The 60,948-nt window shown below is 37.6% G+C and overlaps 11 protein-coding genes and 1 non-coding gene across 17 annotated transcripts; 7 read left to right on the plus strand and 5 right to left on the minus strand.

Moving 5' to 3' along the window:
* The first annotated feature begins 4,639 nt into the window (after positions 1–4,639).
* Positions 4,640–6,284, plus strand: LOC103955401 (protein RADIALIS-like 3). The gene is made up of 2 exons (XM_009367284.3): positions 4,640–5,035; positions 6,022–6,284. Exons 1-2 carry the CDS (start codon positions 4,773–4,775, stop codon positions 6,044–6,046), a joined length of 288 nt encoding a protein of 95 aa, XP_009365559.1. The 5' UTR covers positions 4,640–4,772; the 3' UTR covers positions 6,047–6,284.
* A 3,715-nt stretch (positions 6,285–9,999) lies between these two features.
* LOC103955400 (7-methyl-GTP pyrophosphatase) lies at positions 10,000–13,682 on the plus strand. Of its 4 annotated transcripts, XM_048588486.1 has the most exons (11): positions 10,142–10,160; positions 10,311–10,413; positions 10,517–10,588; positions 10,671–10,745; positions 11,398–11,481; positions 11,905–12,003; positions 12,573–12,642; positions 12,724–12,815; positions 12,945–12,986; positions 13,078–13,158; positions 13,397–13,682. In XM_048588486.1, exons 3-11 carry the CDS (start codon positions 10,565–10,567, stop codon positions 13,466–13,468), a joined length of 639 nt encoding a protein of 212 aa, XP_048444443.1. In that variant the 5' UTR covers positions 10,142–10,160; positions 10,311–10,413; positions 10,517–10,564; the 3' UTR covers positions 13,469–13,682. The 4 variants fall into 4 exon arrangements, with proteins under 4 accessions (XP_018504981.1, XP_009365555.1, XP_009365558.1 ...); XM_018649465.2 differs by lacking the exon at positions 10,311–10,413 and having other exon boundaries at positions 10,000–10,160; XM_009367280.3 differs by lacking the exon at positions 10,311–10,413 and having other exon boundaries at positions 10,000–10,160; positions 11,923–12,003.
* Positions 13,683–15,408: 1,726 nt separating this feature from the next.
* On the plus strand, positions 15,409–17,598 carry LOC103955399 (3-ketoacyl-CoA synthase 4). The gene has a single exon (XM_009367279.3). The coding sequence runs from the start codon at positions 15,683–15,685 to the stop codon at positions 17,231–17,233; it is 1,551 nt and encodes a 516-aa protein (XP_009365554.1). The 5' UTR covers positions 15,409–15,682; the 3' UTR covers positions 17,234–17,598.
* Positions 17,599–20,341: 2,743 nt separating this feature from the next.
* LOC103955398 (sugar transporter ERD6-like 6) lies at positions 20,342–24,433 on the minus strand. The gene is made up of 18 exons (XM_009367278.3): positions 24,131–24,433; positions 23,882–23,944; positions 23,707–23,796; positions 23,571–23,630; positions 23,413–23,478; positions 23,258–23,323; positions 23,084–23,159; positions 22,722–22,786; positions 22,480–22,572; positions 22,293–22,373; positions 22,100–22,184; positions 21,803–21,849; positions 21,651–21,713; positions 21,496–21,555; positions 21,343–21,408; positions 21,190–21,249; positions 20,944–21,058; positions 20,342–20,690 (listed from the first exon to the last, which is right to left on the minus strand). The coding sequence occupies exons 1-18, from the start codon at positions 24,320–24,322 to the stop codon at positions 20,578–20,580; spliced, it is 1,461 nt and encodes a 486-aa protein (XP_009365553.1). The 5' UTR covers positions 24,323–24,433; the 3' UTR covers positions 20,342–20,577.
* Positions 24,434–28,957: 4,524 nt separating this feature from the next.
* On the plus strand, positions 28,958–32,473 carry LOC103955397 (alkylbase DNA glycosidase-like protein mag2). 2 transcript variants are annotated; one of them, XM_009367276.3, is made up of 2 exons: positions 28,958–30,271; positions 32,095–32,473. In XM_009367276.3, the coding sequence occupies exons 1-2, from the start codon at positions 29,154–29,156 to the stop codon at positions 32,183–32,185; spliced, it is 1,209 nt and encodes a 402-aa protein (XP_009365551.1). In that variant the 5' UTR covers positions 28,958–29,153; the 3' UTR covers positions 32,186–32,473. The 2 variants fall into 2 exon arrangements, with proteins under 2 accessions (XP_009365551.1, XP_009365552.1); XM_009367277.3 differs by having other exon boundaries at positions 32,148–32,473.
* A 6,914-nt stretch (positions 32,474–39,387) lies between these two features.
* Positions 39,388–41,527, plus strand: LOC103955396 (zinc-finger homeodomain protein 2). The gene is made up of 2 exons (XM_009367274.3): positions 39,388–39,803; positions 40,069–41,527. Exon 2 carries the CDS (start codon positions 40,222–40,224, stop codon positions 41,260–41,262), a length of 1,041 nt encoding a protein of 346 aa, XP_009365549.2. The 5' UTR covers positions 39,388–39,803; positions 40,069–40,221; the 3' UTR covers positions 41,263–41,527.
* Positions 41,528–43,192: 1,665 nt separating this feature from the next.
* On the minus strand, positions 43,193–44,669 carry LOC103955395 (ubiquitin-conjugating enzyme E2 2). Its single transcript, XM_009367273.3, has 2 exons — positions 43,598–44,669; positions 43,193–43,505 (listed from the first exon to the last, which is right to left on the minus strand). The coding sequence occupies exons 1-2, from the start codon at positions 43,816–43,818 to the stop codon at positions 43,421–43,423; spliced, it is 306 nt and encodes a 101-aa protein (XP_009365548.2). The 5' UTR covers positions 43,819–44,669; the 3' UTR covers positions 43,193–43,420.
* Positions 44,670–44,677: 8 nt separating this feature from the next.
* Positions 44,678–44,750, plus strand: TRNAA-AGC. The gene has a single exon. It is a non-coding gene; the product is annotated as a tRNA-Ala (tRNA).
* Positions 44,751–45,246: 496 nt separating this feature from the next.
* Positions 45,247–47,841, minus strand: LOC103955394 (protein RADIALIS-like 3). Its single transcript, XM_009367272.3, has 2 exons — positions 47,373–47,841; positions 45,247–45,385 (listed from the first exon to the last, which is right to left on the minus strand). The coding sequence occupies exons 1-2, from the start codon at positions 47,651–47,653 to the stop codon at positions 45,361–45,363; spliced, it is 306 nt and encodes a 101-aa protein (XP_009365547.2). The 5' UTR covers positions 47,654–47,841; the 3' UTR covers positions 45,247–45,360.
* A 6,549-nt stretch (positions 47,842–54,390) lies between these two features.
* LOC103955391 (CBS domain-containing protein CBSX3, mitochondrial) lies at positions 54,391–55,803 on the minus strand. Of its 2 annotated transcripts, XM_048588499.1 has the most exons (6): positions 55,671–55,803; positions 55,317–55,582; positions 55,155–55,236; positions 54,993–55,066; positions 54,853–54,913; positions 54,391–54,737 (listed from the first exon to the last, which is right to left on the minus strand). In XM_048588499.1, the coding sequence occupies exons 2-6, from the start codon at positions 55,572–55,574 to the stop codon at positions 54,595–54,597; spliced, it is 618 nt and encodes a 205-aa protein (XP_048444456.1). In that variant the 5' UTR covers positions 55,575–55,582; positions 55,671–55,803; the 3' UTR covers positions 54,391–54,594. The 2 variants fall into 2 exon arrangements, with proteins under 2 accessions (XP_048444456.1, XP_048444457.1); XM_048588500.1 differs by lacking the exon at positions 55,671–55,803 and having other exon boundaries at positions 55,317–55,664.
* Positions 55,804–56,198: 395 nt separating this feature from the next.
* On the plus strand, positions 56,199–58,264 carry LOC103955390 (serine/arginine repetitive matrix protein 1). Its single transcript, XM_009367269.3, has one exon. It carries the CDS (start codon positions 56,358–56,360, stop codon positions 58,101–58,103), a length of 1,746 nt encoding a protein of 581 aa, XP_009365544.2. The 5' UTR covers positions 56,199–56,357; the 3' UTR covers positions 58,104–58,264.
* Positions 58,164–60,673, minus strand: LOC103955389 (tubby-like F-box protein 5). The gene is given in 5 exon segments (XM_048588498.1): positions 58,164–59,169; positions 59,171–59,218; positions 59,336–59,468; positions 59,597–59,684; positions 59,790–60,673. Coding segments are annotated over 5 exon segments (1,245 nt in total). The 5' UTR covers positions 60,147–60,673; the 3' UTR covers positions 58,164–58,550.
* Between the last annotated feature and the right edge of the window lie 275 nt (positions 60,674–60,948).

Below are 60,948 nucleotides of genomic sequence, written 5' to 3' on the forward strand. Positions count from 1 at the left end.
TCAGTCAAATGGAGAATATATGTCTTTCTGCTTATATGTCAAGATATGCATATCGTATCACCTGGTGCTGATGATTTCTTTATATATTCTCAATATTTCAGCAACTAGATCAACCAATTGGCTTCTCCTTTTTATCAAAAAATATACATAAGCTTTTGGTATGCAAAGCTGAAGCTGTTAAGGCCAATATCCAACTTGTGAGGAGGGACAGATGCATATGCAGAAAGAATAAATTAAAAGGGTGTTCTAATGCAAAAGCCATTGATGGACATGCAGCAGGACCATATAGAGGGCAACTTTATAGTAGAATAATGATCAGCACCATTGATAAGGATTCTAGATATAGCCATTCATCGGTCACATTTGCTATATTATGTCACCTTCTATATACCAAATAGTAGTAGTTTTTCGTCTCAACAAAGCGGGCGCTAGCTACTACGTATCGAGAAATTCTACTATACAACAATGTATGTCATACGTCAATTTTTCTAAGCCAATGACTAGGAATTTTACTATACAACAGTGTATGTCATACACCACTTTTTTTACACAAGTTTTACAAGGCCCGCTCCGTATTGTATTTCAGTGATCTGAACCGTCTATCTTTTAGAACATCATTGATAAAAGATTAGACAAATCCAAAATTATTAAGATTTGTAGTGAAGAAAATTGATGAATACGGTTCTACAAAGAAACCCTGACCCCTTAATCCAATGTCATATGGTTTCAGATTTCGGTGATTTTTGGTAGACATGAGCTTTAAGAAAAGACCTAAAAAATAGAGGATTTAGATTGCTGAAATACATTACAGAGTGAGTCCCGTAAAAACTGATTTGAAAAAAAATGATGTCACAAATCCGCCCCCAATATATACTTAAATTGTGCGCCTAATAGATGGTTTTGCTTGTTGAGAGGTCTATATCAAGGACTTTCTCTCCTCAAATAAAAATGGATGGAAGTTGGTTCTCCATTGCCCTCAGCAATGTCTAATCGAAACAACCTATATATTCGGTATCCAGTCCTTGGTCTTCGAAGAATCCATCGATCGAAACGCATCTGCCTGCGCCGGCGCATGATGACTATGGAAATGTGGAGACCAAAGGTGATGAGGCTCCAACTTGCAACTCAGGGCCACCAGAAAAAAGGAAAACTAGTACTGTCAAGTGTCTAAGCTTTTGAAATTGAAGGAAAGGCAGGCAGCAGGCATCCATGGATATAGATTAAATTCTTTCATCGATCGGACGTGGATTATGATAAGGATTCCAATCAAATATATATATATATATATAACATCAGAATTTCAAATATATATATACCTGAACAAAAAAAAGTTGAATGAGTCTTATTCAGTGCGCATATATGATATATCCAAAGCCAATGACTAGGAGCGCCTTTCAGTGTTTTTTTTCCCAAATTATAGCAGAAAGAGACAGCTGCAATTGCATCAAAAAGAAGATAAAAATACAAGTATACATTTTACATTACTTGATAAGATATTTTGGCTTATGTATGTAGTTTACAAAGGTTTTAATGTTTACTTAATTTTCCATAAAAATGAAAGATTATTGACTTCATTGAGAGTGATATAATAAGCCAAGAATCCAGGGTTTGAAACCCTCATTTAAAAAGGTGACCCCATGGCAACAAGGCTTCCCGCTTTGCGATGGTAGGAGGGAAACGTTTATCGTACGCACTCTTACCTTTACTATGCAAATAGACTGTTTTCACGACTCGAAACCCTCATTTGTAACAAAGAAAATGTATATACGCCTGTTTAGTATCCATCAGATTTGTTTTATCATGCGAGTGAGATCTCTTGAACTTAACTGATAGAAAGAAGAAATGTTTGCTTTCAAGACAGCTGCAGTACTGTAACAACTAGTTATCAGGAAATTGGATGCATAGTAATTTAGGCAACTATACTTGATCCAATTGTGCTAACTAAACTGGGAATTAGAATCATAATTCACTAACAACTATATATATATATAGGAAATTGTTATTAGCACTCCAAAAATCTCATTCTACACTTTTCACAAGTGTATTTTTCTTTGTAATTATAGAAAGTTTGAAGTGCCAAATGAGATTTTTGGAATGCTAATAACAATTCCTTATATATATATATGTGTATATATATAGATATATTCTGCACTGGACTTGTAAGTTGCAACTATTTTACCCCATGGCAGTGCTTGGCTATTTAGGTTGACACTAGCCCAGAAATATCATGATTCGGTGATTCTCAAAAATCAGCAATTGCCAACTGTCTTCGAGCTCGTTTGGATGTGCTTTTAAATTGACCGAAAACGCTTTTGGTGAAAATATTTTTGAAAACAATCCTTAGTAAAATGCTAATAAATCTTGAAAAAACATTTAAAGTGTTTTCTGGAAGAAGCACATAACCGGTGCTTTTTGTAAAAAACACTTAAAGTGTTTTTGGAACCCAAAAACATTTTATCTAAAAACACTTTCAGTCATTTTAAAAACATATCTAAACAAGCTCTTAATTACTGGTTTAGTAAGAGGAGAGTACAATGCATACAGCTATGCTTTGCTCTAAAAATAGTTGAAACGCACCAAATTCTGCAGAGTTTTCTGCATTACGGTCTCTAATTTTGTCAAAATTAAAAAGTTGACGAAGTTAAATTGTTTTTAAATTACAAGAGTTAAATCGCTAACCGAAACTATAAACGCTCAAATTACAAGGACTAATTAAAGTAGTAATCTGTGTTCTATTTATTTGGGGTGTAGAATAGTAGTACGGAATGAGAGATGTAGGAGGGTTGCTACACGAGATGAGCCAGCTAGAAATGTTTCGGAAGGTTGTTTGAAAGAGAACAACGACCAAACAACAGAGTAAATGGTGTGTTCGAGTTATTGAGGAAATCTGTCATTGGGGTTGCACTTTTTTTATTGGGTGGCAGAATGAGGCGATATCAAAACATATAAGTTTTATGGTTTTGTGATAAGTGTCTTACAAATGATACAATCAAGCATATCTTGCTCAGGTTTTTCATTTAGGGTTGAGACTTGAGATTGACCACAAAATGCATGTATAAAACGCTTGGAAAAAGATAGAGAGTGGAAAGTGATTTTTGTGTTTTACATCATAAAACTCGACATTAACACTTTTTTCGTGAATAAGATCAATTATCTGGACCTCATGTTTTCTGTTGTAGTGCACAAGTACTACTCTTGATAAATTAACTTAAGCTATAACTAAGTAATAATTACACACTTTTAGATATGGAAATTTGAAGTCACATTCTAGGTCATCTATAGATGTTGAAATTCTTTTTCTCTTGCTAGTTGCAGCAACATCTATACAGAAGTTCTAAAAATCATAAAAACTAACAAGAGATTTAGATCTATAAAAATGTTGATAATATTATATTAGCCTGTTTGAAAACTGACTTAAAAAAGGCACATCCCTAAATAACTGAAATTTTTACCCAAAAATGGGTGAGAGGAGTTTCGTCTTGCACGAAAATCATGCCAATTTGCATCCGGATTAAGTGCCCTCCAACCACAATCTATTGTCAGTTACAGTGATAGGAGAAGTTTTTGAGTGTGTCGGGTGAGAACATATGCCGATATACGAAGTGTTATAATACAACTAGTTGAAATCTTTTTTAAATTTTCAGCTAATTATTTTAATTGTTACACTTGGTGTAACAAATAGTGTTCACGACACATTGAAAAATCTCTCGATTGATAGACGTAAAAGTTTCATAACACTAATCAAACATTAAACAAGTTAGGCAATGGTTATTCATGCTTTCAATTTGTCATTGTATAATCTGAAATTAATATTTTACTATCTTAAAATAACCCTCACGGAAGAAATGCATGATAACGTACAAATTTAGAGTGTGAAGTGAATCTTGTTTTCCTAAACCCTAATTAATATCATTCACTTGAAACATTACAGCTAGGAGATCATTTGTCAGTGTATATAGAGAACACGTTCGGTACACAAATGTAATAATACAATTGATTGAAAACTTGAAGGAAAAAAAAAAAAAACAAATTTCCAACCAAATGTATTATTACACGTGTACCGAATCGTATTTTCGACACATTGAAAAAAATTTCTTACAACTAAAATGTAGAAACGGACAATGTATATACGAAGCTTACGAGAAGAAAAGTGCAAGAACACGAAGGAGAGTGGAATGAGGGCGATCATGTCACTTTTCTATTAGGTAAAACAAAGTCGGCCAGTATAATTTCTTGGGGGTTTAAACCCTAATATAGGAAAGAGTAATTATAACGAGACTAAATTTGTAGGACTAAATTTTGTAAACTAAATGATATGGAAAGTTGATGATTTGATTATTACTTAAACGTTGTAAACCGTGCTCATTTCCTTGGTGCACATCATTTAGTTTGTAAATTTAATCTCCCTAACATTACTTTGCAGAAAATATTACCTAGAAAGTTAAAATATCACGTACGTTATTACAAAGTTCAAAATCCTCCCCCATTGTTTTGCAAGTAAAGAAACAGCTGTGCAACCAAACCCAACCCGACCCGACCCCATCCCACCCCACCCACCTATCTCTTTCTCTCTCTACTCACACCTCTCTCTCTCTCTCTCTCTCTCTCTCTCTCTCTCTCTCTCTCCCTCCAGTATATAAGGAGCTAACACTGCCGGTCTCTTTGCTCATCAAACAATTATAAACCCTGCTTCCATTTGGCATTTTCAATCCTCTAGCTCCCAACAAGCATATTATCAGCTGTAGCTAGCGAAGTTCGGTTTACATCGATCAATGGCGTCGTCGGGATCGTGGACGGCGAGGCAAAACAAGTTGTTTGAGAATGCTCTGGCGGTTTACGACAAGGACACGCCGGAGAGGTGGTACAATCTCGCGAGGGCTGTGGGTGGGAAATCAGTGGAGGAAGTGAAGAGGCACTATCAGATGCTTGTAGAAGATGTGAACAAGATTGAGGCTGGTGAGGTGCCTTTGCCTAATTACAGAAAATCTGGTGGAGGAAACACTAAATCGTATTCCATGGATATTGAAGAACAGAGGTAAATTTATAATCTCTTTTAATTCCTGGAGCTGCATTCATTTATACAAAGGAAAATACTACACTTCTAAAAATTTGGTTACAGTTATTTACCCATATGTAAATATGTGGCACATATAATCTCACATCTGGGGCTTATAAATAGTTAAGCTAGTCTCTATATTGTCAATTTGTTTTATGATGGAACCTCAAATTTTAATAGTATCATAGCAGGTTGTCCTGTGTGTGCCACATGTGCTCCACGCCACCCGATTTGCATTGTCTTTATGCTAGGCTTGAAAATTCGTAACACGTGAGGGGGCGTGTTGAAAGTATAGATTTTGATATATTATCCAAATTGTTAAGTTCATCCATAAATCTTTTACATCAAAATAAATAAATAAAAAATTCGGTGGATTGGTATGAATTTATCACAGATGCAATTTTTTTCAGTTAGTATAGCTTCACAGCAAATCCCTCTAGAGCCCATACTTCCATTTCTCCTACCCGTTGTCCCCTTGCTTGGCCCTTCCTCTAAGGGGTTGTTGTGAAACAAGTGCATGATGTCCACTGCAACGTCCATGTATTTTATCGTATCAATCCCACATCGAAGAAATGATAGATCTTGCATGTGCTTATAAGTAATTGAGCTACTTTCCCATATTGTCAATTGATTTTATGGTAAAATCTCAACTTTCTTCGTAATTGAATCATACTTTAAATTTTGGTTATTTACATACCGTAGTTGTATCATGAAATTAAATAGTTTACTCATTCTTTATCTACATTCATTTTTTTTTCTTTTTCAAAGCAAATGCGTATGCATGAATCACCAACGTGGCGTAACAAATTCACATGTTATAACACATAGAATATTAACACATAAAACATGTGATATAACAATAACATGATCCCAAGCTGGAAAAAAGTTTTATATATTCAAAGAGATGAATGTTTCATGCTTTTCCCCCTATACCACAGATGATCTTAATTATGGTTTTCATGCAGGATGAAGACTTTAAGAATTCAGTGAAGGAGAGCAACCCAGATCAGTTCGTAAATGGGAATAAAGATTCTTAAGTTTCAACATAAAAGAAAATGCAGAACAGTCGAAGTAACAATATATATAGACGATAAGAGTCAAATGTGATTAGTTAATTTGTTGCGTTTTCCCCTTTAATTTTCCGAAAGTCATTATATTTTCCTTTCAGCTCCTTTAAGTGTACTAAGAAAAGGAAAAGAAACTCAGTTAATGACATGAATATAGAATATAGTTGCTTTTCATGGATCCGGATTCTTTCCTCTCTCCAGTCTCTTTCTATTTGAACCCTCATGATTAAGTCACGTTAACATTTTGTGTCTCTTTATAGAGAGAAAGACAGAGAAAAGTGAGAGATGAGGAGAGGAGAGAAGATTTGAAAGCGAAAGAATCTTACGTGAAAGAGATTCAGTCATAATCGTTGAAGGTGGGAGTATCAAATTAAACTAGTACTTTTCAAATGTTGGAAATAAGTGACACGATCATATATTCAAGTTTGAAATCTTGGTCGTCATCCCCCGCAATATAATTATATATCATATTCATGAGGGACTCCATGGCAGCTTCTTCATTTTGCTAACCAAATAATAAAACTCGCATGGAGTGACCCAACTGAAAGGCCAAATTATGATCGTGGTTTCTATTAAGAAGATTAAATTTGTAGATAAAATTTTGTAAACTAAATGATATGGAAGTTGACGATTGATTATTACTTACGCGTTGATAAACGAGTTTATTTCTTATTGACGATACATTATTTAGTTTGTAATTTGTCTATAAATTTAATCTCCCTAAAATTACTCAATTCCAGTGAAGTTCTTCTCTAATAGTCTATATAGTTTTAATTTTTGCAATTTCCTGCACGCAATTTACTAATTATTGCTAACATGTAAGTTGTTCTTCACTCGTAAAAAGTCCAACTCACTTTTATATTTGTTACTCGTCTGTTTATGCTGTTGGAAAAATAGTTGTATTATTATTACAAAGGTTAACAACGCTTTTGGTCAATGTGTTTATGATTAAAATCTATTTTGATCACTGTATTTTCAGATTAGCTAATAATTTGGGAGGTGCTAGCGACTTCCTCGTTGGCTTTTCTCCTAAATTTTCAATTTACGTGATAATTAGAAGCGTCTATTTTTTATTTGAACATCAACTATTTAAAAATTAATCAAATTAGAAAATTTTTAACTGTTCGACTAACGTTATAAAAAATATAATATTTAACTTAAAATATGATTGTATTAAAAAAAACTTAAAGCATGGTTGTATACTTTTTACTGATATGATCTTTAAAACCTAAACACAAAAAATAAACAATTTAAATTATTGTGTAATATTCGTAAACAAAATTAAAAGAAATAAAAAAAATAAAAACCAAAAAGATGAACAGGTTCAATGACTTTTCCCTAAAAGATGCATTTTCCCCTTTAATTTTCCGAAAGTCATTATATTTTCCTTTCAGCTCCTTTAAATGTACTAAGAAAAGGAAAAGAAACTCATGTTAATGACATGAACATAGAATATAGTTGCTTTTCATGGATCCGGATTCTTTCCTCTCTCTAGTCTCTTTCTATTTGAACCCTCACAATTAAGTCACGTCAACATCTTGTATCTCTTTATAGAGAGAGAAAGACATAAGAAAGTGAGAAAGGAGGAGAGGAGAGAAGATTTGAATGTGAGAAAATCTTACGTGAAGGAGATTCAGTCAGAACCGTCGAAGGTGGGAGTATCAAATTAAACCAGTACTTTTCAAATGTTGAAAGAAGTGACACGATCATATCTTCAAGTTTGAAATATTGGTCGTCATCCCCCGCAATATAATTATATATCACATTCATGAGTGACTCCATGGCAGCTTCTTCATTTTGATAACCAAATAATAAAACTCGCAAGGAGTGACCGCCCGAAGGGCCAAATTATGATCGTGGTCTCTATTAAGGAGATTAAATTTGTAGATAAAATTTTGTAAAATAAATGATGTGGAAGTTAACAATTGATTATTACTTAAATGTTGATAAACATGTTCATTTCTTATTGACGACACATTATTTAATTTGCAAATTATCTACAAACTTAATCTTCCCAGCATTACCCGATTCAAGTGAAGTTCTTCTCTAACAGTCTATATAATTTCTCTGAGATATTCTATGCTCTGACCTATAGCTTTAGTGGAGGAAAAACTTTTGCAAGTTAATAATTTGAGAGGTGCTAGCGAGTGGGGGTGGGCAAACGGGTCCTGGGCTTGCGGGTAAGGGCGGGTATTAGCTGTTCGGGGCGGCTACGAGGCGGGTCCTAATTTTAAAAAAGAGAAACGGGACGGGGTGGGGCAAGCCTTTGAAAGTTTAGGTTTAGGCCGGTTCCAAAAGTATAGAAAAACAGGTACCTAGACCGGCCCGTTTGCAAGAATACCCCCGTGTTGGGTACTTTCTCCCAAGCCCACTTCCTATTGTTCCTCCTCGCGACAGTTCTCACTCTTGAGAACTCTCCACACACACACCCTACTTCCCTATGTTTCCCCCTCATCCAATCTCTTGAACCTTCTCCTTCATTCCTTTTCTTTGTTTCTCCCCATCTCTGCAACTCTCATTCCCGGAGCACAGACACTCCCCACCCACACCCATACCCCACTAAGAAATGATATGCTGTTGCCGCCCTCCTCCCCCACCAACTCTTCTGTCTCCTCTTGCGATCTTGATACCGAGGTAACTCATTTCTTCCAATTTCGTCAATTTCTTAATTTTGATTTACAAAATTTGTGAAATTTTACATCGCAGGTTTGGTTTTTGGCACTCCTTGACTAGGATGAAGATGGTCTTGGTTGGCGGGTACTGCTTGAGTCCTTTAGCTGCAGGATCTCCACTTGGTTTGGGTATTGCTTGAGGACGCTCCAGTACATGGCGTAGATGTGCCCTGCCAGCCCCCCGCCACGTCGCTGAAGTCCTTGTACTCCGTCCACTCTCAGATTTGTTTTTGGGTTTTGCGTTCCAAGTTGAATCTAGCTCCGTTTGATCTTTAATTACAATCACATTTATATAGATATAGATATTAGATATATAGATATAGATAATGTAATTTTTTGTTGAATTGGTGTTGTGATTGATTGATTTGAAGAAAAAAAGATGAAAATTAAAAGTTCACCCTACTTCTGTCGAACTTGGTAGTTGATGGAATCGGCGAGCTCATCTTTTTGCTCTTCCTTCACAGCAGTAGCCATTGGAAGAGAACTCCGAGGAGTAAGACCCCCGCGCCATCCCAACGAGCTCATCGGGAGAGCTAAAGAAGAAGAGAACAAAACCCATGAGGGTCTTGATGTTGGAGAAGATCTGGAGGATGAGCGAAGGCGATCAAAACCAAGGAAAAAAAAAGAAAAAAGAAAAAGTAAGAGGACCCGTGGACCCGTCCCGAACCAAACGGGCCGAGTTAGGTCCGGTTCCAGTGATCAGATTTGCAATAACCGGCCCGACCCGTCCCATTTCCTTTTTAAGTAGGTCCAGTCCGGTTTCTCCAAATTTGGGTCCGGCCCAGCCCGTGCCCACCCCTACTAGCGAGTTCCTCGCTAGCTCTTCTACTAATTTTGCAATTTGTGTGATAATTAGAATTGTTTATTTTTTATTTGAACATCAACTATGCAAAAATTAATCAAATTAGAAATTTTTTAACCGTTCGATTAACGTTATAAAAAAAATATAGTATTTAACTTAAAAGATGATTGAATTAACAAAAAAACTGAAAGCATATTTGTACACTTTTTACTGAGATGATCTTTAAAACCTAAACACAAAAAATAAACGGTTTGAATGAGTGTGCAATATTCTTAAACAAAATTAAAAGAAATAAAAAAATAAAAACCAAAAAGATGAACACAAAGGTTCAATGACTTTTCCCTAAATAAAACGACCTGAATGTTAACCCTACTCGCCAAAAACGACCAATACAGAATCGTCGTACTTTGCAAAGACGGCATGGTAAAAAGGCGCCTAAACGAGTAAAGGGCGCGAAGAAAAAAGCCAAACGCCGCCACAATAACTCCTCCTTCCAAGCTCCAAAGTATCGGACTGACTCGCCGGCTGACTCAGCCATGGAAGCCGATTCATCTTCCTTCAAGGTACGCAACTCACTCTCCGTCTACAAGTAGTTTCTTTTTCGCATTGCTCAGCTCCAAATTTTGAACTAAAAGCTAGGGTTTCGATGCATTTCTGTTGCGACGAGTTCAAACACGAAACGTTGTCGTTCCCCTTCGGGTTGGTTGCAGCAGAAATAGAAGCTTTTAAATGGTGGACAACACTAGGAGGTGGTTGTGGACTTGTAGTGCTGGATATTAGGGCACTGTTTGGTTGCAGCTGCTTCTGCCAAACAGAGTATTTGTGTTGTTTTTAGTTTAATGTGAAAATTGTACTCATTTTTCCACTGAAGCTATGCTAATCTCGGAGATGATGTTAATGTTAATGTGTGATTATGCAGATAATCTTGGGATCGGCTTCGATAGCACGCCGGAAAATATTGGCTGAAATGGGATATGAATTCACAGTCGTGGTGCTACCAATTGTTCCTCTGAAATATATAAAAACTAATTTCCCTGCTCATTTTTTGAAATTGAACTCTCTTTATTGCTTAGACTGCAGACATTGACGAAAAATCCATCCGAACGGAAAAACCAGAGGAGTTGGTTTTGGTTCTTGCCAAGGCAAAGGTTTGGTGTTCCTCTCCTTTTTATTGTTTCCTATTGGGAATCTGACATAAATTCGAGGGTGAACTGCTGATGTAGTCCTTGAATTATCACCTAAGTGAAAATTAGGTTCCTGAATTATTTTTTGGGCACATTGAGTCCCTAAATTCATTAAAAACTGCTAATATCATCCCTACTATTATATTCAAAACTATTTTATCCAATTTTTCGTCAACATTGGTCTCTTGACACATTTTAGAGTGTCATACCGTTCTTTTTGCATCTATAAGCCCGTAACATTTCATATAGGTTGCCAATCTAACGTCTAATTTACCCTCCAAAGTTAACTCAATATTACCATTTCTCTATGTAAAATTACCAATCTACCCTCCAATGTGTATTACATGCAAGTAATGTGACTCAAATTGGCGAACATTTGAATAGAGTAGCTTCGAATCTAATATTAGGGATGTAATTGGCAGATTTTTATCATTCAAGAACTCATTTTTCTGAAAAAAAATAGTTTAGGGACCTAATTTCACTCATGTGGTAATTCAGGGACTATATTGACAACTCACCTAAATTCTAATCAACTAAATTTGGAATTTGCTTCTTTTAGTTTAGGGTTGTTTTGATTTTAATTTCTTACATTGGCCGCACATGAATTACATCTCAGGCCGATGCTATTATATCAAAGTTGCAAAGCATCAATAATCAAGAGAAGGATGCTGACCCGACAATTGTGATTGCGGCAGACACAGTATGCCATTTCTTTATATATATTGTATATACATCTATATGTATGGTATGATCACTCTGTATATCTACAGAAGGCATCTTAAAGTCTGGTACCACCTAGTGCCATTTATGGAGGAGATGTTTCCCTTTTGCTTTTTATTGAGGAAGTGTCATGTTTTACAGTTTTAGACTTTTTTCGAAGGCTTAATTTGGGATTTTGAATAACATAATTGTGCAAGAGTAGTTGAGAAGAAAAGGAAGTACTAATTAATTGTGAAGCTCAACTAAATTCATGTTCATAACTATAGGTCTTTCTTTCTGGTCTGCAATTGTGCCCGTTAATGCTCCCTTTGTTGCAGTTTTTTGTTTACTGCATATTGTTAATAATGTAATGACATTGTCTCAACTGGTTTCTGATGGAAATAGAATTGCTTACCTATCTAAGCTGATGGAAACTTCTCAGGCGGAAGCCATTTCACAAAAGCTCCCAGTTGGGGACTACATAAAAGATGCTGAACCAACGCTATTAGTTACTTCTGATCAAGTATACATCACATCTTATACCATATTTATAGTCTCCATACTCTTGTCATATGTCTGATGCATGTTGCAGGATATACACCAATATGTGTATATGGAAGTTTTACCATACTCCTTTCGCTTCCTCAATATCCTGAAGAGGGTACGGAAGAAAGTAATAAGTATAGTTCAAGTAATGTTTTAAGTCAGTTATGTAACGTTCTAAGGACTGAGAAACTGTTAATCACTTAGCATAACGTCATTCAGACCCGTGTTTGCATTCTACTTGTTTTAGTTTCTTAGGCATGAATTGTGTGCTTTAGCTCTTTCTTCTCCTCGTGTTGATTCTTTATGGAGTCTCTATTATATCTTATGTTGTGGATGCTCCAAACATCAGCTTTTCCGTACGCTTGTTTGTCATCCAAACAAGGAATTTAGAAATTCAGAAAATTTCTAAATTTATGAGTCAGTGAACATTAATGGCCTATGCTGATATGACTTGTTTCTAAAACTAGCAATTTAGAAATTTCCTTTTTATGAGTCAGTGGACATTAAATCTGTTATTTCTTACTCTTATTGTAAAATGATCTGGAGGTGGTGGTCTATGAAGGTGTGATCCGGGAAAAACCATCCAGCAAGGAAGAAGCACGGCAATTTTTGAAAGGTTGGCTTAATGGTTGATTTCAGTCTATGGCCCTGATGTTTGACTTTTTGACTCTGATGAGTTTCCTAACATGAATTGCAGATTATTCTGGAGGGCATGCAGCAACAGTAGGATCTGTGCATGTTACAAACCTTAAAACGGGATTCAGTAAAGGAGAATGGGATCGAGTGGAGGTACCCCTTTTTTTTTCCTTTTATCATGTAGCTTCTGAGACATAAAATTGTTAATTTTCAAGCCCATTATCCTAATTCTACAACTTCATCGGTCAAATCTATGGATAATATCTATTCGGGTCCTTGCAGATTTATTTCCATAAAATACCAGATGAAGTCATCGAGAAGCTGGTAAGAGTTGTTTTGTATCCTACTTGGTTGTTTCACTTCTCTCCTTGATGAGATGACGACAATAGAACCCATTCCTCTGTGTCCATGTCAGATTGAGGAGGGGATAGTGCTCAAAGTTGCCGGGGGACTCATAATCGAACATCCACTGATTCTTCCCTATGTCAAAGAAGTGGTTGGTTTTCTACTCTCTCTTCTAAAGTTGTAAATAATAGTCATTACATTTCGAAAATGCGAGGCAACAGAAGCATGATGGAGTCTATTTATGGTACCGTGTGTCTGTTTCATCCAGGAGCTTTTGTTTAATGAATCCTGCAAGCATAACCCATCGTAGTTCGGATGTTTGATCTACTTATTAGGGATTGTAGAGCCCTGTCTTTATAGTCATACTTGAATTGGTGTGGTGCTTGCAGGTAGGGACAACCGATAGTGTGATGGGACTTCCCATAGATCTCACTAGGAGACTGCTGAAAGAGGCCCTCTAGCTGCAGCTGGAGATTTCCACATTTTTTTACCGGTACTTTATCTAATTGACGCATATTTATGTTTCTTCCGTCGTTAGGCTTCTGATCTCGTATTGTTCAACTTTATACCTACCTGCTATTCGCATCTTATCTGTTGTGAACTATATTTGCTTCCCGAATCAACTTGTAGACAAGTTTATTTATGTTTTGACATAGCTGGACTCGTATAAGCTTCTGCCTTGGTATTACAGACCGATGTGAGTGAGAAAGAGAAATAACAAGGACTGTGTCGGTATCTTAAACCTATCACGCACTACCTTGGGAAATAGTTAAGACATGGTGCAGTGATACCGCCGGCATCCACGGTATATTTCCAAATAGGAATTATTAGTGTCTGTAAGGACCATTTGCAAGGTCTCGTTTTTTAATGGCCTAAATTGCTTTGCGGGCAGTGGACTGCTCTATTTGCAATGACAGATAGATGTCGTGGATTCTTAAATTTGGGTTGCGACCTCTATCTGCATTGATAGATGGAGAGGTCCAGATAAAGCTCCCCCTGTATCCATCCAAACCCAAATAAACCATGTAACGAGTTTTTTTTTTTTTTTTTATTGACATGCAAAATGCAATCTAACACAAGTGTTTTGCAAAGAAAACGAAAAGTGTTTTGCAATCATGTCGTGTTCGGTTTTGTTTGTAAGTAGGAATGACTCTACATGTAGACGTTACGGTAACATGTGATTGTGTAATTTTACGACATAAAGAAACCAGAACCAAAGGGAAATTGAACAATGGAATGATATTCACTCCAGATCTCTGTGTACAGTGTGTACAGCGCCTACGGACTGAGAGATCCAAACCGTTCAAGAGAGAGAGATATGCGGGTTTTTCAAGTTTTTAGATTTTTGTGAAGTAGATAGGTGGAATGGACTAATGGGATTGTATGATTAAATTAAGTAGTCTGAATTTCTCGATTCGGGGTCCGCGGGATCTCAATCCTTGATCAATAAGACACCAACCACAATTGAAATATTTATTTTGTCTAGGTAGAGAGAGTTTTATTAAGCTGGCCGGCCCTAGGAAAAGGAACTTTGTTGGCACTTGGATTATTAGCTTAAGCTTAACAGCCCAATTTATTTTCAATTTAAAACACACATTTTTGTCAACGATAGATGATGCTCATGTTTATCTGAAACAGTTTTGAAATATGCAATTTCACTTACCTAATCCCTTTATAAATAAAATCTCACCTAATCTCTTTCGTCAGGATAAATAACACAATTTTCATAGAATTTAATTAGCATACATGACATTGTCTTATCGATTCAGATGACGTAATGATGTTAGAGGATGTAAGAAAGTTTTATTCCATTGTGATCTCTATAATGCAAGAGCCATTGCTTATCTAAATTTGATTTGAAAAACTTCACCAAAATAAAAAATAAAAAATTGTTTTGAAAAAGGTTACCCAAAGAACTTTGTTTATGAAAGAAATAAAAAAATTAACTTTTATTAAAAATAAAATCTTCGTTTGATTAGTCAAGTCACGGGAATGAAAGATTTTTCAGTGTGGGAGAACATATTCTGCTATTCCAAGTATCATAAAGCAAGTGATTAAATTTTTTGTTAAATATCCAACCACTTGTATAATAACACTTTGTGTACTGAAACGTGTTATTGGTACACTGAAAAATTAATGACCCGAAGCCAGCTATTTATATAGGAAAGGGATCCTCTCTTGATCATTTCCTCCTAATTCATCAAATCAAGAAATCTGTGCCGTTGAAATTTGATCAAACGGCTAAAGTTATTATAAATTTTAAAATGTGCCCATTTTATATTCGTTGAATCAATTCTTTGATTTGATGGATTAAGAAGAAAAGATCCGGAGTCCTTTCCATTTATATATCCCCAGTTTTCCCACATATGACGTAACGGTTATTTAACCGTCAAGGTCAAGCACGCTGTCCCATTTCTCAACTCGTGATCTCATCTCCCACCACAAAAAACCCTCCCCACTCCCTTTAGGAGCTCGGGAATCTCCAACTTCTCCGTCCTCCGCCGTACACCAGCCGCCGCCTCCACCATAATTATATTAATACGGTAATACCCCATTGCCCCACATGGCCCACATCCATTTATAAATACCCCTCTCAAAACGCTCTCTCTCGCTTCCCTCCAAGCACAGAGAGCGACGACCTTTCTCACATACCCCCAGAAGCGGAGCCACCGGCCATGGACCCAGGCGGAGCAACCAATGTCGCCACCGCGCGCGGCGGAGGCGGTGAGGTCGGGGTCCGGATTCACCAAACCCGACGGCTCCCCGATTTCCTCCAGAGTGTTAATCTCAAGTACGTGAAATTAGGGTACCATTACTTGATCTCTAATATCTTAACCCTCTGCTTTATCCCGTTGATTATCGTAACCCTAATCGAAGCCTCCCAAATGGACATTTACGACATTCAACAACTCTGGCTCCACCTCCAGTACAATCTCGTCTCCGTCATAATCTGCTCCGCCGTCCTCGTCTTCGGGTTGACCGTCTACATCGTGACCCGACCCAGACCCGTTTACTTGGTCGATTACGCCTGCTACCGCCCGCCCGATCACCTCAAGGCACCGTACCAGCGCTTCATGGAGCACTCCCGTCTCACGCAGGACTTCGACGATTCGTCGCTCGAGTTCCAGCGCAAGATTCTCGAGCGCTCCGGCCTCGGCGAGGAGACTTATGTCCCGGAGGCGATGCATTACATCCCTCCCCGGCCGTCGATGGCAGCCGCCAGGGAGGAGGCGGAGCAGGTGATGTACGGTGCTCTGGATAATCTGTTTGCCAATACCCATGTGAAGCCAAAGGACATTGGGATTCTCGTTGTGAATTGCAGCTTGTTTAATCCGACGCCGTCGCTTTCAGCCATGATTGTTAATAAGTACAAATTGAGGGGTAATATTAGGAGTTTCAATTTGGGGGGAATGGGTTGTAGTGCTGGGGTTATAGCTGTCGATCTTGCTAAGGACTTGTTGCAAATCCATCGGAATACTTATGCGGTTGTTGTTAGTACTGAGAACATTACTCAGAATTGGTATTTTGGGAATAAGAAGTCTATGTTGATACCCAATTGCTTGTTTCGGGTTGGGGGTTCCGCGGTTTTGCTTTCCAATAAGTCCGTTGATAGGAGGCGGGCTAAGTACAAGCTTGTTCATGTTGTGAGGACCCATCGTGGCGCGGATGATAAAGCTTTTCGTTGTGTTTATCAGGAGCAGGATGATAAGGGGAAGACTGGTGTGTCTTTGTCCAAAGATTTGATGGCAATTGCCGGTGGGGCGCTTAAGACCAACATCACCACTTTGGGACCTATTGTGCTTCCGATAAGCGAGCAGCTTCTTTTCTTTTCATCGCTTGTGGTTAAGAAGCTGTTCAATTCCAATGTCAAGCCTTATATCCCAGATTTCAAGCTGGCATTTGATCATTTTTGCATACACGCCGGGGGAAGGGCTGTGATTGATGAGCTGGAGAAGAACCTGCAGTTGCTGCCTATACATGTTGAGGCCTCTCGGATGACTTTACACCGGTTTGGGAATACTTCTTCGAGCTCCATTTGGTATGAATTGGCGTATATGGAGGCCAAGGGGAGGATCCGCAGGGGCAATCGGATCTGGCAGATTGCCTTTGGAAGTGGTTTTAAATGTAACAGTGCAGTCTGGGAGGCGCTTCGGAATGTGAAGGCATCTCGTAATGGTCCTTGGGAAGACTGCATTGACACGTATCCTGTGAAAGTAGTTTCCTAGCTCAAGAACATCGTTCTGGTTAGACTCTCCATTCAGAGTTATCTGTCATTACTAGCCTAACCACTCTATCTTGCATTTTTCACTTCTTGATCTTGTACTTTATTTGGTTTTTGTTGTGTTAGATACTTGATGTTAAGCTGTGATTTTTCTCTGCTCGATTCTCGCATATGTTCAGTCGTTTGTCCAGGGAAGTTACAATTTGTAGCATTGCTTATTTTTGTATTGAGAATGCTTCCAATTTACCATGTTGGATGTATCTCTATTTATATGTTAGCGTTTAGAGTTTACTTTTTCGATTTAGTTAATTCAGCTTGTATCAGGACCTCTGTCTTCAATAGTCAATAAAATCAATTCATTCAGATGAACATTGTGTCGATGGTACAATTCTGCTTGTGTTACCGCATTATACAAACTCTGCTGATGTTGAACTCTTGGCTGTTGGACTCACAATGTGAAAAAAAAAACCTTAGCGATAACACACAGAGACACATGAACATAACCACTGCTGAATTACACCTACTTTGTATTCAATTACTAGAAGATAGTGGCACTGTTTTCTGCTTATGGGTGAGGAAATTTATAATTTTCCAATGCATATATCATACGTTTTAGCATTTTACGCACTTTGGACGATCTTCATACTCATCTTTGTGCTTGTGATCTAATTAGGTATACTCTTGTATATGCTATATTGATATGGTTCACAAACTTTGCTCCAACTACTAGAGGAAGAGAGTTCATGACGATAAATTGAGTAGGTTTATTTCTGGTGTTCGTATCTATATCTGTAACCAGTGAGGTTTTAAATCTCAGTAGCTAGAATATAAGATAGTGCATTCGTTCTTGCCTTCTGAATTTCAACGACGAAATTCTAGAACGGACCAAGAATCCATGGCCGCGGGATCCTTAGCGAAAGATCCAAAGGCCATAGATCCTGGTTCATGCTATGGGTAGGTTCATACTGGACAAAAACTCTACTTTCAAAGTTAGATTGACTTTGTGAGGATGGCATTAGCTGTTGTTTTGCATATTATGTGTGGTGCAAGTCTATGTTGGTTGCATTTATTGACTATTAGATATTTTATGCCCTTATATCCCGAAAAGTGGGCAACTGTTGCACATGCTTTTACCTAATTTCAACTCTTCAAATACCCATTTTCAAATAAATTTCGAATCTTTACTTTCAAAATAGAGATAAGGAGACATGGATATTGGAAGGAGCGTGAGTGTGCAGAGGCTGCACATGCCCTAGATTTTTCTCGTAGACACAGATCTCGAAATTTAAATTCATTTAACGATGAATTAGTTTGGAAAGATACAGATTTTAGAGTCTATTTAAATTGTTTTGTGAACTACACTATTTTATCAGGATCTCTTATCCCTAAAGCGTGACATTGCAGTGGTATTTTAAATTAGTAATGCAGTGTCATGTGAGAAAGTTGGGAAGCATGTGATGGCGTTGTTAGTGTATACTGTGACATATCAGGGTATTTGCTCATTTGGGATGCAAGAGTGGGAATCGCACTGTGAAAAAGTTCATATCAATCACGATGCATCAAGTATTGGTGGTTGATCGTTTCAATTTATCAAGAGGACATTTTGTGTCTTTTACTTTTGTGTTGGAATCTACTGACAGACAGTCATCAGAATTGGCCGCTGACGACAAAGACTAGCGATTTTAACACTCAATCTTTTGTGAGTGCAAAGAAATAATAAAAATGTGAGGTTTAGAATGCAGATGACTAAAAGAAGTTTATGTCGATTATATTTTTATAATATTTGTACAACTTAGTTTGTGAAGTTTAATTTTCTTCAATTCGTAATAAAATGAAGTTCTCTTTAGAAAAGGAAACAGAAGTTGGGCAGTTCATTTCCAATGCTTCACTTGGGATCCAACTTACAGTTACGGAGAAACACAATTTGGAGCAATGATTCTTAAACTTATCTAAGGAGTTTAATTTAGCCCCTCAACTCAAATTTGTTTTTCCCATTGTCCTTCAATTCGACCATATGTAGTCCTCATCGTTAATTTTTCTTTTCATCTTAAGGGTATAGTGGTAATTTCACCTCACATCTTAAAAATTAATGTTAATTTGGAGCACCGAACATAATCCGAAAGTTGCATTCTTACCCATACACTTTACAGAAAAAGCCGGCAGAAGTAGTAAATGCGCAAAAACATGGTCGAGTTGAAGGAGTAAATGAACTAAAAAAATGAGTTGGGGGACTAAAAGTATAACTCGTAGATAAGTTGGGGACTATTGCTCAATTACTTCCCAGTTATTCCAATCACAAACTAGATGTAATAGTGGACCTTTGGGCCTAGGCCCATTTATTCCAATGGTGTTCTGAATGTGATGTGTAGGGCACGCTGTCCATGCCCATGCCTATAGAATTTTGTCAACAAGACAACCCCAAAAATGGGATTTGGCTATTTAAACCTAAAATTAGAATACAAATTTGGTTTTTTAGTAAAAAAAAAGTCTCTGAATTTGGCCTAACTCCTTATTTTGGTCCCTAAGATTTAAAACCGATAAAAGAGGTCCCTGAGATTGTTCACCGTCAATTATTTTGATCCTTTCGTGGAAAATTTCCGTTGAATTGAAGGTATTTTTGTCAAATCAACTCCTTCACTTGAAATGGTGGTTACGATTGGTGGTGAACAATCCCATAAACCACTTCTATCAATTTTAAATCTTAAAGATCAAAGTGATGAGTTATTATAATCTTAGAGACCATTTTAGCCAAAACGCCTACAAATTTTAGAGTCTGCTGTCATTTTTATCAGTGTCTCTCGTTCACAAAGTAACGCCCCAATGACAATATTCCAGACCAATAGTCCCAGGTGGCGGTATCCCAGACTAGTAAACTAAAGTTGTCCTAAAGACACTAGTCACAGTACAAATTGCCCGCCAACCTCTACTAAACCATGGAAAAACATGATATGAGTTGCAATGAAAAATAAACCCTTTACTCGTCCTTGTGAATTCAAAATCTATACGCCGGCATGAATATAAAACCGGAAAGGTTTCATGACGGAAGAAATCTGCCGGCAGAGAAGGCATGGAAGCTCGTCGAGTTCTTACATACAAGAACTACATCGAGGGCGATAGAAAGTTTATGAATTCAATAAAACTATAAGAAACTGTGAGTTTACAGCTATCTATTGAAAGATACAAAACAAGCAATGAATGTAGCAACCGAACACGAAGTGCTGGCTGAAGAATGTCACGAAAACTGCACGCTTTGTACAGTTCCCGTGGGATAATCTCAAAATGGGACTGCAGAACTGGTTTCTTGCAACAGAAGAGAGCAAGTCGTACAAAAGAACGGTAAAGAAAAACTTATCTGAAGGATGATTGGATCTCTTCCAGAGTTCTCCCCTTTGTCTCCGGAACCCAAATGGCAACAAATACAACGGTGAAAGCACTCACCACCATGTAAATGGTGAAGGTTCCTGTTGAAAGTGGAACCAAAGATGTTAGCTTGAAAAAAAGTAACAGAGGAACAAAACTACTAAACAGTACAACCAAGGAGGGAAAAAGGGCAAATAACAGCAAGAGCAGCAGCAGCGACATCGTCATTGATTCATTTCAATAAGTGGGGTGCTCGACCGAATTATTTGGGATGTAATCACAGTTTTATTTGGACATGTTACCGGCTATAGTGAAGGAGACAGAGAATAGAGAAATAGAGAAGAGGGGACACACCTCCACTGCTCCATTCCAGTAGCAAGTTTGCCGTCATCGTGATCACCCAGGCTACGAACCAATTGGCAAGTGTTGCTACGCTTCCAGCAAGGCCTTTAATATTAACTGGAAGAATCTGCATTGCCAAATTCACAATTCATTAAATGTTCCAAAACAATATTCAGCAACAAGTTATAAGATTAAAAATTTTGTGCTCGATGCAAGACTCAAAACTCGACAACTGATACAACTATATCATTGAAATACCTCAGACATTATTAACCATGGAATAGCTCCCAAACCCAGAGAGAATGCAATTACCATGGCCTGCAAAACCAGTGTGAGATAATGGAAATTACGTATGGGAAAAAAAGAAGAAGCACCATCCTTTGACTTGTGATATTAAAAATATAAACATACCACAACTCCAACCACTGATATGATGCCCAATATGCTATAAATATTTGAATCAACATCGACAAAATCCTGCGATCAGTGGAATTCCTTTTGAGAATATACGCAAAAGAAGCACATAGCCTTAAGATATTTGTACAAACACGATAGATTCAATACCTTTATGTAGAATGCTATCGCAACAATGAGGAGGAAAATTGTCATTCCAACAGATGAGATCTACAATGAAACGAGTGATTTTTCTCCATCTAATCCAAACAGATAATATAGAAGTGACTCAATATTGACAATAGAAAAAAAGACGTCAAACTCACAATAAGCAAAAGACGACGGCCTGCTTTGTCCGCCAACCATGTAGTCACGCCAGTCGCTATGACCTAAATGCATACAAATTCTTGTTATGTTTACAAACTGAGAATATTGAGTGAGAGAAGAAACAAATTCTGAAGTTATCTTCTTGCTGTACCTGAACAGCACCGAGACCAACTGTGGCTACATTACTTGACGAAATCCCTGTTCAAACACTAAAACTAATAAGAACAATTTCAGATTAAAATAAATCTGACTTCAAGTCAGCCTTCCACTATGTACATGTAATACAGGTATCTATGAGTGTGCTAAATACACAATAATAAGGATGTACATATACACACTTCCTGGTGCCTCGTGTGTCAAAGGAAACAAGTAACAAATGATATGAAAGTATTAATATGGTTCCGTAGAGCATCCCAACTATATTCTTTCATATATGAGGGCAACTTACCGGCAGTTTCAAAAATGGTACTGGAATAGAATAGAATGCCGTTAATTCCACTTAGTTGTTGAAGAACAAGTAAACCGATTCCAATCTGCAATGCAACAGTTTGTGAAAACAGTTAGGTTTCGACATATAGATCACATTTTGGACTAGAGGACAGTAAATTAGAGAATCAACTTTTTTGGACTATAGCAAATACCATTAAAGGAAGCCAATATCTTCTTTGTTTAAGTTCTGCAAACCGAATTGTTGTTTTTCTGGTTGATGATGCCACAGACCTCTGCCCAGTACACACCAAGGAAATCATTTACATAGGTGAATTTCCAAAGAGTGATATGGTCATAGCATATTTTTAATGCCATTATCAGGAAATTATGGCTTTGTACCTTGATTTCACTGACTTCAACCGAGATATCAGTATCAAATCCTCGAAGAACTTGCAGGGAAGCTTCAAAATCCTCTGTCATACCCATTTTTGCCTGTTGAGATCAAAACCAAAAAAGACAAAACTATGATCAAGAGGCTTTTGTGAACTTACTACGAGGTCCTCCTAACTGTGATCAAGAGTTTTTTTGAGAAAACTTCATATCTAGCATTCTAACTGTGATCAAGAGGTTTTTGAACTTACCAGCCAGCGAGGAGACTCTGGAATGAAAAAGAGCCCAGGTATCAATATCGTACAAGGCAATATTCCTGAAAATTTTACCCGGACATAAATCTTCTGTTAGTAGTGTACACAAATAATTAATTTCCTTCCTCAAAGGAGGATAAGAAGTTGAATTTTCACTGAAAGTAATTAAAAATTAATAGCGTGACGTGTTCCCTCAAAGATCGTATAAGATGTCCTTTATGTACTCAAATTTCTAATTACCTTTAGCAAGCAAACGAATTCATAATTCTGCCAAATAAATCGAGTTTATGAAAATACTACATCCATGAGAGGTAAAAACAAGTGATGTGAACACCACGGTTACTTTTTATGAAGATTACCCAGAACTGCAAGTATCCTCCATGGAACAAAAAGTCCAAGCAGATAAGCCAGCATTATCCCAATCGTTACAGAGAGCTACAGAAGAAGGATTTTAAACAATCTGATTAGAAACAGACGTTAGCAACTCCTAACAGTTAACTCGCAGTAAGAATTAGCTACTAAACAAAGCCAACCTGATTGACTGAACCCAAAGCACCTCTCAAGTTTTGAGGTGCTATCTCAGCGATATATACCGGCACCTAGCAATGATCCAACCAAATCAGTACTCTCACAGTTCCACACTACACATTTTTCGACAACAGAAACACTTGAAACAACTCGAAATTACCGTGTAGGAGATTATTCCCACGCCGAATCCTTCCAACAACCTTCCCATGTAGAGAAAAGAAGAATCCTGCAAAAAGAATGATATCAAACAGCATGTTCCTGACTGCATTCTTCACAAGTCTACTTTCCAATAAACTTGGATAAGTTACGAAAACTCACCTTGGCAAATGATATGGCAAGCCAACCGATAACATTAGGAATAGCCGCGATCATTAAAGACTGTAATTAGCAAAACCCCGGATTAGAATTAAACAAAGCTGCGTAATAAGGAAAATAACAAGTGATTGAATCCTACCCCTTTGCGCCCAATATACTCAGAAATCTGACCGCTGGCTATGGCTCCAACCATAGCTCCCACATTCGACAAAGAACCGAAAAGCGAATACTGAACCAGATGATAAAAAATAGTAAGAAACTAAATTAAATGAAAAAAAAAACAACCCAATACGCAGAAACACTGAGATTCGAACTTCTGATACTGTAAGTCCAAGATCCTTGATGATTGCTGATTGGGTCGGAGATGAATATCCAGACTGCAAAACCCAAAAATGCGATTCATAATTCAGCAGATATGAATACAAAGAAAGTAAAATCGAGCTCAAGCTTCTGTTTTTGTGAGCTCTCTGCAATCGAAAAGCTCAGCGTCTCTAAAACCCAATAGCTCAAGGCTCTCCAATGGCGGAAAACAATTGAAGAAGAAGAAGAAGAGCTGTGCTTACGGTGAAGCCGAATTGGATAGGACCCAGAGCGACAATCAAGACGCAAGCGACAACAGAAATGGAGCTATCACGGATCACCTGCGAGCCCATCATGCTGGATTGCCTGGAACCCATGCGGTACCAGCTCCCAGTGTGGAGGAAGGGCTTCCGGAGATCTCCCCTCCCCTCCTCATTGTCGTCCCGGAAACTCATTTTTCTCGCCTTCTCCGATCAGAGAAACAGAGAGAGACACAGAGCTTTGTCGCCGCGCGCGGAAGGTGGTCGATGAAATGGCCAATGAAAAAAAAAAAAAACCAGATAAAATAATATTTAAGATAAAAAAAAAAACAGATGGCTAGCCAATGGGATGTTTTTTCGTGTTGTGCGACTGCCGTGATTTATGTCCAACTGTAATCCTCGTCGTTACCACTAGTCTCGTGGGATGACTGTGCCACCGTGCTCTCCTTCTGCCACGTCGCTGTGTGAAACAAAACGTTAGCCCTCAATCCTCGTGGCCTCGTCATTCACACTTTGAGAGTATGAATATTTTTTTCTTTTTGTTTTTCAAATGGAAAGAAGAGAAGGAGAGTGAGAGAATGTGAAAGTGAAAGAGAGAACCTTTTTTTTTTAAAAAAAATTAGAGATATAATAGGATTATATGAAATGGATCATCTCTGGATCCTTTCTAAAACAGATGTTTACTCTCAAAGTTATAATAACTTTAGCTGTTGGGTCAAATTTCAAGGATCCGAATTGTTTGATGAGGAGGATTAGGTGGAAGGGATCCAAAGATGATCGCTTTCTGGGTTATAAATGGGCGAGGTTTAAAAAAAAATTGTAAAATTTGGTTTGTGAGAAATTATTTTAAGATAGTACTATTCACACTCATTTTTACTTCCCATTCACCCTTGGTAATTTTGGTCATTGATTTTCTTCAATTTATTCGATCTGACCGAAAATTGAGAGAAACATGTAAGAAATAAAAATGGATATGTAGATATCACTACCTTTACTTTATTGCTCGTGATTTTATATTGTAGTAAAAGATTAATTTATCTTTTCTCTATTTTTGATTGACAAAGATAATTCTGATAATAAGTAATTTAGATTAAAAACAAAAAAACAACCGCGATGAGAATAGGAGTCGAGAGTTGCCAAATTTAGGACAAAAAAATAGTTACCAAACTATTAATTTTTTTTGTTATAAATTGATATGGCATGTAATATAATATTTTTTTTACTTTTTTGGTGAATAATCAGGTTTAAAGTGTGTTTAAATAAGAATAAACAAAATACATACACATTAGTTGGCTTCTCTAGCATTATACGAAGTTAATTTTTATGTTGAGTATGTGTCTAATTGTTTATTTGGTAAAGAATTTTGATATGGTAGCTTGATGATTTGGATGGTCGGATATAAGAGAACGCGTCCCCTTTATTAGTATAAATTTTTAGGAAAACTAATGAAAATGGTTTAAAAACTTTGAGTTTTAATAATAAGGACAAAATAAAAGGAAAAGTAAACAGTACCAGGATTGACTTTTTAGTGTAAAAATATGATTTTTCGTTAAAATGAACGATATCAGGACCTTTACATTAAAGTTCCCTAAAATTTTAGCTTCATATACGTACCACTCACCATGCACATAGTTTGATCTTTTGTACGATTGATCTGATCGAACATATTTATAGAGGAATTTGCCCTCCCCATTGGAGATTTTCAAAATCATGTACATACAACTCACCATGCACCCAATGTCACTCCTTGCAAGTATAATCGGATAAATTGGTTGATCAAGTTGTCCTATTGAAAATTTTCTCCCAATTTATAACCTGGTGATGTTTTCATGTTTATTTGTCAAAATATATTTTTGGAATTTTCTATAGCTTTCAGGTGTGTGTCGATTACATTCTCCCACCAAATTTAGAAGGATTTTGATTTTGTTGATAGAGATTATCTTTTTAAATGTTAATTAAATCGAAGTCATGTTAATTGAAATGTTAGGGTTCATGTTCAGGATTTGTTTTTTGTGAAAATATTTTTTGAAATAATCTTTTAGTAAAATCGCAAGTGAATTTTGCAAAAATATTTTAAGTGCTTCTTACATAAAAACACATAACTAATGTTTCTCGCTGGAAACACTTACTTTTAAAACTCATAAATATTTTCTTTAAAATTACTTTTAATCAATTTAAAATCCCAAACCAATCCTTAATTTGTTGATATTTGAAATTGTAGGCCAGTGGTATATCATTGTCCGTCCCTTGGATTTCATCAAGTTGCACTTGCACATATCTCTTTCAGCTAGTGGATTCTTCTCCTTCAATTATTATTATTTATTTATTTTGTACCTACCAATTAAATAAAAATAAAAACTAGAATCCACGTGCTTTTGCATGCTACTAAACTTATCTACTAATTTCGATCTAATTGTTTTTGTTTAATCAGAAATTCCACCTAATCCACACACAATTTTTAACTTATTAAAAAAAATAATACAAGGTGATTACAATTTTGGTTTAATCAATTTGATTTGTCAGTTCTAATCTTCTACCTAATAGTCCTTAGTTTGAGAGGCATCATTCCAAAAGAATCACAATCAACGTCTATGTTTGAGACTCATGTGTAAATTGATATAGTTTTTTATAATTATCAATCTTAAGATCGAAAAAAAATAAAGGCTTTTTAGCTAAAATGATTTATAAAATTGGCATAACTTCTCATTTTGGTATGTGACAATCAAAATCGATAAAAATTGGTCGCTGAGTTTGTTCACCATAGATTTTGTCATTATGTGAAAAATTTGTCAATATCCTCGTTAAATTTACGTGAAAGGACCATGTGACCATATTTTTAAGGGCCTTTTTGTCCAACCCTTCAACTTAACAAACATATTGACAGATCTTTCATAGGAATGACTAAAATGATTTATGGTAGACAAACTTAAGGATCATTTCTATCAATTTTTATTATCGGGAATCAAAGTGAAGAATTATACTTATCTCAAAAACAAATTTAGCTAAAAAAATTTATTTAAAATACCAGTACGAAAATAAATTTTTTTAACTGCTGGAACAAAGTTGTTAATGCATTTACTGGATTTGGATCCCATCTTGATCCAAATTATGAGGATCCTAAAGATCCTTAAATCTTAGCCATTCATCATGCATCATGCGATCAGAAATCATTTGATTTTTTTTATTTAAAATTAAACACAAATAGTACCTGACAAAAATTAACTATACGATATATGATGAACAGCTAGGAATCTCCACAAAGTGAATCTAAAAGAATCATCTTCCGAATTTACTTGCACGCACGGTGCAAGTGGATACCAAACATTTTGGAGTAGCAGTACATTTGTCACCGCTAGTTGGTTTGGTCCAATTCTCCGATGAACGAGGGCGTCGTCAATTACTTGGTGACGTGTGTAGTTTTGGTAATATGCTGTATGGTTTTACTGTTTTAGTGAGGTTCTTTCAATTTTCATTTTATTCCTTTTAGAAGCGATAGATATAGTAACATGAGGACGACCTTTATACTACGGATTTGTCGTTATTGTGGTGTTTCGTATTAATGATACAAATTATATGAACAAAAATGTACACACAACACAAAAGTATTATGGCGTTGGTCATAATATAACGAGTTTTAAACTCCTTTTTTTATTTTTTTAAGTTTTATGCCAAGGAGATGATTTTTAACTGCACCACCTTACATGAGAATCGCATGTGTAAACTTTTCACTTCTATTTATAAAATTTTGTATGACATTCACATCACTACATGTTGTTACAAATCTTCACATGTTATAAGGTGTATATTTATTTATTAATCTTATATCTTCAATATATTTGTTTTGTCGTCTATCCATAGTTTAATACATCACTACATGTTGTTACTAATTTTTACTTGTAAGTGAGAAGTCTTATATTTAATTATCGCTAAAGGCAAATTTGAACCACACTATTGCTAACTCATTGTGAAGCTTAGTCTACCCCCTCCCCTTTAGTATAGATAATATCGTTGTTCAAAAAAAAAAAAAAACATATGTTAGTAACACCAAGTAGGGGTGCAATTTGAGTTAGGTCAACCTGAATTCGTCCATACCCAACTTGGTTTCAAACTTGATTAGGCGGGTCAGAATGAAATAAAAACTCGCCCAAACACACAACCTCAACCCAAGTTCTCTCATGTATGTATTATCCATCTTGTTTCATATTATATAAGTTCGTACAAGTTCTAGGATGACTTTGAAGTTTGTTGTTGGTTTCATTGAATGATGATAATATTACTCTTACGTTTCTTTTAGTTGAAACTTTAGTATTCTTTTTTAATTTTGGTAGAAACATTAGAAATGGACTCCACACTATTTGGTTTACTTTTGCATGAATGATGATGTGTAAAGTTAAATTTCAGCTAGTATTGATGTTGTTTGATTCAAAATTTAAATAGTTTTGCAAAACAAGCTGTTATAAGATTAAACTCGATAAAGTTGGATAAACACAAACCCAATCTAAGTAAACCCGAACTCAATTGAAACCTGAACTTAAATAAACCCAGCATAAATTCAAATCCAACCCAAATCCAAATCGTGAAAGTTAGGTTAGGTTTGGATTGACCATCTACACCGTTCAACCTGTAGAGTTGCACCCCTTACATCATTAGAAAGTCTAACTAATGGGCCAGAAATTGATTTAGTCCGGTTTAGGACAAGACCTTTAGGTTTAAGCCTGTTAAATTGGGATGTTTAAGGCCCAATCTACAGTTTACTTGCCCAAAATTTGGTTTGGATATTTAGTCCGAGTGAGTTATGACTTCTGAGTTTGTCACTTAAACTCGTTCGGAAACTCGTTAGTCAATTCTTAAACTGCACTCCCTTCTCTCTCTCTCTCTCTCTCTCTCTCTACACAAACACTCCCAATTTTCCGATGTCTTCAATTCAATCCTCCTCCTAAACCACCGCGCACTCCTCCACCGCGACCGCCGCAAGTATAATCAGTCAACCCACCCACCCATTCATTTTGAAACACACTCACAACATATGGGCGAGCAAACCCAGGGCCAAACCCAAACCCAAGCCCAGCCCCAGACTCCGACTCAAGCTCCGACACCGACTAAGCCGCCGCCGCACCATGACTCCATCGACGATACCACAATCGCCCAAGTCGGCCCCACGCCCACCGAGCTGAGCAATGCTCCGTCCAAGACCTCCTCCCCACCTTCTAAAATCCCCTTCCGCCCCCGAAAGATCCGGAAGCTCTCGCCCGACAGCGCCGACCCCGCTTCCTCCCTTCAAATCGTCGTCGTACCGGAAGCCCCCAAACCTGTCGCCGCCACCAAGGCTTCCAAGATCAAGACCGTTCCGCAGCGCACCGTTTCGGCGCCCAAAATTGTAGCGCGGCCGCTCTCCTGCGAGGGAGAGATCGAGACGGCGATTCGCTATCTCCGAAACGCCGATCCGCTCCTGGCTCCGTTGATCGACCTCCACCCGCGGCCGACCTTCGATAACTTCCACACCCCCTTCCTTGCCCTAACCCGCAGCATTCTCTACCAGCAACTCGCGTACAAGGCCGGCACGTCGATCTACACGCGCTTTATCGGGCTGTGCGGCGGCGAGGCCTGCGTCGTACCCGAAACCGTGCTCGCCCAGACGCCGCAGCAGCTCCGGCAAATCGGAATTTCGGGCCGGAAAGCGAGTTACCTCCACGACTTGGCGCGGAAGTACCAGAACGGCATTCTATCGGACTCGGCGATTGTAAATATGGACGACAAGTCGTTGTTCACAATGCTGACGATGGTCAACGGGATCGGGTCTTGGTCTGTGCACATGTTCATGATTAACTCGCTGCACAGGCCCGACGTGCTTCCGATCAACGACCTCGGAATCCGGAAAGGTGTTCAGCTTCTGTACAATCTTGAGGAGCTGCCTCGGCCGTCGCAGATGGAGCATCTGTGCGAAAAGTGGCGGCCTTACCGGTCAGTAGCGACGATGTATATGTGGAGATTTTCTGAATCAAATGGGGCTCCTTCGAGTGCGGCCGGTGCGAGTCTGCGACCACAGCAGCTTCAGCAGCAGGAGCCACAACAGCAGCAGCAGCACTCGCAGCATCCCCAGCAACAGCAGCTTATGGATTCCTTCAGCAGTCTTATTAATATTGGGTATAAATTTTAATCCCTTTCACTTTAATTAATACCCAGATAAATCCATTTGCTTGATGCTTGTGCATAGTGTCTTTTAGGAGTGTTCACTCGAAATGCCGGGTCTTGTACTTATTGGATGATTACTGTGTTTGCTTGAGAATATTACAATGTTGAAGTTGCACTTCACTTTCTCTGAACTATGTCTTACTCTGGCAGTGTAGCATGCCCGATCGTTGCTGAAGCGTTTTTTTATTTTATTTATTTAGATCAACTTGTTATTCTTTGTAATTTCGTGTTCAATTGTAGAGTTGAGCTATTGTTGAAGTTGTGCTTCCCTACTACTTTGTAACACGTTGCCTGTTTTGTTATGTGCTTATAACATTGTCATAGCGCGAAGCAAGTGAAACTTCTAAGATTCTGTATACCTTTGACACTCATCTCTCATGTTCCCTCCATGCTTGTTTGATTGAAAAACCACCTAGAGCTAAGGGCATTTAGTTAACGTTACAACGTGTGTCTCTTTGTTGGCGTAATGGAGAAGCGAAAGGAAATTCGGCCACTTCTACCTTTGTTAAAAGAACCGTGTCAACATGTTATGTGAAATTTAGTTTTAGGTCAAAGTTACTTTCTTCCACTGAAACAGAAGGTAAACATGCCCTAGTACATCATGCTTAATGTAAGAAGATAATAAGCACTCTTTCTTTTGGGTTTTAATGGCAGGCATAGATTTTATAAAATGTAGCTATGTTGATAAATGTTAAGTGAATGCTTTTAATAGTTACATGTTTTATAAATGTTACGTGAATGCCTTTAAATGGAAAGGTTAAAAACTGAGCTTTCTTTGTCTTTTATTCTCCATGTACTATCCCAAGTTTGTGTACTTCTGTATTATCCCAAATAGGCCACAACCAGCAACTTTTTCTTTCTACTTCTTCCATGACAACGCTTGAATTTTATGTATTTTCCATTTCAGCGCTTCAGCATTTATCCAAAATGCGAAAGTTACTTGGAATTTTTTTGCCATAGAAATATGTCAGAATGTGTTTGTAAATTCCCTTTCTTTACACCAAACCTTTCCCAGTTGAGACCCCAAAGTATTTCCTCTACCATTTCAGCCTCTTAATGTATTAGCTCTTTTTCTTCATCTTAGAACACTCGAGAAGCATACGTAGGTTGTTTCCCAGTCTATCCACATCAGCTTAGTTGCTTGGTATTTTTCCCGAGCTATGAATTATGGAATATGATTGTAATTGCTCAGTGAGAGCCGTAGTATTCCAAAGAGGTAAAGGTGTATAGAAGTAGAAGAACAAGTTACAGCCACCACTGTTGTCAGCAGGTCTTTGTAAGTTTTCTCTTTTGTTGATGGTTTTAGGATTTTGACCAATATATGCTATTAGTTGTGCGGTTCTCCAGTTTTTGTTACTATTGGTTTATTGTGAAGAAATTTCTTAGAGGCTGAGAGCCCTAAGAGTTTTTTTGGTCGATATAATCTAATTGAGGACCATGCACGATAGTAAGAACTATTGGTTTAACATTGCTTGTGGGTCCTGTTTTATTTGTATTCTAGTCTTCTGCGAAAATCTCTTCTTATTGTCCCTGTATCTGGTTCAGCGGGTAGTAGTGGTAGATTTTCTAGAACCAATATTACATGATGCACCAACATTTGCAGTTTTTCTTTGTTGCTTGTTATTTGATTGCGGTGACCACCGATTTCTGTAACTGTTATTTTGAGTATGAACTCTGGATTAGTTTAGCAATAGTTCAGTTTTAGTCGTATTTAGCTATTTGATGAAATAAATGTATGTATGTAAAAGTTTTAATTGTTTTGCTTTTTATGGAAGGAATGGGGCATGCATTCACGGTGAACTATCCTTTTCCATGCCATGTGATGCAGGGCCTGTACCTGGGGACCTTGATCGGGAGTGGAATTGAGCTGTTTGTCGGTCCATCCGCCATCTTTTTTTTAAACTCAGCTTGGGCAGTGCAAGAATATAGTTCGCCTGTGGAAATTTTGCTGCCGAAAGCTCTGTGACATTCAAGCCCTTCCAAGGATCAGAGTGTGTTGAACCCTATTCAGTAATTATGTTTTGGGATTGAATAAATACTCTGTCTGTGCTCTGTTTTATCGTCTTCAATTTAGAAAACATCGATTCTAAGTGGGCGACGGGACTTCTTGTAGGATTTGATAGAATGCAATGCATCAATGCCTTTACGCCTGCAGGTTCAGTAGACATGGAAAACACCCTTCACCTGTGGATGCTATCCAGCACTCGGCGTGGGTGTAGATTCACCATCTGAGGCCATAATTTAGCTGCTTTAGATTTTGCCCTAGTATCCAAAACAGCCCTTGTGCATTTTTGTTCCTATTGCATATTGTTAACTAAATTTCGAGGGACAAGACTAATGGTGTTTTTGCAGTCTGCTTCTCTGTGACACATGATGAGCTTCAGTGAGGAGTCTTTTTGTGCATTCGGCTTTTCACGGTTGCTCGCTAATGCTAAGGTACCGGTGCCTTCACGATGTTTCGATCCAATTCTGCATTCAAAAATTTGAGGATGATGCCAATGATCTTCATGTTTTGTGCCCAAATGATCAAAAAGTGGAAATTGTGATGATGTCCGGAAGGCCCCAAGCTCATGGATCATTTGGGTCACCCCATTAGTTACAATTGGAAATTACCGAGTTTTACGCCTCCGCCCCGACGCCTTTTCGTTTTGTTTTTCTTTGATCAAGCGTGATGCTCCTTGAGGCGTCGGGGCGTGAGGGAGGAAGGAGATCTTTCTTTCGCTCTGATCAAATGCTTCAATTCGTCCCTCGTTGCAATCTTTTCTGTGAGAGAATATACCATAAATTAAACCAACAATTATATGTTAGAATGAGGTTGATGAGTTTTCTAATACTAACTAGTTCGTACTTTTAGTGAAATATTTACACGGATAAATTTTGTTCTCGACAAGTCAGAACACGATAGTTTTACTCTGACATGATTTGGTAATAATGCAATGCGTGTCCTTTTGTAAGTGCATACAAATTTTGAGAATCTTATCATAACCATAGCCATGTCCTAGTATTGAATGTCACAAAGAAAACTCAAAAACCTAATTTAGTGCTATGACGAAAGAAGTCGCAAGTTTAACTTTATTTTTCTTTTGCAGATGATTCTTTATCGCAATGGCGGAAAACAATGATGCGTATACATCTTGGTGTGGGTTCGATCTTTATGGACCCTCTTTTCTCCTTAATAACTAACAATTTCACCAACTACAGTTATAGTTTGTTAAAAAAAAAAAGAAGGAAGAAGATTTCATTTATCTTTTTATATAATAAAAATTTAAGTTATTCACACAATAGACTAGGTACAATAATTTAGTACCGTACTCTTTATTCACAAAATTAAATTTAAAATCTTCTACTTACATTTGTAGAAATACATCGTAAACTGTAGTGCTAAGTGATTAACAAAATAGGTAAGTTATCACCATAAATAACCTTAAGGGTAAAAGACAAAAACTACCTCAATTATGGGTCTCACGACACTATCATATCTCATTTTTAAAATTGACAATATCATAACTCATCTTTAGAATTTGATCCAATGTTATACCTTCCGTTAGCTTGGCGTGAATTTCTTAGTTAAATGCTGACGTGGTTTGTTTCGAAACCCACTTTCTATTAAAAATTTATTATTAAAAACTAAAAAAAAAAATCATTTAATATTTTTTAAATATTAAAATAATAAAGAAAAGTTATAAAAAAAAAAATAATAAAAAAAACAACCACAGTTCGTCCCCTTCCCCCCCCCACCCTTCTCTTTATTCTCCCCTATCTTCATCTTCTTCTTGTTCCCCCTTCCTGCAACCCGGACAAAAGAAGGAAAAAAAAAAACCAATTTGTCTTCCCCCCCCACACCCACCCTCAGTTTGTCTTCCCCCCCACACCCACCCTCAGTTTGTCTTCCCCCCACCCCTTCTTCGCCCCCACCTGAGCCTAACCTGCGATAAAAGAATAAAATAAAAAACCCATCTTCATCTTCACCGACCCCCTTCCTTTCTTCCCCCTCCCGTCTTCCCTAAACCCTCCGCACCCACCCACTACCTGCAACCCAAAAAGAAAAGAAAAAACCCAAATCCCTTTTGAGGTGGAATCGGGAAACCTTCGCCAGGTCAATTATGCGGGTGGAGAACCTAGGCGTAGAGAAAATCGGGGGAATGGGTGTGGAGGGAAGAGGGTGGGTGCGGAGAGAAGAGGGGGTGGGGGGGGGGTGGGGAGGGGGGAAGACAAATTGGATTTTTTTTTTTCTTCTTTGCAGGAAGGGGGAAGAAGATGAAGATGGGGGAGAGAGAGAGAAGTGGGGAAGGGAACGAAATGAGGTTTTTATTTTTTATTTTTTTAATAACTTTTCTTTATTATTTTAATATTAAAAAAATATGAAATGATTTTTTTTAGTTTTTAATAATATTTTATTAATTTTTTAATGAAAAGTGGGTCCTGGATCAAGTTACGTCAGCATTTAACTGAGAAATTAACGACAAGTTAAAAGAAGGTATAACATTGGGTCAAATTCTAAAGATGAGGTATGACATTGTCAATTTTAAAAGATGAGGTATGATAGTGTCGTGAGACCAATAATTGAGGTAGTTTTGTGTAATTTACCCCAACCTTAATCAAGAATTAATACTTTAGGACCCAAATGCCCTTTTGGAAAATACATCATTATCAATTGCATACGACCCCAGGAGTGACAAAATCTGTAATTGGCCCTATCTGTCTCCCAGGTTGATAGTGATTGGTGGTTGTATCAATAATCTAATATTAAAAATAGTGGGCCGTGGACCCAATAGAACCGTTGAAAGGCTAGATCTCACAGCTTTTGTTTGACTATACGAGTTGGGCTTTTACCCTTTGTATATTTTTTTAATCTTTCGGGCCCACATTTGTAGGACCGTTACCCCTTTTTTTAAGGGTGTAGGACCTCTTCAGTTACCCATTGATCAGTGATTCAGTGGCAAAACATGAAACGGCGTGTTTAAGGTTTGTATCAATTATTTTCCTGAACTTGGAGACTATTCCCGCTTACCTTCAGGGTCTAGTGATATTTACATTGATTTGTAAGTACAAGGTTTTAGTCATTTAGTATTACGGTCTGGTAGTATTTATCTTTAATTGTAAATTAGAGATCTTAGGTTCGAATCTCGAAAATGACGAATTCGATACCAAATTAGGTTATCCATTGTATGACTTAATCAAACCCTCTCTCAAAAAAGGTTTTACATTTGTCTCCAATGAGAGGTGAATCCAATACCAAAATATTATGGCTAACTCATTGTTGTGTAACTTAAACTAAATTTCACTTCTTGAGTGCAAAGACAAAAGGAAGACTAGCTACAAGAGTCACCCGTTGAGCTTTGGCGAAAGTTGACCGTAGTGATTCATTGGTGCCGAATGAAAGGGCCATCGATCAACGAATAAAAATTACTCCAAGGATAACAATCTTTTATTTCAGACCTAAAATTCTGTAAAATACCTTGCAGATAAATTGGAGGAGTTATAGTTATGGAAGTCATGCTTGCAGCATGCTATTATTAGATATTGTTTTCTCTTTTTGTATCTAAATAATCACACTCCTGACGTGCCGAACATAATTGAGTAACATCCTGTTAAATTTGTGAGCCATGGAAGTAGCATCAGGCAACGAAGTAGTAGGAAGAATTAGAAGAGAATTTTCAGTTTGCCGGAAAGATGTTTCGGGTGAATTAAAGTCATAATACAAGTGATTGGATACTTAAAAAAAAAATCAACCACTTGTATTATGACACTTGATGTACTAATCTTATTTTTAGCACATTAAAAAATTTCTCGAAAATTAGAATCTTTCCTCCAAAACGTAGAATTTAAAAAACTTTTTATGTGCATAATTGTTAGGATCACAAGTGATATTATATACACATTTATATTATAATACATGAGTTTTGAATTTATCACATATTAGTTGTGTCGAACACATGTATAAACATTTGAATAGTAATTAATTAAATAATTTATCCCAAACTTATAAAGTATTGTTTCGAAAAAAAAAACATAAATATTAAGTCGCACAATGGGTCAAATCATTATTTAGTATCGAATTTAATATCTACTTAAGTTGAGCTTAAGATTTTACACTTGCAAATATAGAAGATGTCACTAAACCATTGTGATGACTTTTATGCCAGTAATCTATTGTGGACGTACAATCATTGTGACTTAATTTATCCAAAAATGTTACTCTTATCACATTTTTTATACCGAAATGAAACCTGTGTTTGTACGTTCTCCCTCTAATTTACCGGACAATAATAAAGCTACTGTTTTTACTGCTTAGTTTGGTTAAGAAAGGAACATATCACTGACCAGAAAAAATAGAAGGACAGATTCCGTATTCATCTTCTCCATTATTTCTGTTCCTTAAAACATATAAGCTGCATTAAAATTCAAGTCTGAAATTAATTTTTTGAGGAAGAAAAAAAAAAAATTTTGAGCGTAATTGGTGGGAAAGCTGGACTGAAAAAAGGGAAAAGAAAAGAAAAACAGATGAATAGTAGCAGCAGGTAGCTATCGCAGAGGGAAAGGCAAGTACCAAGGAAGACGTGGGAGAGAGAGAGAGAGAGAGAGAGAGAGAGAGAGAGAGGGAGCCTTCGATTGCATGAGAGAAAGGAAAGGCAATGGTATTGGGTTTGGTTGGGGCAAGCGTGGTTGTGTGATCAGATCAGAGCGTTGCAGAAGGCCGCACGCTAGCCCTTTCAATTCCTCAGCTCCTTGATGCTTCTGAATGTGAATCAGACTCACAGAGTTAGTGAAAGACAGACTGAAATTAAGAGAGATAAAGAGACAGAAGAGAGATAGGGAAAAACGACAAGACCACTTTAACAGTACTTTTTCACTTTCACCCTTCTTTGTTTAGTTATTTTTGCATGGAATAATCCTATTAATTGTAACCCACATCAGTTAGATATGAAAGTATGGATGCAATTTGACCGCGTAATTGTTTTAGGTAAGTTAGTTGCATGAAGATTTATTGGCATCTAAGCTGTCTTTTTCAATTACTTGATTACTTGAGGTGATTAGTCAGTTGCTTGTATTATAACGAGCGAATGAGGATTTATTTGTGTTTGAGCTATCTTCTCAATCACTGTGATTGTTTTAGGTAAATCAATTGTTTGTATTATGACGGACAAATAAAGATTTATTGGTATCTTAGCTATCTTTTTTTTTATTACCATAATTTTTTTAACCAAGTTTGTTGTCTGTATTATAACGGATGAATGCATATTTTTTCATGTCTAAGCTGTCTTTTCGATAACCGTGTTTGCTTTAGATAAGCCAAGTGTTTGTATTATAATTGGTGTATGAAGATCTATTGGCTTTTGATCTGCCTTTTTCAATCACCATGATCAATTTAGATAAGTAAGTTGTCTGTACCATATTAGTAAGTGTATGAAGCTTTATTCACATATGGGCTACGTTATTCGCGTCGGATATTTGTGATTAATTGTTTCATGTAAATCATTTGTGTACACAACAATATGTATAACTAAGAAAGCTTAATATTTACACCTTTGAAAAGTTTAATTTTTCCTCACATTGTCACTGCACGTTAATTTGTCTAGAAAAAATGTTCAAGACTAAGTCGTTATTCTTGAATTGCAACAATTAGCAAAATACAAGCTTTAATTGTTGCATTTCAGGGATCATGATTTGATCTCTTTACAATTTCAACAAATGTAGCACAGGAAGTGCACGTTCGTGGTGTTTGTACTGTTTGAGTTATTTGTCAAATTTCGAACATGTGTTTTGTGTCATTGCTAACACATGAAGATTTATTCGTATCTGAGTTGTCTTATCGATCACTGTAATTGTTTAAGATAAATTAGTTGTTTGTATTATAATCTGTATAGCTAGTAAGAGATAAGATTTACAAATCCAAAAGTCCAATTACCCTCGCATTGTCACTCTCACAAGTTGATTTGTAAACTGCGACAACGAAAACTACATAGACTATACATATCAGGCCCTTTATGCAAAGGGATTTCCATTTTTTTCAAAAAATGAGGATTAGGTGTGAGGCTCACTCTACATCGAACTTCAACGATCCGAACTGTCTATTTTGTAAGTCTCTATTCATAGATCATTCTTGCAAAAATTCAATTCAATCCGAAACTATTTGCTTATTTAATTATCAAGATAAAATTTTATTGTTTCTTATATAACAAAGTATTTGTTAACTTCTTTGAACCCAATTAGATGTCTTAAACATATCTGATTTGGCTAATATTTTGCAAGGATGATCTATGAGGTGCAACTTGAAAAATAGACAGTTCGGATCATTAAAGTTCGATGTAGTGTGAACCCCACAACTAAACTTCATTTAAAAAAAAAAAGAAAAAGAATCACTTCCCTTAAAGATTTCCTATATATATATAAAGTCTTTGCTCAAACCATTCAACAGCTCAAATCATAATTTGACCAATCAATCAGTAGTATCCTTATGGCCTATAAAAAAAAAAGTTGGTTAGTCTTCTTCGTATGTGTTTAATTAAGGAAACATTAAGCAAAAAGTGACGATCATCAAAGGCAAAGCTTACGTTGCATCGAAAGGTTGCTGGAAATGGGCAAGTTTGGGTCATTTGAGAGGTGAAGTGTGACAGTTCGGATCATTAAAGTTCGATGTAGTGTGAATCTCACAACTAAACTTCATTTAAAAAAAAAAAAAAAAAATCTCTTCCCTTAAAGATTTCCTATATATATATATATATATATATATATATATAAAGTCTTTGCTCAGACCATTCAACAGCTCAAATCATAATTTGACCAATCAATCAGTAGTATCCTTATGGCCTATAAAAAAAAAAAGTTGGTTAGTCTTCTTCGTATGTGTTTAATTAAGGAAACATTAAGCAAAAAGTGACGATCATCAAAGGCAAAGCTTACGTCGCATCGAAAGGTTGCTGGAAATGGGCAAGTTTGGGTCATTTGAGAGGTGAAGTGTGTTGAGATAAGAAATGGCAAAAACAGGGGCAATAATGGAAGGGGGAGGAAGGGGTTGAGGGGTAAGGGATGGGTCCTACTGTGGCAGGGCGTGGGAGAGGTCTGAACATGACGTTGTCGGTTGTTTTGTAATCTGCAAACTTGCAAAGGGAGAAAGCCAGTGTGTGCAGTGTAGTACACTACGCACCCCTCCTCCCTCCCACTCCTCTCCTCTCTCTCTCTCTAGTTTTTCTCTCTACTCTCTCTATTTTTACTTGGTATACTAGTTGGTTTGGTTGGACTCTTATCCCTCCCGCTGGCCTCACCACAAGCAACCAACCTGTCTCTTGTTGGAAGCACAGAAGCACCAACATCGCAATGGACCCAGCTCTAAACCCAGAACAAACCCAGCCTAAACCCAGCACAAACCCAGCTGTCTAGCTCTATCTCTCTTTCTCTCTCTCTAAAACCATATAGATGTTCAAGCAGTCATGCCAAATATGCTGTTGCAGCTGTTTGTTTATCTCTCTCTTTCTTACAAACTGTGAGTACTTTCATCTCTCTCTCTCTCTCTCTCTCTCTCCATAAAGCTGTGTTTTTAGAAGAACAGTTGAAAATTACGACATGGGTTTTGGTGGGATTAGCACCCTAATATTTAGTACTAACTTCGAGACAAGATTATATATACTAGGAGCAGGATGGATATACATTTAAAGATTTAGCTACATAGCTATATATATGGCTTCTAATTTTGTCATATATTTGAAACATATTTCTGCCTTTTTGTGTTTTTCTTTTTGTTATTTTAGAACAGCAGAGATTAATTAACAAGAGGAGGACTCGGCACCCCAAGAAAGTACACAAATACTCGTTTGAAATCAATGAGACGATGCTTTTGTGACAGCTTTTGGTATTAAATTATTGAAGATTGTGTGTTTTTGTGAGAGAATATCAAAAAATCCATGGATTTTAGGGCACAAGATAACGAAATGAGGACGTCAGGCTCGCTAAGCTATGCTCATTTAAATACCAAAGAATCATCGCCGTCGCCAGCGGCAGCAGCAGATCACCAGCAAAAGAGAAGAGTTGGGATTCACAATGGCACTGGGAATTACGGTTCTCCCACTGCTCCTCATCACCAGCACCAAACCCTAGACAACTACCACCCAGCTGCTATCCCGTTGCCGCCGTTGATCCGCGACCCAGATCCGGATCGTGCCCTATCCGGGACCCCGGTGGCCCCACAGGGAGCCGGAGTCGGTGGCGGTGGTGGGGGGCCCAAGTCGTTGGCAAAAGTTGTTAGGTATAGAGAGTGCCTCAAGAACCACGCGGCGAACATTGGTGGTAATGTGTTCGACGGCTGCGGAGAGTTCATGCCGAGCGGCGAGGAGGGGACGATGGAGGCTTTGAAATGTGCGGCGTGCGACTGCCACCGCAACTTTCACCGCAAGGAGGTGGACGGGGAGACGGCTGCCTTCAGTCCCGGGTCGAGAAGGTCGAGCATAATGTTGAGTCCGCTTCAGCTTCCGCCGCCGCTGCCTTCGCCTTCCTCGGCTTTGCACCATCACCACCACCACCACCACCAGAAGTACGCGATGCCTCCGATTGTCCAGCCTGTGAACGTGGCGTTCGGGAGCAGCGGAGGAGGGACGGAGAGTTCGAGCGAGGATCTGAATGCCTTTGAGGGTGGAACTGTCCCGCCGTTTGCTTCGTCTAAGAAGCGGTTTCGGACAAAGTTCACGGTGGAGCAGAAGGAGAGGATGATGGAGTTTGGGGAGAAGGTTGGGTGGAGAATTCAGAAGCAGGATGAGGAGGAGGTGGAGAGGTTTTGTGCGGAGGTGGGAGTGAAGAGGCAGGTGCTTAGGGTTTGGATGCATAACAACAAAAACACCATTAAGAAGCAGGGTGACGTCGCTGCTACTACTAATGCCATAGCTACAGGTCTGTCTTTTAAGAACGTGGAGGGAGAAGGAGGGGAGGGAGGGGCAGCAGCTGAAGATTAAAGGGAGATTAAGTGTAGTATTAAGCTTAAGTGTTAATTAAGTGAGATTTGTATAAACATGAAACAGGCTTAGGCTCCTAGCGTTAGCTAGATCAGATATCTGCATGATTATCGTTCGTCAGTAGTGAAGGGAGGACTTTGTTATTGCTCTAATTATTCAGCTTAATTTCTTGTTTAACAAGATCTTATCGTATTAGTTTTGCCATGCCATGGAATTGTGAGGAAGACTTTGAAGTAGTTTTCTATATCCAAGAGTTATTTTGCAAGTCTTTTTTTTGTCTCAATTGTAGCCACACTTTGATGGATAAAAAGTTGGGTCGTGTGCTGGTCCTCGATCCTCGTGTCTCTTCTCTAATTGCTTATTAAATGTCTTTAACTTAACGAAAGATTAGCACTAATAACTTTATTATTTTTGTGATAACACTGTTAACTTTTTCTTAAGTTGAAAGACACATGTTAAGTAATTACAAAAGAAATACGAAGTTTTATGAAGTTAGAAAATACGTGTCAAGTCATTAGAGAAGAGACACAAAGTTTGAAAAAAGTAGATCTTTTGCCGCTAGACAAACATACAAGACATCTTAAATATTTTGATTCTACTTGACCTCACGCTGTTTACATTTAATGTGACTTGACCTTACATTAGTTTTACTGAGCATGAGAACCGCTCTAGTTAGTCAACTTTACCAAAATTTTCTGGTACGCTTCGTACTTCAGAGTTTTAGTTGTTAAATTTTTTGTTAAAGATTTAATAATCAGATCTACCGATACAAATTCCCCAAGCATAAAATACTTCATTAAATATGAGAAGAAAATGTGTCACTTTGACATGACTATTCTGACAAAAATTGAAAAATAAAAAACAGACTTTGTGGTCGAAGTCTAGAAGACATGAGTATGCCATATTTTCTTGATCTTCTTGATACTTTAGCATGGTTGACTCTGACTTGGGTCAATTGGGCCTTTCCATCGAATGCAATAAGTCGAATCCACTAAGAATTTAAAGATTGATGGCCCAATTAGGCCCGCCCCAATTTCCTTTGTGCGGTAACTATCTGCAAGTGCATGCAAACCATTTGCATTCCTGAATTCTGTCATTATTTTAAGGCAATCATATGCTGTTAAGTAGGAAAAAAAAAAATAAAATAAAATAAAACAGACAACACATAATTAGTTTGAGAAATGTTATAATAATATTTTCGTTGTAGGCAAGTCTTTCCCATGATTGTGAAGTGTCACTAAAATTTACTCCTGTTTCGTGTATGATCCTCACAATTAGTCTTTTTAACCAAAATAGTCTCTGAGATTGTCATAGTTGCTCACTATGGTTGAGATTTAAAATCGATAGAATTAGTCATTGAGATTGTCCATCGTCAATCATTTTGGTCATTCTTTGAAAAATTTATGTTCAATTGAAGAAACCATCAGTTCAAGAGGAGGGGTTGATCTGACAAATATACTCAATGTAACAAAGATTTCATAGATGAACAAAAGTGATTGATGATGGACAATCTCAGGAACCACTTCTATCGTTTTTAAATCTCAGATATCAAAGTAAAAGAGTTATGACGATTAGCAACCATTTTAAATAAAAAGCCTCACAATTATTGCCCTCAAATAATTGTCATTGTCTTTAAAGTTCAAGATCATTTTCTCAATGAAATGAGTTTCGTAGCGCAAGTGATTAAAAACAAAGGAAAACTAATGAAAAGGGCTTGAAAATTTTGAGTTTTAATGATAAGGACAAAATAAAGGGTAAAATGAATAGTACCATGATTGACTTTTTAGTGTAAAAATGTGGTTTTTCGTTAAAGTAAACAGTACCGTGAGTTTTTCGTTAAAACTCTCTAAAAACAATTAGGTCAGCCTCATAAGAGTTTGTAATTGAAATGGTTAAAACAGTTCCAACCGCATGAAATCTTAAATATCGCTTATATTAAAAAACAAGTTGGATGCAAAAATTGCATAAATATGCTTTAGTTACAACATTGTTGAATCTCTTATTTTACAAATAATATATGGGAATCTAACATCTCTAGCCTCAACTCCTCTCATGAGGTAAAGATTCAACTAGGTAAATCTTTGTCCAAGTCCAACAAACCAAAAAGTAATTACAACAGTAAAAAATTGAAGATTACTGGGCAGTTAAAACAACCATATTATCCTGATTTCGGTGCCTTTGAGCTGCTGTCATGGTCGTCGTCGTCGTCGTCGTCGTCGTCATCCGAGCCGAAACCCATATCACTAGAAAGTAAACTCGAGTTAACGCATAATTAATCTGGCAAAATTGTTGATGTATATGTAAATAATTAAACCAAAAAAAAGTGACAACTTACTGAAATTTGTCTGTAAACCAACCACCCAATGTTGACGCCGTCTCCTTCGCTTCCTTAAAGGCATCCGATTTGGACACGCTATCAGCCGCATCTTTGGCGGCCGTGGCAGCGGTGTTTATGTGATCCTTGGCAGTTTCCACGAAATCGTCGTCACCCAACACCGCCTGGATCGACATAAGCAACACCAACGTGAAAATCAACACGAACGCAATCTTTGCCATTTTTTTTTTTTTTTTTTGGATTTTTGTCTTTTGTAGTATCTTTAAACAAATAGTTAAGAAAACGCAATTTATTTATGTGAACTTAAAATTAGGATTGAAATTGTGTTTTATTTATAGGATTAAGTGCGGCTGATCCGAGGCATATATTTAGTAAATGTTTAGGGTCAAAATGATAGGAAATGCTAAATTTAGAGTCCAAATTGAATTTTGCCCTTTCTCTAGCATAAACTTGTGGTAACAGAAAGCTCCCTTATTAGGAGTGGTATGCAACAAAACCTATAAATTCGAGTGTGGCATGTTTCATGGAGTTTTTCTTTACTTGTTAACAAATTATGTTATACTAACATGTGGTGTTTTAATTCATCGCATTCGTTTTTTTTATGTTATACTGACATGTGGTGTTATTAATTTATTGTAATATAAAATGTTCATTTATGTTTAAATTATATCCTAAACTCATGAAGTATCAAAAAGTCGTCCAACCATATTACAACGCTTTAGCTAGTGAGTCCACGTGATCATGGAGGTGGTCTTCTCTACGGGTGACATATTATGTTTTTTGGTAAAAAAATTAGGGGGTTTGTGAGAAGGGAGGAGATCAAAACATGGGCCAAGTTATCACGACAAATTAAGAGGGTAGAGTAATGAATGTTTTTTTTTTTTTTTTTGGTGTGTATGGTTCCGCACAGACACATAATCCGATTCCTGCACCTCAAAATTTCTCGTGATGATGCGTTTCAGGTAAAAGGATGGGTAAGCCATACACAAAAACATTAGGCCACAAAGTTAAGCGCCTAACGAAGTCCATCAACTTTTAAGTTAACCTTAAAAAAATTTAATTCGTCAGTATTCAGCAATTGGGGATGTAGCTCAGATGGTAGAGCGCTCGCTTAGCATGCGAGAGGTACGGGGATCGATACCCCGCATCTCCATTTTTCAATTTCAATTTTTGCATCGCATTGGAACAAATTGGAAAGGACCAAAGCGCTTTGATACTGTTACCGATCACGCATTTGATTAGTAATATATTTTACTTAATCTGCCTGTATCCATTTGTTAATCTGAGATTTCTCATCACCTACGATATTCTGATCGATGAATTGTTTCGCCGGCAACGTTGTTTGTGGATCTGCTATCTTTGCTGTTTTAGTTCTCTTCTCCTTGTTCTGGTGGTTTGCAATTTCCTCTTAGTCGTTTTGGTTATGTTATCCTTTTTCTTGGTATGATTATTGCAGCGTTTTTTTTTTTTTTTAAATTATACTTTATATACGAGCGATGTTATGGAGAGAGATTCGAGACAAGATCTCACATGCAAAGATACACGATCCTGATTACTTGTACTCCAAGCCTCTTGACGTCATATTGTGGTTTTAGTTCATAAAATAATAATTTTGAATAGGAAAACCAAACACAAAATACAAAGAGAAACACATAAAATATATTTTCTTGCACACTTGGCTTTTGGAAGGAAGGAAAACAACAGCTAGAGAGTGACAGATTAATCCATTTTTCTTCTTTTTACAAGTCTTCTGTTCCCTCCCATCAGATCTTCAAATTTTTCATAAGCCTGATTAGATTAGAGAGTAATTAGCACTAGAAATATACATTAATTCTATATTCCAAGTAATGCATATAAAATCTTTGTAGATAATGTCAAACCTCCAAGTTGCATAAGCAATTAATTAGGCATCTTTTGAGCTAATTAAGCAATGTGATTATTCCAACACCATAAGTGGCATTATCTTACTAATCCCACAACCCCATACTTAATTAGCTTAACAGACTGAATTAGCATCTTTTTGCTAGGAGCTTTCTTTTTTAAGTAAGATGTCCTGTTTTTAATATATTCCCTGGTGCAACGCATGGATTACTTGGTGTATGTTTGTGTATGTGTAAGTAGTATATATTTATAAACATTTTCATGAACTAGAAAAGCTGCCAAGAGGTTTAGCTAGATCCAACAATGGGGAGAGTTTTCAGTGTACTCGAACCACAGTCACATACATCATGTCATTATACAAGTTGGGAAACTTGAAACAAAAACTTTTCTCCACTTTGTAGAATAACTGGCATACCACCCCGTGTTTCGGGTACACTAAAAAATCTCTGCTACCAATGACAGTTGCTAGCAAGTCTAGGAGAATTTTTCAGTGTGTTCGGGAACACAACCCCATGTACCAACTTAAATTCATGATACAATTGATTGAAAATGCCTATTTTCAAGTTTTGAAACAATTATATTACGAAACTTGGTCTACTTAGCCGTCTTCCTCGCATGTTGAAAAATCTCTCCAAGCCTTGGGATTAATGAGAGAATGTGATAAGTAATTAAAAGGAGTGTTTGGCGTCACACAATGTTTCTCAATTACTTTAGTCGTAGAACCATGTGCGTGTGCCATCCAAAACAAGTACGAATTAGATTTCATGTGGTTTTTTTTTGTTGTTTTGTTTTGTTTTGTTTTTCTTCCTTAGGAATTGCAGTTGAATATAGTATGGGATGTGGATGCATATACAAAAAATATAGAAAAAAACATATAAAATTTCTTGGGGAGGACTCAAGTTAGTGTTTTTAGTTTGAATTGTCGCTTCGATAAGTGGAAAACATAGTGAATAACATTATGGAAAGAGAGGGTAAGCAGAAACCTTTCAGTGTGTCGAGAATACGATCTGATACATCGAATGTCATAATATAAGTAGTTGGGTGATTGAAAAATGAAATTTCCAGCCATTAATAACACTTGATGTGCCCAACTGTGTTCTCAAAACACTGGAAAAAAAAATTCATGGACAAACTACAAACCCATACAGCTTTCAACTAATATATGGCTTTTGAATCCCATGTCAAGAGTGTGACTCTCATGTCTGAGAATTAAAACCATACGTAATAATTTAGGCGATCTTCTGTTTCTTTAGTCAATAATTAATTTTATGTTGAATGCTCGAGACTAAGATTGTATCAAAACCAAGTTACGATTGACATATTTTCATGGAGAAGAATATAGACAGCATGGAAAATCTTTTGCAATTTTACGTGGGGAAGGTGAATTGCACGTTAAGGAATCAAAACCTAACATAATAGTTTACACTTAAAGGAAGAACATATTTTCATGCAATTTTACGTGGGGAAGGTGAATTGCACGTTGGGGAATCAAAAGCTAACATAATAGTTATACGATCTTCGTCTTGTTGAGTCATGACAATTTATTTTGAGTTGGATGGGGAAATTCTAATATGCCATCAGAGCTGAGATACGATTAACATTGTTACAGTAAAGAATCCTCTAACACCCATGATGCATGAGGATAATTTTTTCAGTATGTCGGGACTAGTACACTAAATGTTATAATACAGTAGTGAAATTTCTTTTCAAAATATCCAACCACTTATATTATGACACTTAGCGATCAAGCCGTGTTCCTGACACATTGAAAAATCTCTCATGCACTAGGATGTCTGGCTATTTTCAAGGAGAAGAATAGGGATAGGATGGATTAGCTTTGAATGCTTAGAAGCAATTAAGAGATTATGACAAATGAAAACATGACTACTCTTACCTCTGCTCGTCACCAAATCCTCTGTTGCTGCCGCTGCCGCCGGCGGACTTATAATTCGGTATAGGGACTTGGCCGGATTCTATGTGCATGAGATCATGCACCAGAATCTCGTAGTGCCTCTTTACTTCCTCCGCAGTTTTTCCGCCGCCGACGGCCTTGGCCACATTGTGCCAGCGGTCCTGCGTGTCCTTGTCGTACACGGCGAGCGCCATCTCGAACAGCTTGTTCTCCTTCGGCGTCCACGAGGAGTTCAAATTCCTCGAGGAAGAAACCGATGCCATTGCGATCTTATGTGAAGATATAAACCGGAAGTTTGAATCGTACGCCGGTTGCCGCGAGCTGATAAGAGGAGTGGCAGAGGATAACGTGTATGGTGTTAGGGAGCTAAAGTTAAACGAGGGTTTACAAAAGGGACTCAGATAGTGAAGAAGTCGAGGGAATGATGGTATGGGCAAGAGGTGGCCATGCTGCTTATAAGCAGGTGGAGGAGGAGAGACTCGTGTGGCTGTGGCAATTTGTGTGAACTTTAAAAATTTGTCGTTGGTTTCGGATACTGCTACAGTGATGGTTTTTTGACAAGTCGACGAATATTTTAAGGACAGAAGAAGATGGGATTCGCTTGATTGAACAAATGGGATTTTTTGAGAATTTACAGCCTGTGGGGATTAGATCCCAATTCGCCCCTCGTTTCAAACCCACAAGGAACACGTATGTATAAGATACTCTTTGTCTTCTCAAATAATGATAGTATAGAATAACTGCTTAAAAAGTTTTCTGATCTCAACTCAAGTTGTGAGTTAGCTTTGGATATACGTTCTTAACATGATATCGTAATCAAGTTATTTGTACGACAATTTAACAACTTAACATATTCTCATATTACTCAACAATAATTAGTCGTGTGTAAGATTAAAAAATTTGCATGTGGGACATGTGTTGTAAGCACAACACATGAGAAGTCTAACATTAGTGCTTAAAAAGTTTTAAATTTGTTCTCTTACTATCAGTTAATTTTAAGTTTTTTTGGTAAACAATTAGTTTTACATTGAATGCTCATGTTTAGAAGAGATTTTTTAGTGTGCCGGGAACACAGTTTAGTATTAATAAGTTAATAATAAATTAAGATGGCAAGATAGGTATAATGATATGTAGCATGACATTTAGAAAAATGTGATCGTTTAGCCTTCATCACAAAAGATATGGAGAACAAAAAGGGTGATGATTTGAATGGAAACCAAGAAGATGTAAAATGGTCAGATCATGCACGAAGGAGATTGACGATAATTTTTCTTTTTATTTGTGTGAGTTTGTCAATTGCTTGTCCCATTCATTCACTCTCCCATATCCGTTTTAAACATGTCAGAGTCGAAACATCAAGTTTCAAAAAACAAAAAAAAAAACAGATGTACATCAGTATCTCGATAAAATTTTCAGCATGCCATCACGGTTTGGCACCTCAATAGTATCATTATATATTTCGTGTATTATATTATGTTTTTGACATACTGAAATTTTATTTTACGACCTTGATGAGAGTGGGGCCTGCTATTAGATTAGGGAGAAAATTTTCATTGTGACGAGAATACGAGTGATGGTAAAATTGTACCTTCGGGAATTTGTTACTTACTTATCGGGTTTAGGAGTGGAAAATTTTATTTTTTAATTTATTAGTTTTTAACACACATATCTCATTATTTATATAGTGACACATACCCGGTGTGCCGGTCACATTTAAAAATCTCTTTTAGATTATGAGAAAATTTTCATTGTAACGAAAATACAGATGATACATTACGTATTTTTATATAAATGATAGAAAAGTTATTACGTAACATAAAAAAAATAAATAAAAGGAGATTGGGATTTGTACGTAATTGAATATTGGAACTTGAAAATTGGAAATTGGAAATTGGTGGTTCAAAAAAGAGGCTTCTAATAAGCTACATTCCAAAACGGATTTTTGCAGGCCAAGCTGCTGGCTGAATCAGCACTCAGCAGGGGGCTGTCAACCAAGTGTTGCTGTTTAGTTCCGTGTCAGTTTTGGTATGCAGTTTACTAGCCGCAATAGTCAATTTTCAAAATCCAATTTTTGTATTTGCTCGAGAAGATTAATTTTCCCTTCAGTAACGTACCCTTAAAAGTGTTAGTAAAACAAATTTTCATAATTTCAAACTTTTGACAATTTAAGAATGGACAAGAAATTCAACAATCAAGCGGTCTCAAATTCATGAAAACATGTGTTGCAGTATTATTGTGTAGGAGATTTCTTAGCGGTCTCAAATTTATGAAAACATGTGTTAATTTATGAAAACATGTGTTGCAGTATTATTGTGTAGGAAATTTCTTTATGAAAACATGTGTTGCAGTATTATCGTGTAGGAAATTTTTTAGCCGTCTCAAATTTATGAAAACATGTGTTGCAGTATTATTGTGTAGGAAATTTCTTAGTTTAGTATTCTATAAGAGGAATGCTTGATATCATTGAGCCATTTATGTAAATTGGGGTTGCGTGGGTTACCTTTTGAAGGTGTTGATGCAGAAATCTTTGAGCCGTTTGGTTTTTTTTTTTTTTATTGGATTTGGTTTCAAATTTGAACATTCAGCTTTTGTTAATGAATTCTTCAAGAACCGGATAAGATATTGTTTGCCGGATAAGATATTGGATCACTTGTTAAAAATCTGATAAGATATTGAGTCATCCGTTAAGAACTTCATAATATACCCTTTTTGCCTGATCTAGACATTAGCATATCAATTTCTTGCATAACCCGTTAAAATAATGAATATGATACGAAAACAATACGAACACAATAAACATGACCTGTTTGTTGGACCTAGCTGTAGACGAATCCAATTGATTTTTTTGTCTTTCTATGGTGAGTTTAACAACTTAGTCTAGAAGAGGGTATTTTCTGTTGTCATGTACCTTTAAGTTAGGCTCCCTAATGTTTGCTGTTTTTTTATTAGCCGCACCAACATCGTGGACCCTAATGTTAGGCACAGACACTCAGTCACTTGTTGCAACGAATCAATCCAACTACTTACATGTTTTTTCTGCTAATGTTGATGATCGCTTTTGTGTTCTGTGTTTGATTAATTTACATTGTGCAACATGTTTTTAATGAGCAGGAAGGAGTCTGTCTGTTCAGACAAGTTGCTGGGGTTCTTTGGCTTCGGAGATGCTGCAACAATGGAGGAGCAATGAGCTAGTGTATATATAGGTAAATGTTCTTGGAATCTTTGTTTGAAAAATCCACTAAATCTCTTTGATTCTCTGAATTTTTAATATCTCAAGTTCACTTGTGGGAAAGTTGTGATAATGTTTTCGATCCCTTTTAGTTCCTGTGGAATATTTGTTCTGAGTTCTCCCAACTATGAGGTCTCCCCACCCCTCCAAATTGTTTGACTGGTCCCTTAGCTTTTAAGATGAATTTTTCTTCCAACAAGAATGTTATTGCAGTGGTATCTCAAGTCATATAGTGGTATTTTAAACTAATTATGTACTGTTATAATAGATAAGTTTCTTTCTCACTATTAATAGAGAAAAATTCTCAGGTTTGGATGATCAGACCACGTGGCTGTTTAACCTATTTCCTCCCAGGCTCCTAGCAGACAGCAATTCTTAAGTTTGGATGACCGGACCACTTGACTATTTGACCTAAGAGATGAAACTTCACACCTGTTCTTACTCCCCTTGTATTCAACCCCACCCAAATCTGGTGTTCTTACTTGTAAGAACACGTTCATATGTAACCATTTTTGTACTAATTTCTAAAAGAATAATTTTAGGCTTTGGGTCTACTCTTTACTAGATCAATTTTTTTTTTTTAATTATTCCAAAATAGTAGGCAAAGTGTTAAAAAAATGCTTGTCATAACAAGCCTCGCAAATTGTCGCCATAATATAGTGCATGATATGTCTTGATAAGCCATAACTTGTCTTGACACGCTAATTCTCTCATCGTGACACGTTATAACAAGCTTTGCGAATTGTTGACAAAATACATAACGTGTCATAGATGTTTTTTCTTCTGTTGTTGATGGTTGCGTCGGTGTTGTGTCTGAATAATTTACATTGTGCAACATGTTTTTTATGAGCAGGAAGGAGTTTGTCTGTTCAGACGAGTTGCTTGGATTCTTTGGCTTAGGAGATGCTGCAGCAATGGAGGAGCAAGTAGGTCGCATATATATATATATCAATGTTTTGAAAGGCGGAGGTGTGGGTGAGGCGTCTCATGGATAGCCCTGCCTAGGCAAAAGCCTTGAGAAGGCGAAGTCTCACGATACCTAAATTTTATTAATATATATACTATACACAGTTACATATAATATATAAAAATATAATACTTTGTAAAATAAATATTCATTGTTATTCAAAAGTGCACATGTCACATACAAATTGAACTCACATCACAAACAAGTTTAACCAAGCAATCAAATTAATCAACCATCAAACAAATAGAGTGGAAATCAGACATTTAGTCTTAAGTAAGTGCATATTTATATGAATTATGAGAGTTTTGACTAATATTTGAGTAAGATATGTAGTCCTAAAAAATAAATAAAGATAAGATAATGTATATTTTAAATAATATAACGTTAAAAAAAAAAGTTGGCAGAATATCCAGGAAAATATGCTTCTTTATCTTAAAAAAATCATAAAAACCAAAAGATGCTTATCTATTTTGAGTATGAAAAAAAAAAATAATATAAAAAATAAAAAGTGAACATAAAGGATGATAGTGGAATAATAAATGTCAGCAAAGTAGGGTCATTTTAAACCTAAAAAGAAAAAAATATTAAGAAAAGGAAAAGCAAAGGCGCTCGCTACTTCATCTTCTTCGCTGGAAGACTGCAACTTCTTCATCTTCTTCAGAAAGACGGCCCCTTGATCACAAAGTTTCAGATCTAGGCAACTCAAAAAAAGAAAAATTGGATGCCCATTGAATGCCTCAGGCGCGCCCAGGCGGCCTGGGTGCCCCTGATGAAGCCTAGGCGAGTTTTCGCCCACTCCTACAAAAGAAAGGTGATTTTCCTCACACCCCGCCTCCAAAGCCACCTAGGCGCACCTTGGGACGAATTTTTTCAAAACACTGATATATATATATATATTCAGGTAAATGTTCTTTGAAATCTTTGTTTGAAAAATCCACCAAATCTATTTGATTATTTGAATTTTTAATATCTCAAGTCCACTTGTGGGAAAGTTGTGATAAGGTTATGGATCCCTTTTAGTTCTTGTGGAATCTCTGTTCCTAGTTCTCCCAGCTATAAGGTCTCCCCAGCCCTCCAAATTGTAAGTTAGTCCCTTAGCTTTTAGGATAAACTTTTCTCCGACAAGGATGTTATTGTGGCAGTATTTCAAGCAATATGCGTTGTTGTAAACTAATTATGCATTCGCAAGAGGTAAGTTTCTCTCCCACTGTCAGCATAGAGAAATTTTAAGGTTTGCATGATCAAACCTCGTGACCGTTTGACTTATTTCCTCCCGACAGAGAAAAATTCTTAAGTTTGGATGATCGGACTTCATGACTATTTGACCTAAGAGGTAAAACTTCGCACCTATTACTCTCTTTGTATTTTGACCCCACCCAATATGTCTTCAATTAAACAGCCATGAGATCTGGCCATCCTTACCAGAAAAGGATCCTCGTTGGATCCGTTTCCTAGGAATCTGGGGGATCCCGTAATTGTGTCATTCATCGTATATCGTGCGATCAATTTTCGTTAGGTACTATTTATATTTAATTTTAAATTTTAAATGATTTCTGACCGCACGATATACGATAAACAAACATGATTACGGGATCTCCGCGAGAATCCTTTTCCATCCTTACCAATGACTTCCTCCTCATCATGGCCTTAAAGAAAAGTGTTCAGAAATAGACAGCTAGGAAGATGACGGATAAGATGTTCCGTTCACAGTCTATGACTTTTGAGGACCCAAAACTTTTGACATCTGACGTCTTTTAGATTATATAAATAGGCTATTTGGTCTCACCAAAAAGCACTAATAGCTTAGAACAAGAACCACTGACTTTGTAGGAATTGGATTCCAGCTTCCCCCACCACACAAGGTCCAATCATCTGCCACCAAAAAGCTTTGGTCTTTGGAGGAGAACCACTCTAAGAGGAGAATTTTTGCATCAAAATCTTGAGGTCTTTTGATCTTTGAACAATCCTGTGTTGATAGAATGTTCGAAAAGATAAGAAGGTTCATCTGCCAGCCAATGGGAGTTGTGCAATATTTGTGGTATATGCTTTATGACATTGCCGAAAGGTCACGGGTTCAAGTCATTAGAAATATCTTTGAAAAGCAAAGGTAAACTTGCACACGATAGACGTTCCCTATCCCTCATCCCTCAACTCTTGCAAAACATAAAGACTTATTGGCTTGACGTCGCTCTTTATAGCATGCCAAACATATCAAATATTGAGTTCCTAAGAAATTGAAATTGAATCTGCAACTACACTAGATAGAGTATATGTTGCTTTCGAAATTGGAGGCAAATGGGATCGCGAATATTGTTCTGTGGCCCGACTTCGTGTCGAGATACCATATTATTCCCCTTTTGGTTTACAATTAGGTTAATAGGTGCTCAAAAATGGATCAACGAGATTGACACCGTGAAATCATACACACACGCACAAGAACACGAGGATTTTGCCGTAGTTCATCCAAATTAGCTTGTGTCCGTGGTTGGGTGTCCCGATGTTTTGTTATTGTAATGTGGTGTTACATTTTATGTTCGGGCTTTGAGAGGTTAGAGAGAATATGAGATTGAAAATAAACGGGGTCCCTAAATCAAGAGAGGGAAGGGAATCTTAAAATGACAGTGATGGAACCTTTTTTGTAAAGGGATACCCTCACCTCTGCATTTATTAGGCGGCCTAAGTGATTCCCGAAATAAGGCTCAATCAAAGTTTTTCAAAATCATTTTGGCTCGTCAAGTTTAGACTTGGATTTCGCTCTGAAATCCTGCGATTTTCGTTTATTTCTTTCCCTTGAAAACTAGTCATTGAAAATTATAATTGATTCTTTATTAATCAAGCAATATGGAGATCGGGAATTCAAATACATGACTTCAGGGATGAACGTTCTTAATCACCTGAACTACAGTTTCCGTTTCTAACACATGAAAGTCTTAGAAAGCTTTATGTTGGAGGTAGTTTTGAAATTTGCTCTACTGTAATTTGATGAACATAAACTGAGATGTGTTCTTCTAATAGTATTCTCCCTTGATGTACCCAGTAAGTCGCTTCAGTTCCCCGCTTTGCTGCTCAACCACTGCCCGGACTACATCTTTGATCGAAATCATGCCAACTAGCTTCCCATCTATAACTGGAGCATGCCTTATGTGATTCTCTGTTGACATGAAAAAATCGTCACGTAATTGCTTCCACACGTTTATAAACAACTGAATGATTGTTCACTTCAATGTCTATGGTAGTAACAGAACAGAAATCGTGCCACGGCGTACCTGTCATAAGTTGCATAGCTTGAAGAACGTTCATGTCGGAAGTTACTGTTATTAATTCGTTCTGTTAAAGAGGTAAAGTTCATAAGAAAAATCGTGCGTCCAAAGTCGATTGGTGGCTAAGAACGTAAACTTGAACTGACCTCATTAGTCATAATCTCCCCAACTCTTGTGTAGATGGGAGATCTTTCCTGCGCGATTACTTTCCTCAGGTAGTCTGCTCGGTTCACACCGCGGTCAATAGAATCCGAATAACTTGTTGAGACATAATTTTTTTCATGCAGTTAGTTCTGTAAGTAACTTACCTCTTTCTGTGATGATTCCTGCAATATGCTGATGCTCTCCTGGCTTTAGCACCAGTAACGACCCGATATTGTTTTTCGCCATCTGCAATTTCATGCTCATACATAATATATACACGAGTATGGTATGAATTTTATATGTACGGATGGATGGTAAGATCGTACGTTTTTTACTGCATCAATTACTGCGTCGTTCGTGTGACACCAGAGCCAGGGTCCGGTTTCTTCATTACCCTTTGTCGCCAGTACATCTGCCACAGTTACATTCTCCAGTCCTTTTTCCTGTGCAGGTGGAGAGGCAACCCATTTTAAACGCGAAACTATCTTTTCTAACCTGGCAACTTCTCCCCCACGCGAATGCTGTAAAATTGCAGACTTTAGTATTTCCTGGCATGATCGCACAGCCCGCGAAATTCCTTGCATTTTTGTTCCTGTTCAAGGAAAATCACGAAAACTTTGACAAAAGAAATGGATGAAAACTATTGATACAGACCTTGGTGTGCAGATACGAAAAGCTACCTCAGAACTCGATTGGACGCTCCTGTTATGACGGAGAAAGGGTACGCTGCCTCATGTATGGTAATTCGGTGTAGCAGCCGAAGGAGCAAGATGCTGGTGCAAGTCATCTCTTACTTGACACTTTGCTTAGATCTTATTCCTTTCTTGAATGAGTGCATGAAGGAAAAATTACTTTGCTTCTACATTGTTTACTTCTTTGCCAGGTTACTTGCCCAGATGGAAAGTTTATATCGAAACTCCAGAGCCACCGTGGAATCTCAGGTGTAGGTAAGTTTCTCTTCCGAGAAGGGGTGATTGATTTAAAAGAAAACAACGTGAAAATTTTCGAACAGTAGCAACCCTTTTTATGAATCACGTGAACAATGACTATGCTCTTAAAACGGCATTCCAGCAAAGTATACGTACTCTGCATGCCTTTCTGGGATCCTCCGAAACAAGAAAATGGGAGATTCCATACCTGTTAGGGAAGAAAAACCTGCCTTCGGGAATTTCCGATTTCTCGTGAATCATAAGTTTGCAAGAGAGGTGAGCATCCATATACAGAAAAGGTATAAACCAATTTGACAGAAATCCCAGAAAGTTTCCCAGGTATCTGATACAATTTCGATATATACCAGACCTTTCGTTAAGTGGTGAGCATCCTTCATCTTCTTCAACAAAGCCAACCTTCACATTTCCAAACCATACATGGCAGACAAAAAGCAACCACAAGCATTTCGCTTTCGCCTCCCTTGGCGTACTCGTGGTTCTCAAGTAGAACCCGACCCACGTCCAGTGGCTAAAACCCAAAACCCTGCCCAGACCACCACCTCAATCCCTGTTGAGCGACCACCATTTCGGCCTGCAGGGAAAGCCCCTATGAAAGCCTCTCCTTCCCAAGCTCAGTCTCCATCGAGGAATGAACCTCCACCACCACCACCATCTCGTTCTCCCTCCGAGTCCCAAAATTCTTCTAGTGGAACAACTCAAACTCGGGTTGAAGTTGAAGTTGAATCCTCTCCACCCTCACCATCTCGTGTTGCCACCGAGTCCCAAAATTCTTCTAGTGGAACAACTCAAACTCGGGTTGAAGTTAAATCCTCTCCACCCTCACCGTCTCATGCTGCCACTGAGTCCCAAAAAGCTTCCAGTGCAACAGCTCAGACTCGGGTTGAATCCTTTCGATCCTCACCATCTCCCATAGCTTCTCAACTCCAAGCAGCATCACAAGAATCCCCTAAAGCGCAATCGCAGCCACACACTCAAGAAAACTCTCAGCTTCCTTCCTTTTCCACTGAATCTCCATCACCTGCCACTCAACCAGAACCAAAGGAACCATATGCAGAAATCAGCACATCCGAAACTATTTTCAAAGCTCAGAATAATACTCCAACCACCGTTCAAACTCACGCAGCTTCCGCTGAGGCTGTGGAAACCGTTGCCTCACCCAAGAAGGTAGATCCTGATACCATTGGCGGAGATCAAAAGCACCATCCCGAATCAGAGACAGAGTTGAAAGAGCATAAAGAAAGGGAGAAAGTACTGCTAGTGATAAAAGAAGAAAAGGCGAACGATCCAGACTATAAAGAACTGATGCAAGAAACAGCCACTCAACTTCATGCTGCAGTAACAGGCTTCGGAAACCACACCAAAGACCTACTTGAAGTTGCATCGCAAGCAGAGCAGCGGCACAGCAAGGAAGAAGCTTTTGACAGAATGGAGACATTAGCCAGCGCCAGCTCCAGTTCGAAACTGACCAAAGCTTCAAAAGACACAAGCACCCCAAGGATATCTATTCAGAAGATGGTGTCATCAACCATGGAACAAGCTCCCCTGCATAAAGAAATCAGGGAAAATGCTTTGAAGCTTAATAAGCTGGCCCCTGAGGACCAAATGCATGAAAAACCGGTTAGCATCGTAACTGTAGCTGGTGAAAACAGAGGAGCATCAATGCACATTAGCTCAGAACCGGAAAAAGGAGGAGAATTCGTGCCCATACACCGCAGTTATAAGACCAATCCAGATGACAGCCCGGAGGCTACTACTGATGGAGAGGTAAGCAGCGAGGAGGAAAAATTCGATCAAACGAGTAAAGAAGATCGACATATGATAGCATATATCAACAGCAATGTACAAAGCATCAATAATGCTATCATTTTCAATACTTCTGTGGCGGAAAGGAATCCAGGTGTTCAGACGGTTTTTTCTCATAACCCAGCAGAATCAATCAAGCCAAATGGTAAATCAGATCCCATCAAAACACACAAGGCTCAAATAACAAAAACACCGTCTGAGAAGGTTACTCATGAATCCACTGTGAGACGGAGGTGCCTTCGAGGGCTCTTCATGGAACCAAGTGATTCAGACCCGGATAATCCTGAAAAGCCTCGGCGTCATGGCTGCCGCTATAGTTGCGGAATGAAAAGAGACGATACCAATACTGGGATTCTCTGATTAAGATCTGCCAGCAGAGATGTAAGAAAAATATGTAGCACGCCTAACTGTAACCATATGTGTACAAAGGAAGAATAGGAAATTAATACGAAGCATGTACAAAATTCTGCAAAATTACATTTGAATAACAAGATTCAATACAAGAGATCTTTATGAGAAAAGAGGGATTTTCGTACATCCTCCAGAAAGTGAAACATGGAATATCTAGAAGTGATGTTACATACTTGGAGGAAGTTGCACACAACTGCTTTCGCGCAAATAAATAAATTGGCAACTTACACCATGCTTTATACAGGTTAATGCCATTACACAGACTACTGCGACTTCAACGAAGGCACTTGCCGATGACCAAAAGCCATAGCTTAAAGTGCATTCCAAAAGTATAATTACGGTCAATTCTAAGGGAAGACGAGCACGATAGTCATGTGATGAGAGAATAGACAAGAATCATTCGCATGCTGGTTTTGTGTCAAAGCTGCTCAAGCAAACTGCAAAGGCTTGGAAAGCAGAGAGAGGGTAGCGATAATCCATTGTGAAAATGTCTTTACCGATCTTCCCAAATTGCAGTATTACTCTCTCTTGTTCGGCCAATGGAACATTATGGCATGGCTCTGTACCGGCCACCAGCTGGAAATTCTTCACAGAGGCCACAGTAACGCGTCCTTTAAAATTCAGACACCAACACTGCAGCTGCTCATGCCATCTAGGAGCTTTATTTTTCAAAATGAGTGGATCTTTTGTGCCTTGTTCCAAATCCGTTGTGGGGACACTAGAGCACAAGTTGGCAAGCTGCTTAGATCCCTTTGAAACATGCATTGGACAGCATTTTGGAGGAAGGCAAGTCGCTAACTCTGTTGGAGTAGGAGCAACGCCCCCTTCTTGAACTGCTGACACGGGGATTGATTGCATGATGCACTGCATTCTCCTTGGTCCCCTTGTTCGGAGGATGTTGAGCTCGTAACATACGGTAGCAACACTATAGCTACCAGCAGGTATCCTTGGAGATACCTTCATTGGATTCATCTTTCGATGTGACCAGTAATTTGTTTGGATGGCCTGAGCCTTGTGGAGGCTGACTGTCATAAACGGTAAACTTGGAACCCAGAAAATTAGACCTGCTCAGCATTTTCCAATAAATTGCACGAAAAGAAGAATGAGTCGTAGGTGTAACAGCACAAAATGAAAAATGAATGACCGTGTCAATGATAAAGATACATTTTATTTAAGCTTGCCTTAATTTTCCAACGTAAGAATTGCTTGCTCGAGAGAATTCATCTGCAGCCAAGGACACCACAAAATGTGTACTTGTTGCCCTTCTGACCTTTCTTGCTGCCAGCAATAACTTACTCACATCCCCACACAGAGCTGTAGATTTATAAGAAAGAGTTAGTCACACGTTTACAAATCCATTGCGAAAGAATTTGAACACCGATTTCTAACACACCCAAGTCATGATTCGCGAATAATAAGGGGAGAAGCATCCAAACATTTACCGGGGCTTAGACCAAGGTACAGTAGATACGTTGAAGTTTCTCTTTCCCTCTTAATAAAGCATTGGATCGGATGATCTCTTGGTCCCGGCTAGTAAATATACGCAAGTAATGAGGAAAGTGAAAATCTTTAGTAGGTAAGTGAAAGTCACATTCAATAAGAATAACCTAAAGAATGTTGTTTATCGAAAAATACCTGCTTGAGTGAGACAGGGAAGGTAAGCCAGCCACATTGCTCTGGAGTTTTGACTATCTCTTTCGTAATCTCCCTCCATGACTTGCAAACCGAAGCACAAGCAATCACATCTCTCCGAGCAGGCCAGGAAGTCTCACTCGCTTCGACGCGTTGGATTATGTCAAGAAGCAACTCTGGGGGCAAGTTTGCCCACTTGCTTTGCTCAACTGATGCAGGTGATGACAACGTATGCTCTGGGGCAATGTGAGATTTAGCTCGGCGGCGCGTGTGCTTCCTCTCATCCCCTCCTCTTCGTGATTTCTTCCCCTTGTCATCTCTCATTTCGAGTAGCTCGTGAAACACGTTTTTGAACTGCATCACTCACTCTAATAGTATTTCCACAACAACTATGATCACAATTCAAATGTTGTAGCTGATATTTTTTCGTAATTTCGCAGATCTAATTATACGAAAAGCTTCCATAAGAATCTATAAAATCAAATTCTAAGAACATCACAATCATAAAAAATAAATTTTTAGGAGATCGGTTTTTTTTTTTTTTTTTTTTTAGTGGAACGTTTTCTTCATAAAAAAAAATCCTGCAAAATTTGAATTATTTTCTGGTTGCATCACAACAATCACTCATTTAACATAAAAGTATTGAAATTTGATCGACGAAAATGCTAAGAATTAAGAACAATGTGCATCATAAAACAGAAAAAATCAAATTAAATACTCGAAATTTACACAAAAAATCGAATTTCTTCACATTCCGAACCTGAAATCGCATGAAAAAATGATAGAAAAAAATTGCAAAAAGTCGAGATCCTACCAAAACACTTAAAATCCGGATCGCTTGAAGAAGCTCAAAGATTCAGTTTAGAGAGAGAGAGAGAGAGAGAGAGAGAGAGAGAGAATGTACCAGTAGGGGAGCAGGCAAATGCGCGTGGGGATTTCTGGAGGCTTCTAGGAGAGAATGTACCGGCAGGGGAGGAGGCAAATGCGCGTGGGGATTTTTGGAGGCTTCTAGGAAATCACCAATGTCGCGCACAAATACAAAAGCTTTAGAGAGAGAAAGTGAGAGAGAGAGAGAGAGGGTATATACTCATATACTATTGACCATATCGGCGAGGCCAAAACGAACAACGCCAAAGAAGCTGATATTTTCAATTTCTGAATT

The sequence above is a fragment of a genome, unplaced genomic scaffold, assembly GCF_019419815.1.
Source record: "Pyrus x bretschneideri cultivar Hongxiangsu unplaced genomic scaffold, Pyrus_bretschneideri_v1 Contig28, whole genome shotgun sequence".
Classification (NCBI taxonomy): Eukaryota; Viridiplantae; Streptophyta; class Magnoliopsida; order Rosales; family Rosaceae; genus Pyrus; species Pyrus x bretschneideri.

What these genes read in the sequence shown, in the direction of transcription:
- LOC103955400 (XM_018649465.2), top strand. Translation starts at nt 10,134, where the DNA reads ATGGAAGCCGATTCATCTTCCTTCAAG. An exon ending in AGCACGGCAATTTTTGAAAG is followed by an intron (nt 12,643 to 12,723) that starts GTTGGCTTAATG and finishes CATGAATTGCAG; the next exon opens with ATTATTCTGGAGGGCATGCA. An exon ending in GAGAATGGGATCGAGTGGAG is followed by an intron (nt 12,816 to 12,944) that starts GTACCCCTTTTT and finishes GGGTCCTTGCAG; the next exon opens with ATTTATTTCCATAAAATACC.
- LOC103955391 (XM_048588499.1), bottom strand. Translation starts at nt 55,574, where the DNA reads ATGCAAGGAATTTCGCGGGCTGTGCGATCATGCCAGGAAATACTAAAG. An exon ending in AGGAATCATCACAGAAAGAG is followed by an intron (nt 55,067 to 55,154) that starts GTAAGTTACTTA and finishes TGAACCGAGCAG; the next exon opens with ACTACCTGAGGAAAGTAATC. An exon ending in GGGAGATTATGACTAATGAG is followed by an intron (nt 54,914 to 54,992) that starts GTCAGTTCAAGT and finishes CCTCTTTAACAG; the next exon opens with AACGAATTAATAACAGTAAC.
- LOC103955401 (XM_009367284.3), top strand. Translation starts at nt 4,773, where the DNA reads ATGGCGTCGTCGGGATCGTGGACGGCGAGGCAAAACAAGTTGTTTGAG. An exon ending in ATGGATATTGAAGAACAGAG is followed by an intron (nt 5,036 to 6,021) that starts GTAAATTTATAA and finishes GTTTTCATGCAG; the next exon opens with GATGAAGACTTTAAGAATTC.
- LOC103955398 (XM_009367278.3), bottom strand. Translation starts at nt 24,322, where the DNA reads ATGAGTTTCCGGGACGACAATGAGGAGGGGAGGGGAGATCTCCGGAAG. An exon ending in TTGCCATATCATTTGCCAAG is followed by an intron (nt 23,479 to 23,570) that starts GTGAGTTTTCGT and finishes TTCTTTTTGCAG; the next exon opens with GATTCTTCTTTTCTCTACAT. An exon ending in TGGGAATAATCTCCTACACG is followed by an intron (nt 23,324 to 23,412) that starts GTAATTTCGAGT and finishes GATCATTGCTAG; the next exon opens with GTGCCGGTATATATCGCTGA.
- LOC103955394 (XM_009367272.3), bottom strand. Translation starts at nt 47,653, where the DNA reads ATGGCATCGGTTTCTTCCTCGAGGAATTTGAACTCCTCGTGGACGCCG. An exon ending in GGATTTGGTGACGAGCAGAG is followed by an intron (nt 45,386 to 47,372) that starts GTAAGAGTAGTC and finishes TAATCTAATCAG; the next exon opens with GCTTATGAAAAATTTGAAGA.
- LOC103955399 (XM_009367279.3), top strand. Translation starts at nt 15,683, where the DNA reads ATGGACCCAGGCGGAGCAACCAATGTCGCCACCGCGCGCGGCGGAGGC.
- LOC103955390 (XM_009367269.3), top strand. Translation starts at nt 56,358, where the DNA reads ATGGCAGACAAAAAGCAACCACAAGCATTTCGCTTTCGCCTCCCTTGG.
- LOC103955395 (XM_009367273.3), bottom strand. Translation starts at nt 43,818, where the DNA reads ATGGCAAAGATTGCGTTCGTGTTGATTTTCACGTTGGTGTTGCTTATG. An exon ending in TGGTTTACAGACAAATTTCA is followed by an intron (nt 43,506 to 43,597) that starts GTAAGTTGTCAC and finishes TTTACTTTCTAG; the next exon opens with TGATATGGGTTTCGGCTCGG.
- LOC103955397 (XM_009367276.3), top strand. Translation starts at nt 29,154, where the DNA reads ATGGGCGAGCAAACCCAGGGCCAAACCCAAACCCAAGCCCAGCCCCAG. An exon ending in AGCAGTCTTATTAATATTGG is followed by an intron (nt 30,272 to 32,094) that starts GTATAAATTTTA and finishes TTTTTATGGAAG; the next exon opens with GAATGGGGCATGCATTCACG.
- LOC103955396 (XM_009367274.3), top strand. Translation starts at nt 40,222, where the DNA reads ATGGATTTTAGGGCACAAGATAACGAAATGAGGACGTCAGGCTCGCTA.